Source organism: Panicum virgatum, chromosome 5K, assembly GCF_016808335.1.
Source record: "Panicum virgatum strain AP13 chromosome 5K, P.virgatum_v5, whole genome shotgun sequence".
In the NCBI taxonomy this organism is placed as follows: Eukaryota; Viridiplantae; Streptophyta; class Magnoliopsida; order Poales; family Poaceae; genus Panicum; species Panicum virgatum.
Genome location: NC_053140.1, coordinates 52559924 through 52617914, shown reverse-complemented (window position 1 = coordinate 52617914; position 57991 = coordinate 52559924). Strand labels below are relative to the sequence as shown.

Here is a 57991-nt window from a genome sequence, read left to right as displayed (position 1 = left end):
TCGACGGAGTACCGGTCGATTACTTAAAAGTTCAAGGGGTTTTTCATAAAATTGATGGACTTCAGAATCATTTTGACAAAGTCCAGGGTTTTTTTTACAAAATTCATGGAGTATGGCACGATTACTAAAAGTTCAGGGGTTTTTTTGTAAAATAAGACTCCACAAAGTCCGAGGGGTTTTCCGTTAAATTGATGGACTCTGTGTTCATTTTAATAAAGCTCGGGTTTTTTTTTACAAAATTTACGTCCCTATCTATTTCTGGCCGTCGGATCGCGATCCGACGGCCGATATTTTCGGAGCTGACGTGGCCCATCTCCCTGGCCGCGAACGCGACCAGGGTTCAGTATAGAAAGATTCTGCGACTCTGAATTCTCGCAACAATACTAATGGTCTAATGGCCATGACGACATACACTACTGTATAGGAGCAGTATTATTTTGGCCACTCATCGCTAGAAGCTGATTGCATGGTGAAGATTTTCAGACGTTCGTCGGCATTGTTGACGGGCTTGCACGTGCAGTTTGCGGAATGAACGTAAACAAATGGTCCCCTAGTTTCTCTTTGGATTAACAAATCGGACGTTACTGGATCCGAGGAAAGGTAATGCAACAAGAAAAAGAAAAATAATCTCAGAAAAGAGTGTGAAAAGTAACGCAAAGGGGGGGGGGGGGATCTGAGAAAAGGTGTTTCGGCGACTTGATTAGTCATGGCCTCACGGGTGCACCACTGCACCGCGCAGGAAGAAGTTGAAATGGCAGTGGCTTGGGGCCAGTGTTCTACTTCGAGCGGGGAGGGCGGATTGGGCAATGGCCAATGGCGCAGGCGAGCGGCAGCGACCTTTCGCTTTGGAGTAAATTCCTTCTATGCCACCAAGAAATATAACTCATCCCTTATGTGCCATTGAAAAATAGCTCATCCCTTCTATGCCACTAGTTTTAATTTTTCATCCCTTGTGTGCCATTCCGTTACTAACGGCGTTAGTTGGGTCGTTTGCTGCCGTCTCCATCTCGCCGCCGTCTCCTCTTCATGGACTTCCCTCCTCGCGCCGGCGCCGGACGAAGGGAGCAGGGAGGGGGTCGCGCGGGCGAGCTGCGCCCCGGCCGCGGCGACAGCGCGCGGTAGAACAGGGCCTCGCCGCGGCCGGCCTCCGCGCGCCAGGAGAGATGGGGCGGTGCGGCTCACCGGCACCCAGGCCACTGGACGCCGCCGTGCCAAGCCCCGACTGCCGCGCGCAGGGGAGGGAGGGAGGGAGCAGGGGGCCCGGCGCGGAGAGGGAGGCCCCGCTCGACTCCGGCGCCTGCAGCCGCGCTCCGCCTGCCGCTGCCATGGCCGCCGCCGCCCGCGGGCCTCCCCGTCGTCGTCGCAGGTGCACGAGGGCCCGGACGTGAGCCTCGCGCCACCGCCCTCGCCGTGCGATGCGCCCTCCGCCCACCGCCCGCTCGCCGCGCCGCCGGCTCGCTAGCTCGCCGTGCCCGCCCCGCGCACGCGCTGCCTCCCTTCGCGGCCCGGCTCGCCGCAGCTCCTCGTGCGGGCCAGCGAGCAGGGACCGGCCGGGCCAAGCGCGGCGGAGCGCGAGGCGGCTCGGCTCGGCGCGGCCTGCTGGGCGGCGGCTCTCCCCGGCGCGGCCTGCTGGACGGCGGCCTGCTCCCTCCCGGCAGCAGGCGAGCGGGCGGTGGAGCGGCGCCCCGCCTCTGCCCCGCCGAGTCGAGGCAATGCTGCGCGTGGCATGGCGGGCTTTCGGCGGCGGAGGCGGCTCTCCGGCGAGCTGGGGCCCGAGCCTCCGTCCTCCTCCCCGACGCTGCGGTCCGCCGGTCCGCCGCCGCCTGGAGCGCGCCGGTCCGCCGCCGCAGGAGGAGGACCTGTCGTGCGGCCGGGCGGGCGGAGGCCGCGGTGGGGCCGGCGCACGGGGGCGCGCCTCCTCCCCTTTCCTGCCGCCTCCTTCCAGCATTGCCGCCCCCGTCAGCTCCCCGGCCGGCAGCGCTCGAGTGGCCAAGTGGGGCTCCGGTGGCGCCTCGTCCCTCCTCCCCACGGGTCGGCGGCGGATCCAGCGGCGTCGGGGGGCGAGGCGTCGCGCGGCTGCCACAGCAGGCACGGGCGCACGAGCACGACCGCGGGGTGGCGTGCAGGAGCAGCGCGCGGAGGTCGTGCCCGGCGGCGAGGAGGAGCAGCCCGTGGCCGGCGGCGGCGAGGAGGAGCGGCCCGTGGCCGGCGGCGGCGAGGAGGAGCGGCCTCAAGCCGGAGAACGTCCTGCTCCGGGGCGACGGCGAGCTCCAAGGACTGCGTGGGCACGCACGAGTACCTCGCGTCGGAGCTCGTGAGCGGGAGCGGCCACGGCAACGGCGTGGACTGGTGGGCCTTCGACAGGGGCGCGCCGCAGAAGAGGAGGAGCAGCGTCAGGCACAACTAACGGCTGAAGCTGACGGAATGGCACAGAGGGGATGGAAAATTAAAAACAATGGCATTGAAGGGATGACTATATTTTCAATGGCACATAAGGGATTGGTCTAATTTTGTGATGGCACACAGGGAATTAACTCTTCGCTTTGAGGCCGTGCTGGCACATGCTGCCTGATCGCTTGGGCGCGTCGCATCAGGTTGCTTTGTTCGAGCTGCGCGACAGGCGCCGCGTCCAGGACGTGTCGACCACGGGCGTGGTGGGGCTCAAAGGCGTCCGGTCGGCGTCGACCGCCGTGCCGTGTCCTCGTTCATTCTCGACATTGGAAGAATTTATCAGGCTAAGGGAAGCCTCTGAACCTGACAGATGAACCTCCTTTTCGTTTTCATTTCTTTTGTGTGCGTGTCCTGATTTTTCCTTCAATGTGCACGCAAATTTCAATTACTTTTGTGTTTGTAACGAACACGAAAAGGTACTACGGTCCACGGGGGAACTTCCATGCTGACCCTCTCTAATTTTCTTAACTAGTCTATCAACATGTGCTCCCGCACGAGCTATTTAAAGATATCTAATAATTATCTATCTCACACATTTTTTAACCAATTAAATATTTTAATCAAGTACTGCAAAGATACATATTTATCACTATATAATTATAATAAATATGATAGGTTTAGTTACTAACATTTTTTTCTCACTTCGCATCACACCTCCATATATGTTTGATACATGTTTAATTGAACACTTTGTTTGAGCTATGTGAACAAATGAAAATTGGTATTATTTTTCTCTTATACATGAATATATGGTGACAAACACATTATGGTGGTTAGTATGTTTATATAAATAATAACATAGATGATATATTAATAATGATAGGAATAGTAATTTAGAATTTTACATTGATACACTTTAAGATTTTATTATAATAATATAATTTTGATTCAGATTTGGGGTTCATTTTAACTTTTTATTATGTTATTATTGAATAATATATATGAAAATTTAGGAGGTTATTTGATATTACTTTATAATGGCATAAGTGGATAATTTACATGAACATTAGTGGGTTACTTTAGATTATTTTTTATAATGGTAGAGGTGGGTAATTTAGATACATGTTTAGGGGGTTACTTTAGTCTATCTTCATAATGGCAAAGGTGGGTAATTTATTAAAAAAGATAACAGATCCAATGGCTATTATGATTAGAGTTGCGGAATTGATGGCCGGATGTTTCTGATTTTTGTGAGAATTTATAGAATTTCTCTATTTTTTAGATTGTCCACCTAGAATCCTAGGTGGCTTCACTTGGAGGCTTCAAAAGGAGCCTCCAATTAGTAATAGTATGATTTCTTTACATAGCGTATTATAGGATATGAATTTTTTTCGAAATATCATATTCAAAGATCCATGAGCTATTAGTGCAGTTTAATCAAACCTTAAAAAGTTTAGTTTTCTCAAATTACGATACATCATGTAAATATAAAAATCAAAATGAGGGGAGACACGAGATGTTTGGAGGCGGTCAGCCACATGCCATTTTAGTGATGGATGCTAAGTGCCTTTATGATTGGTTGGATTATACCCGCTTTCCCTACTCTCATTATTCTACTAGGAGAGGTAATGCTCCAGATTCCACGGTAAAATTACATTGGGTTAGCTGAAAATGGGTCTCTAAAAGTCTGTTTGATGGGTTAGAATTGAGTGTTAAACTTTATGACCTATTAGCACTTCCATTAGCAATCCTGTTTGAATAGAGTAATCTTAAATTTTACTATTTAGCACTTGGATCCAAACGCCCTCTGAATCTAATCATACATTCTCGCTTTAGCTATTTCGATATAAATCCAAATTTATCGTTATGGTTACGTGAAGTGTTTTGTTTGTACACACCCGTTACAGCTAGATAATTGTCCATCCACTTCTTAGCAACACATCATTTTTCAAGTGCTCATAAAAGGCAATGCTTACTGCTTAATCTATGGTCATCGTTCTCCAAAAAAAAATCTATGGTCCTCGTTTTAACAATACAACTATTTGCATGTTCCATAAAATATTTTTTGAAAAAATAAAGCATTAACTTTGTATAATAGGCAAGCGAATATTCCTTTTAAATAAATATTTAACGGGCAAGTAAATAATCTTTTAACGTGGCGTCGTATAGCGTGAAAGCAAGCAAGCAGCTTCCGGAAACCAACACGCTCTTCCGGTCTTTCCCTTATTTTGTGGACAGAAACTCAGAAAGGCGAACCCACCCAGAAGGCAGAAGCACTGCACAGGCAGGCCCATGGCGGACGAAAAAGGAAAGAAGCCCCCACCGCTCCAAAAATAAGCCAAACTCCACGCGAACGCGAACGCCGCCGGAACGCGGCCTCCTCCCAGCCGCTCCTCTCGTCTTCCTCGCCACCGCTTCCCCCCTTCACCTCTCCATACTTCGCGCTCCGTCCCTCCTCCGGCTTTGACCCCCCCCCCCCCCCCCTCCACCCCTCTTATCTCTCCCTCCCCTCCCGTCCGCCCACCACACGCAGCATCCGAGGAGAGAGAGAGAGAGAGAGAGAGAGAGAGAGAGAGAGAGAGAGAGAGAGAGAGAGAGAGAGAGAGAGAGAGAGGCACCGACACCGACCCGACCGATGTCAATGTGGCGCGTATCCCGCTCCCTCCTCCGCGCCGCCTCGTCCTCGGCCTCCGCCTCGGCGGCCGGGCGCGGGGCCTCCGGCGCGCGCCGCCTGTGGCCGCCGCCGCCGCCGTGCGCGCTCCAGCGCTGCAGCCCCAGCCGCGGCTACGCGTCGCTCCCGGGTGCGGAGGCGGCGAGGGGGGACGGGGAGGAGGAGGTGACGCCGGCGGAGGCGCGGCGGCTGATGCGGCTGGCCAACGTCGACGCGCTCAAGCGGCAACTCGGGGACGGGGAGGTGATCCCGTACGCGGACCTGCTGCGCGTGTGCCAGGAGGCCGGCGCGGCCAGGACGCGCGCCGAGGCCGCCGCGCTCGCGGGCGCGCTCGACGAGGCCGGCGTCGTGCTGCTCTTCCGCGACAGGGTCTACCTCCAGCCCGATAAGGTCAGCTCGCATCGCATTGCCGCCCTATCCTACCCCTCCCCTCCCTCCTCCTCGCCGCCTCGGTTCGCTGGGTTCCCTCCTTCGCGGCTCGGTTTACCCGTGCTCCTCGCCGCCGGTGATCCTTTTTTGTTTGTTCGCTGTTTGAATAGTCGTATGACCCACCACCCAATCCCATGCGTACCTCCGGTCCTAGTATGCCTGAAATCTTAGAGAAGACATTTTTATTTTTCGATGTAACCAAGGAGCGCATTGAAGAACTTGTTTGACCAATCGGGAAATTTGCCGGCGAAGTATTGCCGCCGGCGCTAAGCATGGCGCTCATGGCTTAAGTACAGATCCGTGCATCCATAGGTTCAGATGGTGACCTGCAGGGTTTGGTCAGCTTTACAAGCGATGGTCCAATGTTACATCACCTGCAGATTATACCGATGGTCCATGGATTCACTCGTTAAAATTGCGTGTGCCCTTCGACGTTAAGATTCATAGTGCAGTCTGTGCGAACGGCTGAACCTACCGATCGAGACTGGCCTTTAAAACCATCATGATCTCGTGGCCGTACTGTTTAGACTAGAAGCAATCCCGCTTGCAGGTGGCACTGTCTAGGGGGAAAGGTGATCAGTATGCTTGTGGACGGGGCGGCCCCTAGGTGGTAGCGACTAGTGGATCACGGCGTGCCCCTCTGGGGTGCTCACACTGTGCGCACCTGTGCAAAAGTCATCCGGTTTTCTTCCATGGGGAGGAATTCATTTTCTGGCAAAGCGCGAATTGGTGCCTTTACTTTTTCTACTTTTCTTTGATCTGCCCTCTCTTACAGGACGGGTCATTGCCATGTCGAGGCTACTGTCTCTTTGCACTGCCTCTATCTTGTTTTCATTATCACGTATAGGATGGGCGAGTGACTTGTGACATAGGATGCATTGTCCGCTATCCAAACTGCTTGTTTTGTGTATTGAGTTACCACCTACCAGTCTACCGTGTATAAACCATAAAGTTTGTTGAGTGATGAAGAAATTCAGTAGTGGGTGTCTGGGTCATGATGGAAAGCAATTTGCTTGATAGTTGATTGCTTTTCACATTGTCTGTCCTATGTTTTTTTTTGTTTAAGACTTAAGTAATTTCAAGCTTCTTTGTCTCACATGATGTGCAATTTGGAGCCTTGAGGCAAGATGAACAAAGGGATAGATGAGAAAACTTTAACTACCATTTCTCAGTAAGGTTGATGGTGCTGGATTACATTAGCTGTTGGCTATATTTGGAACAAAGTCATGAAGTTTCACAAAAAAGATCTTCTATTATACTCTTAAATCATGTTTACTTCCCATTGTGTTCCACATTTGTTTGAATTGTATATACACTCTTGCATATTTCTTGCACATTATTTTGTTGTTTTTAAGTTCTTTCAATTTGTTTTTGTTTTTAAGTTACTCCGTATTCCTTTCTAGGATCGGTCTCGGTCGCATTGTAAGTTGATTTTTCAGGATATTGCCATGTGAAAGTTTCAGTGATACATGGTGTAGCAAACTGAAATACAAATTAGGATATGGCATGTCCACATATGCTGAACTTCCCATTTACATTTCTCAAAATTCTTATAAATATAGGTCCAGATTTGCTGTCTCGTGATCTTACGTAAGCAGTTTCATAACACTACCAGATACCTACCATTGGCAGATGCTAATTCTCTTGTTTTATACAGATTGTGGATCTTGTAAGGAAAGCTATGCCCCTTGCACTGACACCTGAAAACGATCCGGGGAAGGAAGAGCTCAAGCAGCTCCAAGCTCAGCTGGAAGATATCAACAAGCTGGCGCACAAGCAAGTCCGACGCATCCTCTGGTCTGGCCTGGGTTTCCTGATCACCCAGGTCGGCCTCTTCTTCAGGCTCACGTTCTGGGAGTTCTCTTGGGATGTCATGGAGCCCATCACGTTCTTCACGACCACGACGGGACTGGTTGTGGGGTATGCGTACTTCCTCATCACATCAAGGGATCCAACCTACCGTGACTTCATGGAAAGGATGTTTGAGTCTCGGCAGAGGAAGCTGATCCAGAGGCAGAACTTCAACCTGGAGAAGTACCTGGAGCTCCAGAGGCGCTGCAAGGATCCCCTGGAGAAGGCGTGCGGCGCGTCTAACCCTGACATGGCTCATCTCCATGAGCTATCCATCCACAAATGACAAAATATTCACCATTGCTTCAGTACTTCTTTCATTCTCTGGGAGCGATCGCTACTAGCAAAAGTAACCGGTGTTTCTTGCACTTGTGAGACAGACCCACTTCCTCTGCCTGGGACCTTTTCGTCGGTCTTCTCCTATGCAAATGTGTAGGTCAGTATAATCCTTTTTTAGCGATGCTGAAGCACAAGCACCTGATAGTTGAAAGGCAAGCTCATCTGTATGACCAGAAGCTCACCCACTACCGAGAGCTGCATAATTTGCAGTCTCTGCTAATACACTGTTTCACCGTTACTTGTTTTTAGCTTTATATATCTTATATGGAAGCTCTTACATTTGGTGGCAAATGGTCTCTGGTGAATATGTACGGTGAAGTGTGAATCGGCAAGTGGTTATATCATTCTAACCATGGCTGCGTAGTTGTACTGTTGTAGAGTCATAGTGCGTACAGAACTACAGATGCCGAGATGCCGATGCGGTCCTGTTTACAGATCACGGACTACTCTACGACTGAAGCAGGAAACTTGTCCTCACATGGTCTGAAATTTTTGCGGTTTCATCTGACGAGTGCAAAGGGAACAATCAAACTAACACTACAAAGAAATGTGTCATTTCCTGTAAGTGTCAGTCCTCAAGAAACGAAAGCTTCAATTGTCTGTTCAGACCACACCGAGGAGGTGTGCACGCGCGGTTTTATTCGTTGCTCTTCCCGTCCCTGCTTTCCATAATCTTTCTGACAGACTTTGTCTATGTCTATGTGCACAAGCTGCGAAAGGCCGCAATCAGGCTTAGACTACGACTCAGTTCACTGAATTCGGCTCCTGAATACCTGATCAACCCAGGCGCCCGGAGTATCTGACAGAGGATCCGCTCCGGCATTCAGCTATTGGACGGACAGGGCTGACAGAGGATCCGCTCCGGCATTCAGCTATTGGACGGACAGGGATTCCAGGCTTCCAGCTGCCGCGATGGCGCGGTATCCTCGTCTTGCACGTCGGTCAGCGGTGCTCGCAGTCATAGATACTGATGCCGCCGCCGGCGACTAAGCTGACAAACACCTTTCGCGGCGGAATCCAGACCGGTGTCCCGTTTCAGCGGGTCCCATTTGTTGCCCCTCCCCCCCCCCCCCCCCCCAAAAAAAAAAAACCAAATATTTAACAGTTTTAATTGTGGCGAACTCAATAGTTTAGGCAGAAACCAAATATGTAATTTTGGAGAAAAATAATTTAAAAACTTGTTAATGAAATTATTAGAATCGTGTGGTAAGGTGTTGAACCTTAGTAAAGTAGGCAGATCGTGTGTTTCTGTAACAGAACCGTCAAATTAAAACTGCCAAATTAAAACTCTAATTAAGAGTAACGGCCGTCATTTGAACACATCGGACGCATTAGCTTAACGGCTTAATTTGGCGATCATTTCTCAACCCACGTCCCGATTGAAACAACACCGATAGTCCCATGCGAAGGTGGGCGCAGATGGTACAAACACGACATACATTCGAAAATACAACAATATACATAAGACTCGACCAAACCAAATTTGAATACATACATAACCTATAAACTTTACAATATCGAAAATAAGGTCCGAATAGAGAGGAAAGGATCTACAACTACCAAAGAGTACCCGAGGAGATCCCTAACTAAGTGTCGGGCTCCACAACCTCCCATCCTTCTGCATCACGACGGATTAACTTAACGCAGCAGGGACATAAGTCGACATCCGGGTGTCCTGAAATAATTGTGGCAACAAACCCTGAGTATACTAATACTTAGCAAGGCTTATCCGACCATGGGTATACATAGCCCCTATCTAGACATGCACGGCTTTCTGGCTAGTGAGTGGTTTTGCATAAAAAACTTCTATAGTTGGATTCTGATTTTTAATGTTTTAGCCACATATTTTATATAGAAAAGCTCTCATCTAATGTTGGCCTATCTACAACAATCAAGTTGAAGCATTACAAATATGATTCAAAATAGTACCATCATTTAGCACCAATATTTCTAATTCATTCCTACGAGGCGACAAAGAGATCAAGGCCCTCATATCCGCGAGACACGGCGAATCGATCCGATTTAACCTTGCAAGGTGGACCTAACCAACACGGCACGTATAAGCCCCGTCGGACCACACGCACCAACCCTTACCCTCCCCGCCTCGAACTACAGGACCGCCCCACCATCATATGATCAGCCGAGCTCAATATGAGACCACCAAAATTAATACATGCATCCCCAACTCTCTGCGACTACTCGACTACCCCAGGAGGTGAGATGGAGTCCTGTACTTTCGAAGCAAGGCAGTACTAGCCTTACCGGGTTCGACTACCTCCTACTCCCGGCATGTGGTTAGTATAATTCAATCCCCGATCAGCACTGCCACAACGACCGGTCCTTAATCAACACAGACGGGGCTAAGACAACCAGGAACCCTATCCTGCTGCCATACCTAAACATCCTCATCTTTCCCCATCCGGTCTCAATTATCCATTTATTCCATATCGAATTCAACATCTCATGTACTGGAATATAATTATATCTCAACTCTCGCGAGTAATCCGGAAATTACTCGTCTTCTAAACATCCTATATCTCACGAGTGCAAGAGATCACTCGTCTTCTATCGAAAACCCATTAAGCATAGCACTTCTATCGTCCTATACATACTAGTATAACTCCGGAAATCCTAGGGATCATGCAACTAGGGTTCCAAATAATTCCTAAACCTAATGCACAAGTAATAGTTACGTATATAGGTGTCATAATTTAACATAATAGGATGTGTACCGGGGCTTGCCTTGTGGCTGTTGCTCAGAACTAGGATTAGACGGGCCTTTGGCTGGGTTCTCACGCCTCTCCTCCTGTGCTTGATCCGGCTGCTCCAGCGGTGCCGGAATCACCTCAAACACGGCGTCCTCAACGGCAGATGCTACACGAATGCATATGAAATAATTAAGTGCAGTTCAATGATGCAACTACTACACATCAAACTGAAATGACATGTGGACTGTCCGCACCCAAGTGGCGGACCGTCCGTGGTTCAACTCTGCAGACCCACCAGACCCAACTACCTCACTGGACAATTTCTATACTGGCTGGCGGACTGTCCGCTCACCCTTAGCGGACTGTCCGCAATACACCCACGCCAAACCTCCAGAGACAACGACGCCTCTGGTAAGATCTTAAACTCTACTGCGGACCGTCCGGCCCCCCTTGGTGGACCGTCCGCAGTTCATTCTGCCAATTCACCAGAGACGACAACGTCTCTGGACAAAATCCTAGACTCTACGGTGGACTGTCCGGCCCTCCTTGGCGGACCGTCCGCTGTTCACCCCTACGAACCCCACCAGACAATTTCGTCTCTGGACAAACTTCGATCCCTACGGCGGACTGTCCGCTCTCCAATAGCGGACCGTCCGCTGTACAATTTGCGAAACCACCAGAGACAATATCGTCTTTGGACAACTTCTAACCTGACCGGCAGACTGTCCGCGCCCACCTAGGCGGACCATCCGCGACTCATATCCCTGGACACCGCACAACAGGTGGCATCAAGCGCGGCGGCGGCGGCGGCCATTCACCGACGCCGGCGGCGCACAACGGAAGGGGAAAAAGGCCGGGGAGCACAAGGAACTCACCACGAATCCATTCCCGCAGTCGGTTCGGGCGGAGGATGACCGGAGAAGCGGATCGACGGTGGAGCAAGCTTCAAGCGGGCTCCAATGGTGACCGGCGGCGGTTGGGGCGATTCCGGCCGGGAGAAGCCGGGCTGGGGGTTGGGGAAGGTGGAGGAGGTGCTGGGGACGATACTCACACAAGAAATCGAGGTGTGGTGGCCGGAGGAGGGAGATCGACGGAAGGAGGGCGACGACGGGGCGAGTGGACGAGCTCCGCTCGTCACTGGTCGAAGTGAGGAGAAGGAGGAGGAATGACAGGCGGGTCCCACATCCATCCAGATAAATATCTGGGCGTCGCCTGGGCGGACCGTCCGCTGCCCCAGAGCGGACTGTCCGTGAGGCAGGTGTTACAGTTTCGGTCGATGGAGCGTGGCAATTCAAGCGATCCAGCATGCATTTTGTCTTCTACCTTTGGCCGTTAGGATTGATTGTCTTCCTTGTCATCATAGGTCATCCCATGTGCACTCACCTTCTTCTGCTTCCAATGGGTCATTGTGCTAACTCGTGCTCTCCCTTGTACTACCGTTGCTCATCTTTCTGACGCCTACCAACAGCATTGAACCATATTCATTGTCCCACCACTCTTACCACCATGTCTGCCATCACTGTCAGGTTAGCTTGCTACCCGTGGTCACTCCTTCAAGCTCTAAAACCTCGCATAGAGCACCGTCGACTATAAGTATACGGTGCATCTCATCTCTTAGGTGATTAAAGTATAGTAGGTGTGTCATTCAAGCCTATTGCACATGCATGCTCGACCAAATGTCTAACTCCGATCCTAAGACATGAAAGTATGAAACACGACCTCGCTGAGGTGCATGATGATTGGCGACATCCCGTAAGGTGTATCATTTTAGGATGATTGAAGTACATTTGGTGTGACGCTCTAGGTCGCGCATGGTCATATCTTTTTGCCCTAAAACATCTTAAACAATCTCCTCTTAATGAAAAATGTGCCTAGGCACGGTCGCGAAAAAAACATCTTAAACACAATTATGAAGCCCTAATAAACTCTCAAAAAAGCTGCTAACGGGATATATATATATATATAGATATATATATATATATATATATATATATATATATGTTCATTTTTTAATGATGAAAGCATATTGGACCTAAAAATTTAGCCTAGAAATTAAAAATTTAAGGATGAAGCAAATTAAAAAGAGTAAAATGCACTGGGGGTCCTTAAACTAGTTGACCTGTTCTGTTTAGGTCCATGAACTACAAAAGTGCATTTTTAGGTCCACAATCTATTCAAGTGTGTCACTTGAGGTCTAAAACGCCTCTTACCAGCGTTGACTGATGTCGGTACCCCAGGACTGGGGTACCCCCTCTTGCTGTGACTAGGCAAGAGTCTCATAGTTATCCTTAACTACGACCTGACGACCGAGCAGCCGGACCCCTGTGGTCCGGAGTCCTACTCTCCCGGCAAACGGCCCCGGACCCGCTCCCCGCTTGGGGAGGGTCCGGTGACGCCACGTATCCCGGAGGAGGTAGCCCTCAGCCAAAACAGCTGGGGGCCCCGGACCTCCCGTAGAGCCCCAGACCTCCCAGAGAGTACCGGACCCCATATACTATCCGGACCCCTCAGCAGGGTGGAACCGACACCCCGCCTGGGCCTGGTCCGGAGCCGCCACGTGTCCGCAGGTGCGGGCACGCGCGCGGGGCCGCGTGGCTTCCACTGGAAGACTCGCCTACCTACCGCATTCAATGCGGTAGGCGGAAGTGCGCTCTGCCACAGCAGAGCCCGAGGCGGCTTTTGCCAGGTTGCACTGTTGGTCGCGTGTTACCAAGGCGCACAGTGCAGTCGCTGGCGCCACCCACGCTGCGTATATCAGTCTACTATGCCAATTGGACACGACGGCTCGGCTTCGCCCATTATGACGCCTATACGGTAGCCTCGACAGACTACGCTGCAAGCTACATTGCCCCAACGGGCGCCTCGCCGATGGGACAAATAAAGACTCCCCTCGGTCAAAGAGTCGACAGGGCGATGAAGCGTATCTGTGGCAGAACCGCCTAAATTAATCCGGCTCAAGTGCGCTAACCATCACCTTAAAGGTAATCCCGGCTAACACGCACTTCAAACGGAGTAATCCGACAATCCAGTCGGGTAGAGTCCCGATAAAACCACCTAGCTGCATTCGAAACCCAAAGCTTACATGCAACTCACACGAAGGTGAGTCCAGAGAGTACAACATTTCACAAATTCTTACATCACAGAGTCTTAACTTAAATATTACAAACTGAGTTTGAAATCTTAAAAAGGTACTTGAAATTCAAATTGAAAGTAGTTCAGAGTTCAACTACAGCGGAAATAAAGCGAGTTCTAAACGACGATACAAGATGTCATGATGAAGCCCGTACATGACATCACTCGGCATTGTCATCGTCGACCGGAGTCGAATCCCATTCCACCGACCAACCAGGGGGGGTAAAGTACACGGCCAAGTCAAGCTAGCTACCTGATCTTCAAACGTATCACCTGAAAACAAAGTTGAGCCACAAGAAAGCCTGGGTATACTAATACTCAGCAAGGCTTACCCGACTAAGGGTATACTTAGCCCTTAATCTAGACATGCAAGGCTTTTGGCTTGAGGGGTTTGTTTTGCCGGAAAGCATTAAAGAGTAGATCCTTAATTTCAGGTTTTAGCTTCCAAATTCTAGTTCAATTAACCATCCTAGGTGAGCATCTATCCAATAGCATACATGGTGGAAAACAATTATCTTTCATCATCCAAACAACCATATTCATCATCAACATCTTTCACTTCTTACTCTATGTGGCAAAAGGGTTAAGCAGTCTCAATATCCGTGAGAGACGGACGATTCGAATTGAATTTATTAACCTGGCCAGGCAGACCTAAACACACGCATGGGAACAGAGTCACCCACGCAATAGTTCCCTTCAATTCCCGCTTCACGGAACAGGCCCACCGCCCTCAAGTACAGTAGTACGACGACTCTGTACTCGCCATTAGCTAGATGTGAACGAGTTCAAGACGGTGGGGAGTATGTTCCGGCCTCGGTTCAATCCAGTACTTAAGCTTACCGATTACCATTTTCTCGGCATGTGGTTAGTATGTTCAAACGCTTAACCACCACTACCACACACTGTGGCCTTATCCATTTTCACTAAACAGACGGGGCATCACAAGTACCACAGCCCCGCCCGTGAGCCTTATAGTTGCAGTATGTAGTGGACATTCAATTCGTATAATTCTCGCGAGTGACAGGAAATCACTCGACTTCTACCGAACCATTAGCCTAGCCAACTAGCGACCTAAACCAACTAGTGTTCAAGCATAGGTACCTAGGATCATGCAACTAAGGTTTCAGTCAACTCCTGTAAACGTAAATGCACAAGTATATAGAAATATAAGTAGTTGCATAAATCTACAATAGATATGACATGCTCCGGGGCTTGCCTGAGAATAACACTAGGTCAGTGTTAGTTAGAGAATAACTGCTCAGCAAGCATCTTCCTTCGGTCGTGCACATCGGGATCCATCCGTCCATCTTCTAAACGTGTCCACCATTCACCGTCTTCTGGCTCGGCTTCAACATCACATCCTTCACGTGGTACATCTATCGTACCTAAATGAAATACAACAATGCATATATATGAATGCATAGTTCCGGGTTGTTTAGCGATTTAGGTTTTATTATTTTTATTTTAAAGACAACCCACTAAACCTACTGGTTTCATATTTTATTTTGCAAGTTACAGAGTATAGAAAAAAAATCAAGCTAGATCTATATTAATCATGATTTATTTATACAGATAGTTAAACTCAGTTTCTAGGTCTCAAAATTTTATCAGAGCCTACACTAAGCATGATAAAACTACAGTAAAAATTTCAGCATTTAAAACCATTTACAACTTCAGTAATGCATTTACTTATGTAACAACATGCATAAATAATCTAGCTAGTTTCTCTTAAGTAGACATGTTCAAACTTTTTGTACAGCAACTACATATCTAGAATGTTATTCTCTGCAAAAATTCATATATAAATATGTAGCAAAAAGACCAAAGCAAAAATGACAAACTAAGCAAGGTGATATCAAGAGTAAATAACATCTCAGGTTCTACTCCACATTTGACCCTCAAACTTGGCATGCAGGTTCATATACCCAAAACTAAATAAGGGTATAAAATTTAGATTTTTCTAAGCACTAGAACTATTTATCATGAGATAGCACTATTACACGTGGATTAAATCAAAACCATATCTAGAGACATGTGATGGCTTTAAAACTTTTACTGAACTTTTATTTCAGAATATTAAGTGTACAGAAAAAGTTCCATCCATAAATATTCATTATAACATCAAGAAGAAAAATGCAAATTATTATGCTAGATCCAACAAAGAGTAGGGTTTCATCTAGTTACAAGTCTTATATGGTGCTCAATTTTTTACACAGAGCTAAACATAGTATGAAGTAGCTACCAACCAAAAATCACCCATAGATACTGAGTATAACTCCTAGAATAAGTATAGCCTATGGAATCTAATCTTTTTCCTAGATTAAAATATAGGCCGAAATTAAATATGTGCATGTAATGAAAGTTGTAGATATAGTAACAAGGAACTCAGATCAATTGAGTTTGCATTTTTCCTATTTTTCTATGAATTTATATCCATTTTACAAGTTCACTGCTTTGGAAAACAAAAAGGAAAAAGGATCTCTTTTTGCGCAGAGGCCTCTGTTTCTTCTCAGGAAAGGTCCCTGGAGGACTGGATAGAACGGGGGAGAGGTTTGAGTGGTGTTTTCCGGCGTGCTTGCTCGCCGGCGGCGAGGGAGATGTGGGGGAAAAGGGAGAGGGGACCGAGTGCTACCTGTTGGTGCCTCGGATTGGGTCCGGGGCGGCCTGTGGCGGCGGCGCCAGGGAAAGGGGCAGCCGTGGGGGCTCTGTGTCGCCGGCGGCAGCTCGCCGGCGGGGTTTGGCGGGGGCGGCCGGGTGTGGCGGCTTCGGTAGGAGGTGGGGGTCGTGCTGGGGTGCTCTATTTGGAAGGGAGAGGGCCGGAGAGGCGGCTCCACGGAGCAGCAGCTCCGGCGGCGGCGAATGGCGATGGCGGCGGCGTTCCAGTAGGTATGGGCAGCCGGGACCTCGCCGTGGAGCTTCAGGGGGAGGTGAGGATGCTGTTTCGGGGGTTGGCTTGGACGGAGGAGGGCTGGAGAAGGGAGCTCGGCGGTGGAGCTCGGGCGACGGCCATGGCGGGCGGCTATGGCTCGCGTTCCGGCGAGGGGAGAGAGCGCAGGGTGGTCGGGAAGCTTCACCAGGCTGAGGCGATGCTAGTGGAGGGGTCGTTCGGGGTCGTGAAGGGGAGAAAGGGAGGGCTCCACGGTGAGCCTGGGCTGGCGGTGGCAATGGTGGGCGCCAGCGAGGTGGGTGGCTCTGGGCACGCGTGTGAGGCTCGGCTTGGCCTTTATAGCGGCCAGTGAGAGGGGATGGAGGGTTGGGAAGGGCCGGGGCGAGCTGTAGGGGCACGATGCGAGCAGTGATGGCCCGGCGTCGCCATGCCCTCGTCGTGGAGCGGCATTGAAGGCCGACAGGGGCTCAGCGAGGAAGGGGCCGTGCTGCAGCGGTGACGGGACGGAAGGGAAGGTCAGCGGGGGCGGGTACTCATCGCCGTACAGTGGCCGCAGCGACGGTGCAGCAGGTGCGCGTGCGGGTTGCGGGATGATGGCCTGCTCGGCTCTGCGCTCGGAAGCAGGAACGGAGCAGAGGAGGGAAGAAGGAGGGAGAGAGAGAGTAGAGAGAGAGAGATTTGACTTTAAGTTTTCTCGAAATTTTTCACATCAACTCGAAAATCTCCAAAAACAAAAGTTGTTCAAAATTTAAAATCCTACAACTTTCATTTCAGGCACAAACTCATTTGAAACGTAGTTAAAGAGTTAAATTTAAATTCTTGACAAATGTGCATTATTGCTCTATTTGAATCCAAATTCAAATTTTTCTTAAATTTTTGTGTAGCAGCTTGAAAAACTTTAAACATGAAAGTTGTTCATTATTTGAAACTATACAACTTTGATTTTGGGCAAAAGTTTATTTGAGCTATGGTTTGAAAATTATTTTCAAAGCATGTTGGTAAAGATTTGAATTATTTCATCATTTCATGTGACCACTTTAAAATTTGAATTTGATTACTCTTGCAAAAATTTTAAACATCACCTAGGGTGTATATCATTGCATTCTATTTGTCATTTCATGGCGATGGTGAACAATTATATTTAAACCTATAAAAGATGTATTTTACCTAAAGGTACATGCACATACACACATACACATGCATTTATTTCAACTTTTCTTGGTTAATTAGGCATAACGCTATATTTAATTTCTCTTGCTTAGCATTTTAATTACCTGGGTTGTCACAGTATCCGAGAAGAGATTCTCAACCGCTGTAGCTCCATTGAAGCTTTCTGCGCAGTATACTATACATCCACGTTAGACCCACCTGTCGGGGTCTGAACGCCTGTGTACGTGTCCCCTTGATCTATAAAAGGGAGACGCTCGCTAGAGGAAGGGGGGGTCAGGTCCCGGCTGGAGAGAGGATAGACTCATGGTTACTAAGACCAATACATCTCACATTGGACGTAGGGTATTACGCTCCGGCGGCCCGAACCACTCTAAACCCAAGTGTTCTTGCGTTCCTGCCCCCAAGCTAGATCGGCCTAATCGCTTAGCGCTTTCCCGAGTACTCCCCCTCTGGGATTAGGCAGGTGCGTTCCGCCACCCGGCTGTGGGTACCCTCAAAAGCCCACGACAACTGACTATGTGGACCGCCACGTAGATCCAACATGGACCGTATATTTGCACATCACCCCTCCCAAGCCGAGCCCTCCTCAATTCTCCCCCATCCTTTCATCTCCTCTGCTCCCGTACCGCACGGGCCGCTACAGCCCCGCTGCTCGGCTCCCGCCGGGCCGCCGCGCATGCCTCGTCGGCTCCCGCACGCGCTGCCCTACTGCACCGCTCGCTGCTACGTCGGCGTCCTCCCGAGCGCGAAGCACCTCTGGCGGACCCCGGCAGCACGTGGTGTGCGCGCGGGAGGCGGAGCAGGGCATGGGGCCTAGCGGTGCGCGCCAGGAGGCACGCGAGGAGGAGTCCCAGGAGCGGCACGCGAGGCGCGGCGCGGGCCTACAGCAGGGGAGCGGCGTGCGTCGTCTCGGGCTTGTAGCAGGGGAGCGGGAGCGGTGCGCGAAACCAGGCAGCGGCCTGGCGGGCCGGCACGAGACCAACGGCGCGCGGGAGGCGGAATGGCTGATGCGAGCTCGTGGGCTTGCCGGGGCGCGCGTCCAGGCACGAGCAGGCGCGCGGATCCGGGCAGTGGCCGAGCAAGCGGCGACACGGGTCCTTCCTGACGCGCGCGGGCTCTCCCCATCCGGCAGCGGTGCTTCCCCGGCTGCAGAGCAGTGCTGTGGCGGCGGATCCCCGGCTGATTGAGTGCGCAGCGGGTAGCGGAAGCACAGAGCTCCAAACCCTCCCCCAAATTTCCTTCTGTTCCTCCATTGCCGCCGCCACGAGCTCCTTCCCCCGACACCGGCCACCGTCGATTCGTCTTCTTCGGTGAGCCATTCGTCGATTCCTTGCACCCACGGCTCCTCCTCCCTCCTCTTTACCTGTTTAAGCCCTCACCCGGCCCTTTGCCGCGTTGTGCAGAGCTCCCGGCGTCGAAGCTCCGCCCGCCGCAACCATCCTCCATCTTGGGCCGCCTCCTCGCCGCCGTTACCCGCCCTGCACCCGGCCGGTGAGGCTCGCCACACCCCACACGGCCCATGTGCGCGCCATCCCTGCCCTCGCTCGCCTCCCTTGCTGCCTCGTCGCTCGCCACCGCTGTTCCAGCGCCGGCCGAGCCGCGCCACGCAAGGCCTGGGGGAACAAAGTGTAGGGATGGGTAAGTTTGGGAGAGGAAAGGGGTGATTTGCAAATATACGGTCCACGTTGGATCTACGTGGGGGTCCACGTAGGTGGTCAACGCTGGTAAGAGGTGTTTTAGACCTCAAGTGACACACTTGAATAGATTGTGGACCTAAAAATGCACTTTCAAAGTTCATGGACCTAAACAGAACATGTCAACTAGTTTAAGGACCCCAGTGCATTTTACTCAATTAAAAATGTGGGACTCATATTTTATATATTTTTGAGCTAAGGATGATTAAGAGATAAGTTAGATAGTGAAGGGATTTATTGCCACCCTAAGCATGGTATTCTAAACAGTAGTGGTTTTATATTTTGTAAAACTACGGGCAATAAGTAGCAAAACTATCAGAAAACTATAAATCTTGACGAAAAAGTTGTACAGCATCTGTATTCCTGCTTTAGTGTGTCGATGGATGAATAAAAAGACTATAAATAATACAGTATATGAGCTCGATGGTACCGTATAAAACTACATACAAATAACTTAACGTGATGTGGTCCCACAACATCTCATTACGAATGAATTTATCAGCCGGAAGTCATATATATATGGTGATTACAATCTATTGATCCACATATCAACTTACAAAGTTAAGTTTGAAACCGAAAGAGAAACACAAAAAAATTGAATCAGGAGACATGCATGTACATATACATACATATATATATAATAAAGAATAGTGTTTTGGGTGAGGTACTTATTATTGGACAGACAGACTCTCATATATATATATCGACCATCATATACTTAAACAACTTAACTCCCTACATTGATTCGAGAGGGCGTCTTCTCGAGCTGGTGGTGTTGCATGCATCCATCCGCAGCTGGCCAACAATTAACAATCCATCTTTCTCCTCGCCACCTTCAATTCCATGCATCCTGGCCCCTGGTGATCGATCAGTGCCCACATGAAGTGTTGTTGAGCCCCCTTTGGTTAGTTATTCCTCGGAAGCGAAAAATGAAGCGGACGAGTCGAGAGAAGGATCGAAGAACAAACGTGGAGGTGGGGGGGGGGGGGGGGGGGGGGGACAAAAAGCTAGGGAAGGGAAAGGGGGGGAAAAACAAGTCTCTTTCCGGCCTCTTAGCTTGCTCCTTTTTGATTTGTGTAGGTACAGCACCGTGCGCCAGGCGGGCCATCATGAAGGGAACCGGCGGCGATCTATGCGGCGGCATAGGACGGCGGCATCGGCAGGCCGACGACCTTGCCGCAGCGCAGGCTGGTCTCGGGGAAGTTGTACTCGTCCCTGAGCGACCGCGCCGGCGAGACGACGCTAATGTACAGCTGCTCGCCGAGGTAGTGCCTATCCCAGAGGTTGGATCGGACGTTCCACATGCCGGCGTTGTCGAACGTCAACATCACCGCCGTCCACGACCTCGGGTACACCTGGATGGTGTGCCGGCTCACCGTGTCCAGGAGGTTGTACGTCTTCCGGCACTGCGGCGTCCATGTGCCGGGTCCCATGCTGCAAGCGCATTGCGTTGCATTGCATTGCTTGAGATCCATCTAGCCAGCTTAATTATTAGTAATTATTAGCTAGCTCCATACTTACCCGGCTGCGAAGAAGGCGTAGCCGTTGATGTGGAAGGTGTCGATGCTCTTCTCGGGGTTCTCGAACACCACCTCGATGAAGGTGCGGAACTCGGCGCTGACGACGTTCGGCGCCATCTTGATGGGCGCGCCCGCCGCCGGCGGCACGTCGCCGATGAGGTTGTACTGGAACACCCCGTTGGTGGCGTTGAAGTACTCGGCGAGCTTGAGCGGCGTGTCGGGGTCCACGTGCGACACGCCGTTGAGGGCGTACCGCTCCTTGCCGTCCGCCTTGCCGTGGCTGGTCGAGAGCTTGATGGTGCGCGTGATGTTGATCTGCCCGTAGTGGTACGACCCCTGCGGGTTGGGCCGCGCCGCGCTCGCCGTCAGGTTCCAGCGGAAGGACCTCCACTGGTTGATGGACCACGCCCACCCGCTGGGGCTCTCCGGGATCTGGGGCGGCGGCGGCGTGCTCGACCCCTTGTACCGGATCACCGCCGTGATGGTGCTCACCTCCTTGATGAACCGGGTCGACGCCACCAGCAGGTAGTCGCCGGGCGTCTGGTCGGCGGTCACCAGGAAGGACAGGCACTGCCCGATGTGGACGTCCAGGGAGTCGTACGTGTTCTGCACGGTGTGGGAGCCCTCCATCTCGACCAGCTTCAGGATGTGCTTCTGCACGCGCACGTTCAGGGAAGCCTTGATGCCGATGTTGCAGACGCGGAAGCGGTACGTCTTGCCGGCCTCCACGTTGTACATGGGCGGGTTGGACGCCTCCTTCTCGTTCTTGCCGTTGATGATGAGCCCCGCGGGGCGGCCGATGCCCTTGCCGGAGTCGAGGTTCTTGGCCAGGACGGTGTGGTCCTTGGTGTACCAGTCGCCGACGAGGACCGGGAAGTCGTCGGCCGGGGGGTCGAAGGGGACGGGGATCAGGTCGCGGCTGTGCACGGTGATGAGCCCGTAGCCTCCCGCCGCGCGCTGCATGCCGATGCTAGGGAAGTAGTAGAAGCTGCCGATCTGGTCCTTGGGCTGCCAGTGGTACGTCCAGTTGGTGTTGGGCTGGATCGGGCACATGGTGCCGGGCAAGCCGTCCTGCCACGAGTTCTTCCTCTGCTGGATGCCGTGCCTGCATGCAGCAGATCCAGCGATGATCCATGAGAATACAATAATGCCGCTGCCTGTCGTCTGCCGTTCACGCTCAAGACATTGACGAGGATCGATCGATCACGCACGTACCAATGGAACAGGAGCGGCTGGTCGAGCATATTGAAGACATTGACGAGGATGTTGTTGTTGGAGGTGCAGTTGATGGTAGGCCCCGGGAACTCGCCGTTGATGAGGATCACCTTCTGCGGCGTCCCCAAGATGTTCTTGGTCCCGTACGTCACCTTCCACTCGAAGAAGTGGTAGGGGTCCTCCGCGCGCGCCCCGGCGACGAGCGCCACCAGTACGAGCAGCGCGGCGGCGCAGGCGCCGCGCATTGTCATCGCCGGCCACACCATCATCCCTGCTCGCTCGCCGGGCCCTCTGCTACGCGCGCCCTGTGGATCGGTCGGGCGGTCAGGTGGTGATGTTGCTGTCGATCCGGCCGGTGGCGGGGGCGGGCAGAGCGAGTGGGGACGGCGAGGCGGGAGGCGACGGCTTATATGGGTCGATCGCCTGCTCCAAGGAGCGGTGCGCGCGCTGTCCGTGGCGCGGTGGTTTGCCGGCAACGGCAAAGGCCCCCGCCCGCCTTGGCCGCGCGTCCGCTCGCTCCGCCACCGCCGATCTGGCTGCCTCCCCACCGGACGTTCTCTCTCTTCTTGACCCGTTCTTGTTGCAGTTGCCCAGGTGGCGGTTCCCCGCTGTCTAGCCGTCTGGTGGGCCGTGGGCTGTCAATTGCCTCGGCCTGCTAACTTGCTAGACGCACACGCACTACTACACTAGCAGCCCCCGGCCCAGACACCACGCACACCCGCCCGCTCGCGGAGAGGCGAGGCGAGGGAGGAAAGCCGGAGGCGGAGGCCGGAGGCGGAGGCGGCAACACCGTCGGCGAGGGGCGGGTGGGATAGGCGGAGAGGCGAGCCTGCAGGAGCGCGAGCGATCACGCGACGGCACGGGCGTGCGGTCCCCTTCGCCACCGCTGCCCACTTCTCCGTCGCACGCATTGGAGGTTCGCCTGCATTTCCTCGCCCTCCAAGTCTCGCGTTCGCCCAAATTCGTCAACGATTTCGGATTCGAGCCCCCATCCCCTCCATAACGCACCCACCCACCCACCCACCCACTGACCCACCCACCCACCCACAAACAGTTCGTACTGGTAAGCAGTTTCAGAAGCTTCGATCGAGATTTCACTTCCACCCTGGGTTCACCACATGCTAATCTAGCTATGATTCTGTAAAATTCTGCAGCGTAGTAGCATCAGTTCTCAATCCTTAGGAAAATTGTGTACAATACAAGGATCAAGTAATGTAGTGTGTGATTGACACAACAAAATGATCTGGAAAAAGGCAGCAAATCGAGCAATCTCCTCTACGGCTCGCTGTGTTTAAGCTCAGGGTGGGGTGGTTCTTCCGCTATGCTGCCGCTGCTGTTCGAGCGGGCCGTGACCACCGGCCTGCCATACAGGTGCGAAGCGGAGGCAGTCCCTGCGTGCTCAAACTCCACGGTGGATGAGCTGCCCGAGCTCAGCCCCTCGTCGTGCAGCATCGCCTCGATCTCCTTCACCACAGAGTTCATGGTGGGCCGGCTCGAGGCCGACTCGTCCACACACTCCATTGCCAGCTGCACGAACCTCCTAAACCCCGTGGTATGTGCGGCGTCATGGATCGCTGGGTCCACGATGCCTTGCAGGCCATAGTAGTCTTGGTCGTTGGGGTCTATGGCCATCCTGAATTCCCGGACAATGTACCTGCCCTTTGATATGGGCAGCCTGCCACTCAGTATCTCTAGCATGACAACGCCAAAGCTGTACACGTCGGCACGTCGCTCTTCTCCGAGAGCTGCTGTGTCATGTAGTACTCTGGGTCCAAATAGCCCTATATGAAAGTGATCATCAACAACAGGAGTAACTAATTGAACTATGCAAGCATTATTAAGCAGGTAGCCTACCAGTGTTCCTTTGACTTGAGTAGAAACGTGGCCCTTCTCAGTGTCTGCGACTAGCTTTGACAGACCAAAATCAGCAACCTTTGCTTTAAAGTTGTCATCCAAAAGGATATTTGTGGACTTGACATCTCTGTGGATAATAGGTGGATTGGCAAGCTCATGAAGATATGCTAGTCCTCTGGCCGATCCTAGAGCAATCCTAAGCCTTTTCTTCCAATCCAGGTAAATTCCTCTTGCTGCATAAGTATATTTCTTATAGTAAAACATGAAAGGAAAAGAAAGAACATAACACTTTTGGATTTGTAATTATTAGATTGCGTGTACATACCTTGTAAGTTCTGTCTTAATGTTCCATTGCTAACATATTCATATACCAGCATCTGCTCCCCTTGTTCATAGCAAAATCCTATCAGACTTACCAGGTTCTTGTGATGAACTCTGGATAGCAGCTCGATTTCATTTTTGAATTCCAATGCACCTTGCTTCGATCCATACTCTGCTCGTTTTATTGCCACACTTGTTCCATCTGCTAGTATTCCCTTGTAAACCTTTCACATGCAGAGGTGAATCACTACATGTAGCTGTCTGTGCAAAACCCCTTAAAGGAATGCTGGTAAGTGATAGTTTCAGTATATATAGTATAGTTGTTTACCTTTCCATAACCTCCTGATCCTATTTCATTGTTTTCCGCAAAATTGTTGGTGCAAGTATTTAGTTCATCAAAAGAGAAAAGCCTTGCTCCTTTAAGCTGTGGGGCACCTCCCCTGTCTTTTTGAGCAATTCCCCATGAAGCTAAAATTTGAATATGCACAAGGTAAATAATCAGCAAAGTTATATCCTGCTACAGTTCCATTTTTAGGGGGGATACAGTAGGAGAAACCCGTACTATGGTAAATATATTAATAAAGGGAAATAATAAAAAATACTGTAGAAGAAGCAAGTGCCGGGCCCAAGGAAACCAAAATCATAAGCTATAATAATTTTTCTCGGGATTGTAACTGTTTACACGCTTTTGATCACTATATTTTGTAGTTATAGGCACATTTTCTGTAACAGTTTGTAAGCTTTGAAAGGGGTATGGAACAATAGGAATGGAAAACAGGGGGACTGGTTTGCATCCGACCTTTTTAGTACACATAACCTCTGTCAATTCTGCAGTATATGCCTTCCATATCTCTAGGTTAGCCGATTAGGCTACCATATTTCCCTTTGTTCCAAATTATAGGTCATTTTGGCTTTTCTAGATACATAACATTTGCTATGCACCTAGGTGTACATTATGTCTAGATACATAGGAAAAACTATGTATCTAAAAAGACCAAAACGACCTATAATTTGGAACGAAGGGAGTAGTTAACTAGCTTGAATCCTGATTAATTACATCTATATAATATACACAAATTTATGAAGTAAACTTTGTTTTACAAATCTAGCACCAATAAGCTCTGTAACAGCTGTAGCAAATTATTGGTACTGTATAACTGTTACTGTCAATTCTCATCAAATATATCTCATATACATTTCCATTTTTCTCTTGACCAATTAGAGAATTTGTAACCCCCCCCCCCCTTTATTTATTAGTTTTATGCTTTTATTGGGGTGCCTTATTGACTAAAAATAAAGTACTTTAAAGGGCGACCATGGTAAACACATCTCAATAATGTCATGTTTCTCTTCTTAAAAAGTACCCGGCAGCTTTGAGGGCTGTATAGTTGTCAACGATATTTGGAACCTCACCAAAAGGATTTGTTTGTCCTGATAATTCCTCTGTCCTTCTCTTTTGTAAAAAAGAAAATATTGCCCAAGAAGTTAGGGCAGTCAGAACAAGACCACATGCTACTGCAATTCCAGCAACAGCACCTGTACTTATCTTTGGTTTTCCACTGTCATCTTCTCCTGGGACAAGATAGTGCAATGTTTTTCATACATATTTAATTACATTAAGACATAATTTTACATGATTATATTTGATTATTCGAATACCTGCAAAGTGTGCATATGGATCTGCGACGAAGAAATAAGGTCCAAAACCTGGTGGTGGCTTGTATGCTTGACTGCTAAGCTCAGAGCCTATCCTTGTTACTTCTGACACGTTGAAGGATGTTCCAGTAGATGGAAACATTCTCACTTTAACCTGGAGGTAATCATCACTTGTGAAACTGATATCAGAAAGGAAAACTGAACCAGCCTGCAGTCCCAGCTCTGTCCAGAGGCCTGTTTCCAATTGCTGAAAGTGCTCATTGTTTGTCAAGTCTGCAAATAGCAGTGACCTGAAGAAAATCGTACCCATGTATGGGTAGGCACAGCCACAATTCGCAGGGTTTAGGCTTTGATCACTGGAACATGAAGTTGAACCGCATTTGGTTATACTAGTAACGTTTGGTATTATGCTGTCTTGCTGAATGCTGCAAAAGCGGCTACTGGAGAATTCAGAATCCAAGCACACAGGATTCCCCACAAGTCTGCCGATAGAGGAAGAGGCAATTCTAGTGAGTAAATGGAGAAGAGAAACAATACATAATCTTTGGTTTTAGAGTAAGCAAGTACTCACACTAGTGTTCTATTGTAGCCTTGTGTTATATTGGCCTCAACTATTCGATTGTTTAGGAGATTTACTCTCTGCAGATGTTGGCTGATGTTACCAGTCATGTCAAGTGTCCCGTTAAAGGCATTATTGCTTAGTATACTGTCTGATCAGTGGAAAAAACAAGCAAATATGAGAAACTTCTATACTTATTATTAAGATTCGTCTTGTTATATGTTGCTAGAAAATTACACTTGCTGCAATTCTGGCAAGGTAAAGATCCTGTTGGGAACCTGGCCATACAGTCCTCCAGAAGCTATATCTCTGCAAATAAGGGTCTTAAGGTAACACGGTTTCACTGAACGAGAAAAGATAGCACTGAGATACGTGAGATGATCAAATAGTGCATGTCTTAACTCACATTGAAGTAAGTGTTTTCAGTTCCAGAAACCAGGCTGGTAGGACAGACGGATCAAATGAATTGTTGCTTAAATCACTGGGTGTGAAAAGAAGCATTCATCAGGACTTGTCACAGTTTTTTTATATCAGAAGACAGTGTAGAAAAAAGAAAGCAAGAGCAAGATCTTACATGGCATTAAGTTTTGTCAGGGCACTGAGATCTGGCATTGTTCCACTTAGCTGGTTGTCTGCAAAGTTCCTGAACAAGGTAGTTATTCAAATGAGATACACTATAATCTGATAACTCATGCAAATGTCTCACTCAATTGACACAGCACTTACAGTCCATTTAGGTTGACAAGGTTACTGATGTTGGTTGGAACTGCTCCTGTGAATCTGTTCCTATCTAATCGGCTGATGAAGGAAGCGACATTATTGCTGAGAACAGAGTTGGAGGGAAGAGAAATGCCAAGATACTTACATAATCTGGAGGCTGGTGATGCTACCAAGTTCAGCAGGGATAGAACCAGACAATTGATTGTTATCAAATAATCTGATGAATGTAAACAAAGTGGTCACTATAATCCTAGAACATGTCTATAGGAGTTGTTATCAGTAGAAATCACCTTCATCTTACATGTGTTCGAGTCTCATGCTAGAGCTGAAGAGGCCGTTGAGAGTGCCAGTTAATTGGTTTTTATTGAAATGGCTGTTAATTGATTAGAACAGAGTATCATCATGGTAGGAAAGCGAGTACAATCACGCATACTGATAATCCATTCTTAGTTTTTGGGAAGGAAGAAATGTAGGGGCTTACAAATGTTTGGTGTGTATAAGTAGGTCAAGTCCTGGAGAAGTGGTTGATGAAATTGGAATTGGACCAGAAAGCTGTGCCAAGTCTAGCCAGAAGAGGTTGGTGAGTAGGCCGATTGAAGCAGGAATTCTGCCTGTAAACTTGTTTGAATTCAGGGCCCTGCAGAGTGTATTATTTCATCGATAGTTCATTTCTCGTCACCAGTATAGCACAAGAAGCACCTGACTGATGCCAAAGAGTATGAAGTTGTGATTAAGATTTCTTATCAATCTAGTAGCTCTTACAAGAATGAGAGCTGCACCAAGTTTCCTAATTCTTGGGGAATGCCTCCTGTGAAGCTGCAGCCAACCAAGATTCTGAATATCACAATGCATTGGGTCAGCTTCATTGATTCGTGGAGTGTTATATGACTCGTTATAAAATATAAGAATTTGCCCTTAGGGTTAGGGTGTACAGTGTTGTAAGCTGCTTGAGATTGCCAATTGAAGTGGGCAATGGGCCACTAAGACGACTGTTGGAGGAGAGGTCCCTGCATGCAACATAACATATGGGTGAATACTTATGTACTTCCAATATCGGGAAGGCAAAATCTTTCTGTATATAGTTTAAACACTGATTATGTACCTCCGTTTTGATTATGTAAGCAATAAGTGACCGAAGATACATCATACATGATGTCAAGGAAAAATTGATCAGGATGACTTTCTGAATTGGGTCAACACTGTACATTAGTTACCATGTGTAACATCTGAAGTTTCTTACTCCCTGGGGATTGTTTCATCCCCGTGCTTTTGTATAGTTCTGTTTCTATTTTCTTTATTTTAATAAAATACCACAGTGGGAGCCTACCCCGCTGTGCAGTTCTCAAAAAAAAGAGGAAAAAATTATCAATATCAACCTTTACGTAGGATTGTTGTTACTAGACTTCTAGCGGCCGGGAGGTAACTCACACGAAACGTACGAGTATGAACCACAATGGCAAACGGCAGTAGTCCTGCACGGAAGGCTAGCAGGCCGCAGGCGGAAGGAGCAAGACGGAGGCTGGCGGGCAGTGGGATCGTGGCCTCGAGGAACTGACTAGACGATGCGGACTATTTAGCTTGGCATCCATAGTTTTTTTTTCCCTCTTTTACATAGCACACAACATGTGCTGGAGCTGACTAGGCTGGCCCAAAGGGTATGCCATGACCCACCCGGCATACCCTGTGGCTCCGCTCCTGTCTGAGTATGTCTTAGAAGAGCCACCGCCTCCAGTTTTGATGTTGATAGTCTTTGAGCATGTTTCAGTTTCACTGGGGCTTATTTCGAGCTATTTTTTGGGTTTCATTACTATTTTCATTAGTTTATACTGTACTGTTGGGTTATTCTGAATTGCATTTTCGAACTTACGGCCAGGCCTACCATAGGTTTGAATCCCGGGGTCTGCCACTTATGTCTTGTCAATTGAAACCAGAAAATATGATCTTACTAATTATAGTCTATAAACTTCAAATATTTATGCAGAAATGACTCACAGATAAACAAGCTCACTGAGCTGGCCTATACTGCTGCTTATTGTGCCTTCAAGGTTGATGCTTGATAGCCTCCTGGAAAAAATTAATTTTGATTTCGATTAGATTAAGCGTGAAAGTTAAACTATTACAACATTATTAGTTGGTCCTCACATTGATGTAACTCGCCCATTGTTGCACGTAATCCCATCCCATTGTGCACCACAGGGATCATTTGATGCTTTCCAACTTGATGGGAAGTTCTGCCACCCTCTCATTAGAGATTGAAGCGCAGCCACTGACAATTTGTATCCATGTTATGATTAACCAAGAAGTTATATTGCACGGGATTAAGTTATGTATCTCTTTGTTAGCCGCTCTTAGTTTGCTACTTACATAACATAAACTTGGAAAGACCACCAACTAGGCAACTAGGGAAATAAAGAAGATACTGAGTCATTTGATATGGTGCTTATGTTTCGTTGGATACATACTTTGAAGATAAAGGCAAGCTAAAAAATGAAACTTTTTATGCAAACAATATTGTTGCTTGAACATTGAGTGTGGCATATAAAAGATTTTCCATCATGTTTCTGTGTCTTGTCACCTTCAAGATGCGTAAGCTATGACTTTGCAAGGAGCCTATTCTAAAACTAAGAAATAAGAAGAGAAAGTTTCAGAAACAAGGTTCATAATAGTTACCATCTTGAGGATCTGTATCACAGAATCCTGCAGGAAGACTGGCCCAAAAAATGACCAGCAGCACAGGAATGGACAGTGCCTTCATTCTGAGACCTAAAAGCAAAAAAATACTTCTGGGTACCACAAAGCTGTTGTGAATACTTCTTCTCAAGAAGCCAAAGGGTGGAGCTTTCTGGGGTGAACAACTGAACGCCGAAGACTTGCTCTTTTAATGAATGTTCCCTTGAGTAGGAACAGGTCAGCACAATCTGCTCTTGCTTGCATATTCCTCATGAAACTTGCACAAGCTGCAAATTTGTCAAACTGGAGAGTAAGCCAAGGATATGGAAAAGCATGTAAAACAACAGAGTTGCATAAGGATTACTGACTCTTCCATGGATCCCTAAATTGCCTGTTGTCTGAGAACTCATATATAAGTTTGCTTTGGTCTTTGATGACTGGTGACTTGGTGCATGTCACAATGCTGTCGTTTCTTTAAATTTTTGAATTTGGATGTGCTTGTGACAACTTGTGTCTGTTTTGTTATTTAAATTATTGTAGCCTGCTCATGCTTACATTCTGTTTCCTGATGTGGTTGGGATAAAATAGTTTTTTGAATATTTTATTATCATTTACAGCTCAAGTAGTTGATGCTCTTTTCATCGATCCAGTATATGATGGGTTGGACTAAAATAACAACGTCAATGCTTTGGAAGCTCTGATAATGACATAGTTACTTCTGTTGGAGATCCGCCAGACGCAGAACGCCGCCGCGACGCGAAACAGGGGACCGCTGGGGGGTCGTCGGTGAAGTCACCCTTCCGGGCAACTCCAGCCCCGGCCTTGGTGCGCAATCGACGCACCACACCTCCCTCGATCTCACCAAGCCGCTCGCTTCACGAATTGGACACCACGCAGAGCGAATTTTGGATGGCGAGAGGTAGAAGATAAACAGTAACTCGGGGAAATTTCGCGCACAAACGCACGGCGCCGAACGCCGCTCTCCAATTCCACTCGCCAGGATCATCATCGGAGTACAACGGAGCTTTATAGCCCCAGGGACGCACCCACGACCCACACTACTCACCACGACACCGCCGCCTCCGCCACGGGCGCGCACGAGCCGTACCCGGAGATGCTGCGCCCAATGCGCCCGCTTCCAACGGTCTTCAACGGCCGCCATCATCCGCGCGATCAACACGGATCAAGCCTCCTTCAGCTGCCCCCCGATCGCTCGCACGATCACCTCCACCACGGTTCATGAGCACACACGCGCGCCACAGACTGGCTCGTGCACAGCCATCCGTGCACGACGCACGCACACGCAGCCCACACACGCTGAACACCACATGACACCCGCGCGCACAGCCCACGCGCTTGGCGCACACACACACGAGCTCGCCGCCCCGTGCACGCACGTACGCGCACGGCCAGCTCGCCACCACCGCCAGCTGCGACTACCTCGCGCTGGGTTTATTGCTAACAATCTCCCCCATAAACCCAGCGCCGCCTACGCCGGATCCCAGCGCCGCCTGCGCCGGAATCTTCAGAGGAGAGCTGCTTCGGTCGACTCCTCGCCGACATCCGCCGTGGCCGCCATGACGACCTCCTTCTTTGGCTTGCGGCAGTAGTGCGCGAGGTGGCCACGGACGCCGCAGTTGAAGCATTTTCCAATGCCGGACTTCGCCTTGCGCCGCGCCCGCCATTCCTCCTCCGTGAGCAGAAGCCGCTCGCCGCCTTGACCACCGGACGTCGCCTGTCCGCCCGTCAGCTGAGCTCGCCGCTGCGATCGCTCGTCGAACGCCTTGAGCCGCCTGAGCGCCTCCTCGAACGGCATGGACGCCACGTCGCAAAACTGCTCGATGCCGGCCACCGCCGGATACAACCGGTCGGGCACGGTGTCGAGCAGCTTCTTGACCAGCGCTGCGTCATCGAGCGTCGATCCGAGGCTCGCGAAGCTTGCCTTCATCCCGCTGATCTTGCCAGCATAGACGTCCAGCGTGTCGCCGTCCGGCATGATCAGGGAGTCGAATTCCCCTCTCAACGTGGCAAGGCACGCCGTCCGCACACGATCCGCGCCCATGAATCGCATCTTCAGCGCCTCCACACCTCCTGCGCCGTGGGCTTGGTCGACACCTACATCAAGATGTCCTCCGGTAACGCTTGAAGAAGGTGTGCCCGCGCCGTCTTGCTCTTCCATGCGTCCACCTCGACTCCGCTCGACGGAGACACGACCTCCCAGAGGCCCTGCGCGTCGAGGATAGCCTCCATCTTGATCGCCCACGCCGTGTAACCTACCGGCGTTAGCACCGGATAGCTCACGGAACCGGACGTCGCCACCCGCTCGACCACCTGCTCGACGATGACCTCGCGCGTCCGCAGCTTCCTCGATGGAGAAGGACCGCGCGATCGCTGACGTGGTGGAGTCGCCGAGCGCCGTGGCGAGGACGACATTGCCCCTTGGAACTAACCGGCTCTGATGCCACTTGTTGGAGATCCGCCAGACGCAAAACGCCGCCGCGATGCGAAACAGGGGACCGCTGGTGGGGTTGTCGGTGAAGTCACCCTTCCGGGCAACTCCAGCCCCGGCCTTGGTGCGCAATCGACGCACCACACCTCCCTCGATCTCACCAAGCCGCTCGCTTCACGAATTGGACACCACGCAGAGCGAATTTTGGATGGCGAGAGGTAGAAGATAAACAGTAACTCGGGGAAATTTCGCGCACAAACGCACGGCGCCGAACGCCGCTCTCCAATTCCACTCGCCAGGATCATCATCGGAGTACAACGGAGCTTTATAGCCCCAGGGACGCACCCACGATCCACACTACTCACCACGACGCCGCCACCTCCGCCACGGGCGCGCACGACGCGCTCCAGCGCGTTCCCGCAGTACCCGGAGATGTTGCGCCCAATGCGCCCGCTTCCAACGGTCTTCAACGGCCACCATCATCCGCACGATCAACACGGATCAAGCCTCCTTCAGCTGCCGCCCGATCGCTCGCACGATCACCTCCACCACGGTTCACGAGCACACACGCGCTCGCCTGCGATCACACGCGCGCCACGGACTGGCTCGTGTACAGCCATCCCTGCACGACGCACGCACACGCAGCGCACACACGCTGAACACCACATGACATCCGCGCGCACAGCCCACGCGCTTGGCGCACACACACACGAGCTCGCCGCCCGTGCACGCACGTACGCGCACGGCTAGCTCGCCACCACCGCCAACTGCGACTACCTCGCGCTGGGTTTATTGCTAACAACTTCCATTGTTTGTGCAAGGTACTCCTTGTTTTACCCACGCCCTTCGAATTAATTTGATGGTAAGATTTTTTTTGGCATCATTAGCTTTTGAGCGTGCATACCTTTTGAATTATTTAATGTTCCCAACTGGTGGCAGATGGGACTCAATTAAATGCACTGTGCACTTTTCATAACACTTGTCCCTGCTATTTCCAAAACAGAAGTGCAGCAAGCATACAGTAGAGACAAAGTAATGACTGTGAGTTATCCTCATTACTGGTTATGCAATCAAAAGAAAGACACTTATGCACGCATGGCCAATGCCTCTTCTCAACCATTTTGTTGTCACCAAAAAGGCAATCATCAGTTATAATAATGTCCCTCATAGCCGTTTGATGTATTCAGATATCACCTGCCATTGAGTAACTTCATGGCCTCTCTCTCCTAGTATCTTGGACTTCTAGCTATTATTCCTTGATCTGATTGGCCAATCAGAGGCCATTAATTGTTCAACAGATGTAGCTAGTTTCTAACCATGTGGACTGATGTCTTGAATCTTAATGTAGGATTACATGACTAATGGATTTACATCTGATAACTATATGAAATTACAATATAAATAGGAGAAACAGTTTAGATCTATGGAGAATATTTATCTTGGCACGAAGAAAAGATATAGTCATATGAAGGGTATTATAGACAGATAATTCACTATCGTTTCATCTTAAGCAAGTTATTTGACACAGTGTTTCAAGAATATTCATGCACTGATTTATCAACAGACAGGAAAGGTGATTATTGTACGATACATCCCTTATGTTCAGTTCACTTGGACTATGCACCAAAAACAGAGTAGAGACTAATTTCTACTTTGGTTGAACAGCTGAGTGTGAATATACACTATTGTAATCAAAGGTGTTGCTACTGCTTTCGTCAGTCATGGGCAAATGTTCTGCATAAGGATCTTGGCCCTTTGCATCTCGAAAATTTTCAGCTGATAAAGATGCTGAGTTTAACAAGTGTGCCCCCTCATTCTGGACAATGGTCTCAAGTTCCTTCACAACATCATTCATTGTTGGGCGGTCAACACCAGACTCTTCCACACATTCCATAGCCAACTGCACAAATCTCCTGAAGCCAATTAATTTAGCTGAATCCTGAATTTTTGGATCGATTAGGCCCTTCAAGCCATAGTATTCTTGATCATACTGATCTATTGCTGTCCTGATCTCACGGACAATGTACCTGCCTTTCTCTATGGGCTGCCTGGCAGTTATTAGTTCTAGCAGCACAACTCCGAAGCTGTAGACGTCACTCTTCTCAGAAAGCTGTTGTGTCATGTAATATTCGGGATCCAAATAGCCCTACCAACAATGCAAGACGAATCAGCAAAAGTTTTCTTTCTCCAAAAGAAATTGTAACCATAGAATATCCAAAATACATATTGCATACCAGTGTTCCCTTTACTTGGGTAGAAACGTGACCCTTTTGTGTGTCAGATACTAGCTTTGAAAGACCAAAATCAGCAACCTTTGCATTGAGACTTTCATCCAAAAGGATATTGGTTGATTTGATATCTCTGTGTATGATTGGCGGATCAGCAAGTTCGTGGAGGTATGCTAGACCTTTTGCTGAGCCAATGGCAATTCTGAGGCGCTTCTTCCAATCCAAGCTCACTCCTCCTTTACCTGCAGTCAATTCATGGTTATATCCTATGTTATTGCGAAGGCACATGTTGTTAGGTAAAATGTGATGTTATTTAAAGTGAGTAATGTAGATGATACCCATGAGGTTCTCCCTTAATGTCCCATAAGGGATATATTCGTAAACCAACATCTGTTCCCCTTGTTCGTAGCAGAAACCCACTAGGCTCACAAGGTTCTTGTGATGAACCCTGGACAGCAGTTCTATCTCATTCTTGAACTCAGCTGCACCTTGCATGGATCCTTGTTGTGCTCGTTTTATTGCAGCTATTTGCCCGTTGGCGAGTGTCCCTTTGTACACCTTTTTACAGAGTAAGGCATTAGATGCTTTCACAAACACTTTTTTTCTGAATGTCAGCATGGCAATTGAATTACCTTCCCATATCCACCAGATCCTATCTCATTGATTTCTGAGAAATTATTGGTGCATTTTTTCAGTTCCTCAAATGAAAAGTATCTTGCACCCTTCAGTTGTGGTGCATCTCCGTTGTCTGTACCACCAGCTCCCCATGATGCTGTGGCACCAAAGAATTAAGAACAGATTATCTTTCTAATCCTTGGTATGCAGAGAATTAACTGTAGCAGCTAGCTCAAAATGGATAAATGCGATGCATCTTCCATTAGATTGAAATTTAATTGTTAAATAGTACATACCAAAAGGATTTGTAGTTCGCTCTACTGCCTCCTTAGCTATCCGTCTCTGTCGTAGAGCGTACATTGCTGCCAGAATAAAGCCAACAATAAGGACACAGCCCGCGATTGCGATTCCAATTTTTAAACCTTTGCCCATTGAGGATTTTTTATTGCTGGGACCTGAAATGTATAATTTGCAATTCAAGATGAGTCAGACAAAAGATGGTACAAGCCTGTGCAGTTTATACTATTTACATATACCTGGAAAGTAAGTGCTTGCTATGAAGCTGTATGGTCCAAATGCAGTTGGGGCTTTGAAAGTTTGGTTGACCAAGGCAGTACTGATTCTTATAACATCTGAGTGATTGAAGCTCGTTCCACTGACCGGAAAAATCTTCACTGTGAATGTTAGAGGTGCTCCTGGACTGAATTCTACATTGGAAAGGGCAACTGATCCTGGTGCCAGGCTGAGGTTCTGCCAAAGTGTTGACTCCAGATTTTGGAACATTGTGGGGCTTGTGACATCAGAGAAGGCGGGTGCTCGGAAGATCATCAAACCCTGAAAGGGGTTGGTGCATGCGCAGTTCTGTGAAGTGACTGGACTTGCTGACTGATCAGTGAGGCATGGAATGGCAGCACAGGGACCAAGGTTAGTGGCATATGGCACTTGCTGCTTTTGCTTGAGTGTGCAGAAACTAGTGTTATCGAAGCATACTGGATTCCCTAATAATCTGGACAAGAACAAAAATTGGCATGGTTAATAATACATGCCACTCAGCATGCAAGCATAGAACTATTTTTGCTTGAGAGGACAATGCTCACATAAGGCTGTTGCTGTAGCTTGTTACATCAGCCTCTATGATTTGATTATTTGTCAAGTTGACAACCCGCAACTGTGAGCTGATGCTACCTGTCATATTAAGTTTCCCACTGAATGCATTCCTAGCTAGTGATCTGCATTACAAGTTATGACATAACAAGATGCACAAAAAATTAGTCAGCTGAAACTTTCTATAGCTATTCAAGAAAATCGTGGCATAACCGCATAAGCATTGATGAATTACACTTGCTGCAGGTTGGGTAAACTGAAGAGAGCACTAGGGATTGTTCCAGTAAGATCATCATTTTCCATAAATCTGCATATCCAATAGAAACATTATCTGTATTTTATTATTAAGTTTAACATTCACTTTGTTAATCCTCAAAACTCACATGCTATTCAGGGATGTCAACGTTGAAAACCATCCAGGTGCTGGTGAGCTTCGGAAGTTATTGTTGCTTAGGTCCCTGCTTGGAGAAAGAAAAAAAATTAACAACAGAAAAGAGTTATTAACTTGAATGTTGATATATTTTTCTTACACATAATCTAGCTGAGTTACACTAGTGAGATCTGGCACTTTCCCGTTTAGTAGGTTGTTTGCTAAGCTCCTGCAAGAACCAAAGGGATGTTTGAAATGTCATTTTCAAGCACCACGAAATATCTGGGATGATCATTAAAATTTAGTTACTTACAGTTCCATCAGGTTACTTAGGTTGCCAATACTATCAGGAACTGGACCACTGAACCGGTTATGATCTAGTCGGCTGGCATGCAATAAAAATTGTGAAAATGTTCGAAACACTGTGCAAGACTGGTGCCAAATATGATAGATCCTGTACTTACATTATTTGAAGTGATATGACTTGTCCAAGAGATTCTGGGATTGGTCCAGTAAAGTTGTTGTTGTCAAATATCCTGGCATTGATTACCGAAAGCAGTGACGTACTAAGGTGGCATTAATGAACAGAAAGTAGCTACTCAAACGTAGAACGCAGCTTACACATGTATAAGGTTCATGTTGCCATTGAAAAGGCTTTCGCTCATTGGGCCTGTCAGCTGGTTCTCACTGAAGTGGCTGTTCATTGCATGTATGCAATATGGAATTAGCAAATTTGTTTTCAATTCTTGTTATTCTAGAGTTGGTACAACATTCCAGAACTTACAAATGCTTAGCTTTGACGAGTTGATTCAACCCTGGAGAAACAGGTATTTGTCCTGACAGCTGATTTGCGGACATGTCTAACCAGATAAGATTTGAAAGAAGGCCAAGTGTTGGTGGAATTCCACCAGTGAACTTATTTGAGTTTAGTGCTCTGCACAAGGAAATAATTAATTAAATTCACATGATGAACAGATTATTGTCCATTGGCTATTTTCTTCCAAATCTGAGTAATTTCTTACAGGAATGTGAGCTGCGATAAGTTGCCTATCTCTCTTGGGATATTACCACTGAAGCTGCATCCAAGCAAAATCCTGGGAAAACCAAGATACTCTCAGCCTTCTCTTCTTTTTATTTGGTGATCTTTGTGTATCGCTCAGAAAAAAAAATGCGGCATTTATCATTATCACGAAGTGTCATTTCTTACAGAGTTGTAAGCTTCATCAGATTTCCAATTTTTGGAGTAAGTGGACCTCCGAGATTTAGGTTGTTAGACAGATCCCTGCATGCAACGTCAGTAGCTTAACATTTGTTCTGTTCTTGATCTAAGGTAAAATTGCTAGGTAACATCTTATTGACTGGACTCCTATGTGTTGTGATGGTATTTTCTTGGGAAAATACTAATAAAGTGCTATTTTTTCTAAATTGATTTATTTTCATAATAGGGAATATGACTCACAGATACATCAAAGCAGATAGTTGGCCTATGGCTTCGCTTAATGTACCTTGCAGGTTCATGCTTGGTAATCTCCTGCAAAAACCAGGTTTCAGCACAATATTTGATTATTTGTTAAAAAAAGAAGGTTACTTGAGCACTCACACTTCTGTCACCCTTCCATTAGAACAGGAAATTCCATCCCAGGAGCTGCAGGGATCAGTTGAACCTGTCCAGCTTTGTGGTCCATTCTTCCAGTTATTCATCAAAGTCTGAAGTGCGGCAACTGCGAAATTCATTAGCTAACATTAGTCGACCATTTTTTCATTAGCAACTGTAGTAGTTGATTCTTTTACCCCTTCTAAATTTAGTGACAGGCAGTCCTGCTGGTTCAGGGGGTACTTAATTTAGTAGATCTCAGTTTCACTTCTATCTTAGGGGTCATATAGTACACGAATCTTACTCATCATTTATATAATATGAAGCTCATTCATACCAGAGGATATCATTTCAGAGAATTCAAAGAGAGAGAGAGAGAGAGAGAGAGAGAGAGAGAGAGAGATCAGTCTAAGAAAGGATTGTACCAGCAAAAGAAAAACATCATTTGGTGTTCGGTTTCACCCTCTATTTTTTTAAAACTTGGGAGCATACATCATATAGTAGCATGGCTTTCTAAGTTTGATCACTGAACTCGTGTGGCTATTATTACATTGCAGTTTTGTCTCACCTTGACTAAAGAACTGTTTCAAAAACATTAATTCAAAAGCAACACACTGACTTGTATAGAACAATCTACTTGTTTTATCAAATAAAAAGAATTCTAAGAAAGAAGATCAACAAATTTGAAAATAAACATAATTTGGTGTAGCTGAATGTGGTTTATATGATTTTTTTTCTGGTAGAAATTGGATATTCATTGTAATTGGAAAAAATCTCACCTTATAATCCTGGTAGAACTAATCTAGCTCGACCCTTTTTTTTCAGGTCAACAGACACTGTGAATAATTGTATCCTTGAAAGAAGGTGGCATGCTTACTGATGAAATGCAAAATATCAAGGCTTACCATCTTGGGAGTTTGTCTGGCTGAAGCTTGGCCGGAGCCCTACCAGGAGCAAGAACAGAAGCAGCAGCCACTGCATCGCCACTGTGCTGCACCCTCCAGGATAGGCTCCGCACAAATCAAAGTGTCACCAGATCACAGCCAACTCCGATGGCCGTCCTTGGAGAAGCCTATGCACGAACTAGTTAATGGACGAGCCAGCAGCTACCAAATGGCGCCGCCTCCTTCCTGAGGTTGGAACCAGGCAAAGAAAACAACCTTTAAAGCAAATCAATCTTTATATAACTAGATTCAGAAGAATCTCTCATCAATTATTGACTAAGCTGATTACCCGGTCCAAGCAACGGATATCTTTCAATACTGAACCCTGGTCGCGCTCGCGGCCAGGGAGATGGGCCACGTCAGCTCCGAAAATATTGGCCGTCGGATCGCGATCCGACGGTCAGAAAGAGATAGGAACATAAATTTTGCAAAAAAAAATCCGAACTTTGTTAAAATGAACACGGAGTCCATCAATTTAACGGAAAACCCCTCGGACTTTGTGGAACCTTACTTTACAAAAAAACCCTGGTCGCGCTCGCGGCCAGAGAGATGGGCCACGTCAGCTCCGAAAATATTGGCCGTCGGATCGCGATCCGACGGTCAGGAATAGATAGGGACGTAAATTTTGCAAAAAAAAACCCTGAACTTTGTTAAAATGAACACGGAGTCCATCAATTTAACGGAAAAACCCTCGGACTTTGTGAAACCTTACTTTACAAAAAAACCTGAACTTTTAATCGTGCCGTACTCCGTGAATTTTGTAAAAAAAACCTGGACTTTGTTAAAATAATTATGAAGTCCATCAATTTTATGAAAACCCCCTTGAACTTTTCAGTAATCGACCGGTACTCCGTCGACGCCAAATTTACCAAATAACCCCCGCAGTCTACCAATTTTACGAAAATCTCCTCGGACTTTTTGCAGTTCAATTTCTTAAAATAAACCTGAACTGGAGGGCATATTTCTGCGCGGCGCCGCGCAATGTTCTAGTGCTCATAAGAACGCACGCATGCAAGGTTTACGGGAGGCCTTAAAGAAGTCTAAGAGGAGCTAGGTTGAACTGATCAAAACATAAAATGTTTGATAAAAACGTTCCTCGTTAGTAGTGGGGGCAGTTGCTTTTTGCGGCTTGCATTGGGCCTCATCAGGGTGGTACCGAGCTTTGATCCAGTCATTGCTATTGATTAACAAAGTTGGGACGGCCAAGTGTTGGACTTTTGCGTCGTGGGCCCACAGTTCATAAACACGTTATGCTGCTCAACTGCTGTATTTTTTTACCCCCTGTGCAGGTCAGCTAATGGAGCTGAGAACCAGATTTTGATGTCCCAAGTTATTGTCACCTGGCAGCCAGCCCTGCTGGTGTGGATATGGCATCATGGCAAGGATATTTATGTAAGTATGCTTTTCCGTTCCCTTGAATGACCTGTTGTTTGATCATCCTTGAGAAATCTGTTTTTCATCCTTGAGAAATCTGATAAGTGATCTCAGTTAAATTTGAACATGGCATCTTACTGCGCAGGTTTCTCAGGGACGCCAGAATCTTTGAACTCATGGCAGCGAGAATGTGCAGATGAATCTACTAACTACTCTCCGTGTAGAATCATTAGAAGGTCAGCAGTGCAGATGGTTCGGTAACACAAATTATGCAACACGCTTAATCAAACCTATTCGGCTGGGTCTGACTATGTTGTTTTTTGTTTTGATCTTGATGGGAGGCGGAACAAGACTATGTTATATGTTCTTGATTGAAATGGATCACAGGAGGGACAAATTTTGGATGCACCTGCTCAACTGCTTCCTCTTGTTGGGATTGCCAAAAGCTTTGCAAGACAGATAAATTTTGGTGCAAGACTGCTCCAGAAAATGCAGCCGAACCAAACACCAAGGTCCAAGGACGGGTTACTTTGCACGCAGAAGGGTCCTTCCGCGTGGAGCCAAAGTGTGGCCGGCAGTCTGATGCAAGCACTGCCCGATGAAAGATTTCTAGAGAAATGGTCCTTATTTTCTAGCCGATTGCCAGCAGTGCGCTCGTCTATTCTGTTCTGCTGATTGCCAGCAGTGGTACTTTTCTCTCACACCAAATCAGCACCAGCCAGCCAGCCACCAGCCAGCCAGCAGTATTTTTCTCTCCCAGCAAATCAGCACCAGCCACCAGCCACAGCCAGCAGAACAGTGCATGTGGCTCGATCTAGGGAGGATGATGAAGGGTCAATGGGAAAGGCATGCGCCATTTACTTGTTACCTCGGTTTCAAATTATAAGTTACTCTAGATTTGTCCTAAATCAAACTTCTATGACTCTAACCAAGTTTATAGGGGAAAAACATCAACATCCACAATATCAAATTAGTTTCATTAGATCCACCATGGAATATTTTTTGATAGTGAATTTATTGGTATTGTAGTTGTTCATATACTTTTCTATACACTTGATTAATTCAATGGTGTTTAGAACAAGTTTACTTTGATAGCTCCCCGGTAGTTGGAAAACAGTGGTAGGCTTAGCACATGAATCGTGTGACATGGGAATTATGGCCAATTCCACTCCATTTCAGACTAAAAATGCTGATTGTGCACGGCGTTTCCGAGGCCTTATTAGGGTCTTGCGTTGTCGGAGAAGGGATGGGAGAACAAATAGCAACACGTCAAAGCACAGCACCAGAGGGCTACGCCTACACTACACGTTAAACTGAAATGACCATTGGCTGCTGAACAACCGATGTTAGTGTGAGAACCGCCCAATTTGATACCATTTTAAACGAACCGCCGGTCATTATCATCCAGATGAGAGTTAACACGTGCTTGCCAGAGCGTGTGCCACGTGTTATCCCACATCTAAAGACACGAATAACCGACACGTCATTCATCCAAAATAATATCAAATCCGGTAGTCCCGGTATGTGCTCCAACATACGCCCAGGATTCAGCATATGCACATACCGTTTACAAACGAATACATCGCCAAATAATCCACAAAGAGCAGTTTTATAAAAACAGAGTTCGACACTTAATATTACAAGTTCAATATAGGTGGGTTTCAAGCTTTACTTACAAGCCTTGGGCTCACGATAGTCATATTAAACAGAAACATAAAGTTTATTTTATTTACATGCTCTCACGAAGCTTGATTACGACAAAGACTTACTAAAGTAATAATGCCTTACTCAAGGACATCATTACAGCCACCACGACCTATTCTTCCCTCGCGTTTGGATCGGCGGGGTAGAAATGGCCGAACACCACTTCTGGCTCACCTGCAACTAGGTTTAGAAGGCAACCTGAGTACAAAAGGTACTCGCAAGACTTACGCGATTACATATACAAGGATCATGCAATGGCTCAAGTAAAAGCTTTAAGGTTAAGTAATTATTACATAAGCATTAGCTCTCTACACCATCACCTATCAGAATTAATTAATCTTGCTCAACCCCAAACACTTTTAGTTGATTAAGAGAGTAATATAATCCATAACTGATCATAGCTATAACATGAACCATTCCCACCACAATCGAAATTCTATGAGGAGTTCATGGGATAACGAGCTTGCTCATAACCGAGAGCGCGGCAATTCGAATTGATTATAACCTTGCAAGGGTGTACTACTTTACCCACACGACGCGAGGACCATGCGACTCACCCAACCGGCCAGAGTTGGATAAGGGGATACTCGCGTCAACCGTTCCCAACAAGGCTCAACCGTTGAGGGTACGCCCAGCTTGCGCGTGGAGATTTAGTTCCACCGGAGACTTCTCTAAACTTTCCTACACATAGTTCCACCCGAGGACACACTAAACCTCCCTGCATAGCCCTTGGCCACGCATCTGGGACCGGGCCCCAATGATCAAGTCAAAGAAGGTAATTGGCTCATCCGTACCATTATATTGGATATGTGGTAGCACGGAAAGGTGCTCAGAACCAACATCATCCACTCGGTCCTTAATCGATCCAAGCGGACTATGCCCATGTGACTTCATTCTCTAGGCCCTACCATTCCGCTCGAATCTCGATACTACCAACTTCTACTTGCCCAGCTCAAGTGCGATCAAGGATAAACAGGTATGTGTGCTACTCCAAACCATTTCTTTCTAGAAAGCAATTTATTATTCTAAGCAGGGCTAAGCTTCTAGTCAAGTTTAAGTGAGTAACTGACTAATGTGTGGCAAGGACATGGTTGAACATTTCAAGGAAGGATAATGCATCAAAGTAGGTACAAACATGCAATACACACATAATATAAATAACCCAATATTACCCGGTGAGATAGCTAAACTAAATCAAATTAAATAGGTGCAAGGAATATGCTTAGCTGCTTGCCTAGGTTAACTTCGGGTTCGACCACGAACGAGACTCCGGGTTCAGGCTCCACGGACTCGGCGAGCTCCACGGGTTCGTTCTCCGACGGTTCGGTCACTAAAATTCATGAATGCGATGCAAGAATTAAAAAATGAACTAAACAACAAGAATAAATTATGAAATAATTTTAGTATGCAGAGAACAATACAAGGAACTCATGAAAATTGGTTTTGCAGCAAAATCATTTTCCTATAATTAACCACAAACATATGAGTTTTCAGCCACTCTAAACAAGGTAAATCAGAAAAGACATGCAAACTCAACTAAACAAATCCAAGAAAATCATCACAGATACTATGAAGGAACACAAGGCTAAAAAAATTGGTTTTACTATTTTCTCACTTTCCAGCAAAAAGTTCTATATTAAACCACATTTTGGACAGCATGCACAAAATCGAAATAAAACCCTAATAAACAGCAAGGAAACACATGAAAAAGTTGCACCACTGAAAACTACACCTCACAAGGAGTCTAAAAAATTTTGGTTTAGCATTTTTCGAGCAGTACACAAATAAATAAGCATTAAACTCACTTTTTCAAGATAAAACTATAGATAAATCTACAACAAATTAACATACAAAACAATATTTTTCCTAAGTAGATCTCAGCTAGAGGAATCCAACAAAACAAGTTTCATAATTTTTGGAGCTATACATGAATTTCTATGGATTTTACAAGGTTGCAGATAAATAAATCCTAAAGAAACCCTAGCAAAAACGCTAGGTACACCCGGATCCGGCCACACCCGTCAGCCAGAGGCCGACAGGTGGGCCCCACGGGCTGGCGCCCCACCCAGGCCGGGTCAAGACTCAGCGCCTGCCTTGACCCGCCCGGGAGTGCAGCCACGACGTGCGCGCAGTGCGACGCGCGCACGCACGCGCGGCGACGGCGGCGGCGGTGCGGCGAGGGGAGGCCAGAGCGGGCCGGGGAAAGCGCGCATGGGGGAGAGGAGGTAGCGGCGAGCCTCACCGGCGGTGGCGTAGGCGAGGAGCGGCGACGAGGGGGCGGCGCGACGGCGTTGGGCGGCAGCGGACCGAGGCGAGCGGCGGCGGCTCTGTGCAGCGAGGGAGAAGGCCGGGTTAGCGCCGGAATCGGAGGAGGACGACGAGAGGAAGCTTCCTACGCGAGGAATTGAGGCGGCGCTCACCGGAGACGGCGAATCGCGGCGGCGACGGGAGCTCGGGGGCGGCGGTAATGGTGGAGGGGGCTAGGGTTTGCGGGGGAACGGGGCCGGGCTCGACGCGGATAAGGAGAGGGGGCGAGGGAAGAGCGAAGGGGCGGCACGGGACACGAGGATGAACGGCACGTGGCGCGTCTTGCGAGGATGGACGCCGGCGGCGGCGACGCGTGCGGCGCGCGGAGCGGAACAGAGAGGAGGGAGGGAAGGGGAGACTGACAGGTGGGCCCGACGTGGGATTTTTATTTTATTTTCTTTTTTTTTCCTTGGGTTGTGACAGTTAGAGTCCTTTTTCTTTCTCTGATGCAATTTCTGGAGGAATTTTATTGTGCCTGAACAACGGCATCACATAACGCATGTCACCTCCCCCATCATCTCGCCTTATTTCCTAACGACCTCAAATTCATTGCCCACGATTACACTGCGCGGCGACGACCGGCGAGTGGGAGAGTTCACACAAGAAGAAAAAAATGTGCAAGTGGTATCTGGTATGATGATTAGTGTTTCGGGAGCTTCCATCTCGAAGGCAACACCACTGGTACTCTCATTGGACCAAGGGAACAGGTGCGAATTGGTTACGCCCGGTTCTGTTGAGCCGCCGGCCGCCATCTCCAATCCTTAGCTAGCTAACCGATTGCTCAGGTCAGGTCAAACGCCAACGGCTCGCCAGGGAATCGAACGACGGCTGCTGCAGAGGAGATGCGCGCCGAGGCGGTCGCGGAGACGGAGTCAAGCGCTGGGCACGGCACGCACGGGCGACGCCATCGCGTCGACCGGTCCTCACCGGAGCCTGACGAAATGGCACGAGCTCGCCGCCTGGAGGGGGCAAAGACGCGAGCCCCAGGCGTTAATTCTAGTACTATCATGGAATGACGCAGCTCGCCGCCTGCTGGCAGGCCTTGTTGTTAATTAACTGGGCCACTTGCTTTGCTTCCAAAAAGAAAAATTACTAGTAGGTCACTATCGGGCGCGTTCTCGCTGTCAATGTGACGTTCCAGTGGTTTTAGGAGATACGTTACTATACAAATACAAGCAACAAAAAAATACACCCAAACTCTTTTCTTTGCAAAAATACTTGTAAACAAAATGCATTACTAAACTCGAAATCACACTGCATGGGCTTTCTGTGAGTGACAAGGCTCATGGATCAGGATACGGGATGACGGGATGACCGGTAATTCGAAAGGGTAAAAAAAAAGAAAAATTGGATCTGTACAACAATAACAATATAGTCTTTTTCCCAAGCAAGTTAGGGTAGGCTAGAGATAAAACCCGAAAGAAATAAGTTCAAGGTTCAGGTACATTGATATTCTCCAAGCACTCCTATCCAAAACTATCTCTTTAGAGATATTCCAATCCTCAAGATCTCTCTTAACCGACTCATTCCACGTCAGTTTAGGTCTACCTCTACCCCTCTTTACATTATCGACCCGCTCAAGAATCCCGTTACGCACCGGCGCCTCAAGAGGTCTTCGTTGGAACTGTACTATTAAAAAATTTTAAAGTTAGATATATATCATTATGACTCATATGCTATTGACTCATATGAGCTCTACATGTCGATGAGATAACGATGATATATATCTAACTTTGAGATTTTTTAATATACGGATCGAAATTTTCAACAGAAACGGGAGCAGTGGAGCTTGATTGTTGGGGTGGCGGGTGGGCAGGAAGCGCCGCCGCGCCGCTACATGCCGACCTCGCGTCGCGAGCTATCCCACGGGGCCATGATCTCAGCGGCTCAGCCGTGCCTTCCTCCGCCAGGTACCCCGTCTAGCGCTTGCATCGAGCAATTGGTTAGTTGGGACTGGGGAGCCGTCGGCCGTCGCCTGGGGAAGGGAACTGTCGATTCGAGCCCCTCGTGACCTCGTCCCATCTTACTCCTATTCGGGAACGGGAGAAGCTTAAGCACAGCTTCCAATGGCGCAAGCATTTGACAAAAGGCACCGTCCCTGTTTATTCTTATACATAGCAGGAATGCTAGGGTTCCAAGATTTACAGGAGCAGCATTGTTACTAGACTATCAGAAATCAAAGTAACATTGAGTCCAAATGACATACTAAAGCAGGGAGTGCATGATAAGAACTATGAAGATCATCGAACCCTGGGAGGACCTGATGCTCGCGCTCTTCTGTGAAGTCTCAGGATTTGCTGACTGGTTGTGGGAGCATGAAACGGCACCACATGGACCTAGGCCACCTTGCTGCTGTTGCTTGAGTTTGCAGATATTAATGTCGTTTAAGCATATAGGATTGCCTGATAATCTGTAAAAAGAAACTGAGATGATTAAAAATGCATACCACGTAGCTGTACAAGTGAACAATCTTTTTTTTCTTTCAGAGAGAGAGAGAGAGAGAGAGATGTTTACATGAGGCTGATGTTGTATCCTGGGTCTACGTTAGCATCAGTGATTTGATTGTTTGTCAAATTGACCACACGCAGTAGTGGACTGATGCTACTTTCCATACTTAGTGTCCCATTGAGTGAATTATTGGCTAGAGATCTTCAATACAATTCACAATAAAAAGACAAATTATTCCAGTATAGATACGTTATTAAAAAATCTGCTGGGCAGGCCATGAAGAGTTACATTTGCTGCAGCTGTGGGAGACTGAACAGAGCACTAGGGATTGTTCCGGTCAGGCCATCATTGTCCATAAATCTTCATATCCGTTCAAAGCATAAGAGTTAGTTATAATGTACTGTGGGTAACTAAATACATTTCATATTCACTTCAGTGATCCTCATAAAACTCACAAAGTATTTAGGGATATCAACGTTGAGAACCATCCTGGTGCTGGTGACGTTGCGAAGTCATTGTTGCTTAGGTCCCTGCTCAGACAAAGAAACAGAAGTCCTTAACACCAGAAAAGAATCATCAGCCTGAACCTCTGATATATTTATCTTACAAATAATTTATCTGAGTTGCATTACTGAGATCTGGCACCATCCCACTCAGTAGGTTGTTTGCTAAGTTCCTGCAACAACCAACAGATATTTTGCAATTTAATTTGAAGCACCATGATATGCTCATTTGTTGTCATTAGTTACAGCTTACAGTTCTGTCAAGTTACGTAGGTTACCAATACTTTTAGGAACCGGGCCACTGAACTGGTTGTCATCTAGCAGGCTGGCATGCAAAAAGAAATTCAAAACTGTTTAGTAGTGTCTGCAAGACTGATGAAAAAATTGTTTTCACTGTTACTTACATCATCTGAAGTGTTTGGACAAGCCCAAGAGATTCTGGGATTGGCCCAGTAAATTTGTTGTTCTGAAAATACCTGATAATTATACATAAAGCAGTGAGATGGTACAAATGATAGGAAATTAGCTAGTGTTAACGAAGAACGCAGCTTACACATGTATAAGGGTCATGTTGGCATTGAAAAGGCTTGCGCTTATTGGGCCTATCAACTGGTTATCACCAAAGTGACTGTCGATTGGATGGAATAGATGGAACATTGGTCATTAGCAAATTTAAGCATAAATAATTTTCATTATTTATTTTTATTCTAGAGGTGGTACGACGTTTGAGAACTTACAAATGCTTTGTGCCGACAAGTTGATCCAACCCTGGAGTTGAACTAGTTGAAACTGGGATTTGTCCTGACAGCTGATTTGCTGTCAAGTCCAACAAGAAAAGATTTGAGAGATGGCCTAGTGTTGGTGGAATTCCACCTGTCAAATTATTTGAGTTTAAGGCCCTGCGTGAAAGTAATTAGTTAATTAAATTTACATTATGTGCAGACTTATCAACTGACGATTTCCGTCCAAGCTGGAGGGAATTCTTACAGGAAAGTGAGCTGGGTTAAGTTTCCGATCTCTTTCGGAATATTGCCATTGAAGCTGCATCCTTGCAAATTCCTGAGAAAACCAAAGAACATCAGCTTTTCCACTCTTCGTTTTTTTGTCCTTTGGTGCTCCGCATGTCCCTAAAAGATAATTAGTGCTTCATATAGTGGAATGTCATTTCTTACAGAGATGTAAGCTGCTTCAAATTTCCTATGTTTGGAGTGAGTGGGCCACCAAGATTTGGGTTGATAGACAGATCCCTGCATGAATATTAACCTCAGTAGCCTAAACATATGTTTTCTCTGTTTGTGATCTTGAGATGAACTCATAGGTTGTAGCATCTCATCACTGTATTTTATATGTTACCCGGGTACTGAAGATTCATTATTGGCTAAATTAAGTTTCTCTCAAAAAGCCAACGAAGTACTCACAGATATGTCAAAGCAGAGAGTTGGTCTATGGCACTGCATAATATACCTTGCAGGTTCATGCTTGGTAATTTCCTGCAATGACCAAGTTTCAGTTTCTGCATACTGTTGTGTAGTTCTTTGATAGAAGGGTTAATCAAGTGTTGGTATATATGTGAGCCCATGTATAGAGGCTCATCTAGAGGCACATGTATAGGATCTATATATCCCACCCTTCTAGGATTTGGAGTAATACAAGTCATTATTCTTTCCTACATGGTATCATTAGCCTAGCCTTCTCTCTCCTCCCTCCTCTCACCCTCTGGCCGCCGCCGGCGCCGCCCCTCCCTCCTTCCCTCCCCTTTCTTCCTTTCCCAGCTCCCCTGCTCGCGCGCCGCCTCCCCTGCTCGCGGGCGCTGTCTCCCCTGCTCGCACTGTGCCTGCCTTGCCCGATCCGCCCGCCGCCGCCACTGCTGCCCCCGCCCCCGCCGCGGGCACGGGCACGGACGCCCCTGCTCGCGCACTGCCTCCCCTGCTCGCGGGCGCAGCGGGCACGGACGCCCCTGCAGCCGCCGCAAATGCCAGGGCCGCCGCCGCCGCGGGTGCTGCCGCCCTGGGCGCACCGCTGCCTCCAGCGCCGGCTGCGCCGCCTGGATCTCCTCGAGGCGGGGCCACGCGCGTGCATGCGTGTGCCCCAGCACCCACAGTCGCGCCAGCGCCTCCCTTGGGCTTTCGCCCCCTGGACCGCCGCCTGTGGCTGCCACCGCCAGGGGCGCCACCCCGTGGGCCACATCGACGTGGGCCTCCGCCCCCTGGGCCGCCACCGCCGCCGCGAGCTTGGGCGCGCAGGAGCCACTCGCTTTGCCGCGCCGCCGTCACGCTCCCGCACCCGCCCGCAGGCGCGGGCCCGAGCGCGCAGGAGCCGCTCGACGCGCAAGTCGCGCTCTGCCACGCCGCCGTCACGCTCCCGCACCCGCACCCGCCGCTCCCCATCGTCGCCGCCGCCCTGACGCCTCTCGCGGCCCTCGGCGCCGCCCCTGCTACCGCGCATGAGCGCACCCAGGAGGTGCTGCGGGACCTCGAGGCCAAGCTCGTCCAGGCCATCGCGCCCACCGCGCACGCTGCACAAGCCGCCATCGCGCCCACCGCGCATGCTGCGCCGGCCGCGTGGGCCGCCGCCTCCCTCGCCGCCTCGCAGGCCGTCGCGCCCGCCGCGCAGGCCGCTGTTGCGCCCGCACCCTCGACTGCCGCGCTGGCCATGGCGCGCGTGCTTGCACCCGTGCCCGCATGGCCTGCATTCGGTATGCCGCCCGCGGTCGCGCCGTTCTGGACCCCGCCCGCTCAGCCCAACCAGCAGCCGACCTGGCCGGGGGGTGGGACCAGGCCGCACTGGCGCAGTCCTTCAGTGCCATGGGGCTGACGCCGCTGATCAGCACTGAGTGGATCGCCGACTCGGGTGCCTCCTTCCACACCACCCTAGATGTCGATATCCTCTCTTCTGTCCGACCCCCACACCCCTCTTGTCCTTCTTCCATCATGGTTGGTAATGGGTCTTGCCTTCCTGTCACCACCTTGGGTTCTGCTCCTAGTTCTTTTCGTCTTCCCAATGTCCTTGTTGCTCCTCAGATGATTCGTAACCTTCTTTCCATTCGTCAGTTTATAGCTGACAATTCTTGTTCCATCGAGTTTGATTCTTCTGGCCTCACTGTAAAGGATTCGGCCTCCCGGCGTCCGCTACTCCGGTGTGACAGCACGGGGCCCCTTTACACCATTCGCCTTACTTCTTCCGCTGCACCACTCTCGCCTTCTTCTTCGCCCTGGCCGTCTTGGTCTGCCGCTTTTGCCGCGACGCCGTCTTCCACCACCTGGCACCGCCATCTTGGTCACCCTGGTCGCGACGTTCTGGCTCAGCTCAGTCATAGTACCGATGTTCCTGATACTAGGGCTCCTGCTGAGCCCCTCTGTCATGCGTGCCAGCTCGGTCGTCATGTTCGGCTCCCTTTTTCTTCTTCTTCGCATGCGATGCATGCATTTGATCTTGTTCACTGTGGACCTCTCCTGTTCTTAGCCTTTCTGGCTATAAGTACTATCTGGTGGTGGTCGATGATTTCTCGCACTACTCTTGGACGTTTACTTTGCGCGCCAAGTCTGAGACATTTCCCACCCTCCTCCACTTCTTTGCCTGGGTGTCCACTCAGTTCGGCCTCACCGTTAAGGCTGTCCAGTGTGACAACGGGCGGGAGTTCGACAACTCCACCTCCCGTTCTTTCTTCCTCTCTCGGGGTATTCAGCTGCGTATGTCTTGTCCGTATACCTCTCCTCAAAACGGCAAGGCTGAGCGGATGATTCGCACGACGAATGACGTCGTGCGCACCCTTCTGATCCAGGCCTCTCTGCCCCCGCGCTTCTGGGCTGAGAGCCTCCACACCGCCACCTACTTGCTCAACCATTTTCCGTCCACTGCTTCTCCTGCTCCCACTCCACACCACGCTCTTTTCGGTACCCCTCCTCGCTACGACCATCTTCGGGTCTTCGGGTGTGCGTGTTACCCTAACACCTCCGCCACTGCTCCTCACAAGCTGGCGCACCCTCGACTCGTTGTGTGTTTCTTGGTTACTCCCCTGACCACAAGGGGTACCGATGCTTTGACCTCACCTCTCGCCGCGTCCTGATCTCCCGACACGTCGTTTTTGACGAGTTGGATTTCCCCTACTCCACCTCCTCCACACCTTCTCCTGACCCCGAGCTGGAGTCTCTGTTTCTGACTGACCCGGTGGTTCAGCCACCTTTTCCTATCTGTCCTTTCCTTGCAGGTTTTCCCGGTACACCGGCACCGTTCCCGGTGATCCCTGCTGCGCCGAGCGCGGCCCCTGTGCCCGCAGTCGCGCCATGCGCGGCCCCCGGACCTCCGATCGTTCCGCGCACGGACCCGGTGTCTCCTGCTGCACCACGCGCGGCCCCGGTGTCTCCTGCTGCGCCACGCGCGGCCCCGGTGCCTTCTCCTGCACCTGCGCGGTACTCTCAACCGGTGCAGGTGTACCGGCGTCGTTCGGCGCCGACACCGGCACTGCCACGGTACGCTGAGCCGGTGCAGGTGTACCGGCATCGTTCGGTGCCGACACCGGCGCTGCCTCCTGCTCCGGAGGCTCCTGCGACGCCTCCGGTGGAGGCGTCGCCGCCGCCGCCGCCTCCACCGGCTCCCTCTCGAGCCGAGCCGGCGGTGTACCACCCGTCCGTCGTCCATCGGGATCCTCGGCATATCCATTCCATGGTTACTTGGCGGATGGCGTCTCAGGCCGCGACTCTCTCCGCCACCGAGGGAGAGCCGCGGGTCTCTCCGGTACCCTCCTCTGTCCGCGACGCCTTGGCGGATCCTCACTGGCATCGCGATGGAAGAGGAGTACGTGGCTCTTCTTGCCAACCGGACGTGGGACCTCGTGCCGCGTCTGTCTGGTTGCAATATGGTGACTGGCAAGTGGATCTGGACGCATAAGCGTCGGGCTGATGGCACACTGGAGCGCTACAAGGCTCGCTGGATTCTCCGGGGGTTCACTCAACGACCTGGTGTGGACTATGATGAGACCTTCAGCCCAGCGGTGAAGCCTGCTACTGTCCGCACGGTCCTCTCGCTTGCGCTCTCGCGCTCCTAGCCTGTGCACCAGCTGGACATGAAAAATGTGTTTCTTCACAGCACTCTGTCAGAGACTGTCTACTGCTCTCAGCCAGCGGGATTTGTGGACTCGAGTCGTCCAGATATGGTCTGCCGACTCAACAAGTCTCTCTATGGTCTGAAGCAGACTCCTCAAGCTTGGTACTCTCGGTTCGCCACGTTCTTGCTGACATTGGGGTTCACCGAGGCCAAGTCTGACACGTCTCTCTTCATCTACCGCCGTGGGGATGAGACTGCATATTTGCTGCTCTATGTCAATGACATTGTGCTCACAGCCTCCAGTCAGCAGTTGCTTCAGAGTGTCATCTCCTCTCTGCAGTAGGAGTTTGCTATGGAGGATCTGGGTCAGCTCCACCACTTCTTGGGCGTCACTAATGAGCCTCGCCTGTCTGGCCTTCTCCTTCACCAGTGGCAGTACGCACTCGATATTCTGGAGCGGGCTGGGATGACTGATTGCAAGCCCTGCTCTACTCCTGTCGACACTCAGGCGAAGCTGTCTGCTGATCTGGGTGATCCGGTGGCTGATCCTACTGCCTACCGGAGTCTGGCTAGCGCTTTGCAGTACCTCACCTTCACCAGGCCAGACCTCACCTACGCTGTTCAGCAGGTCTATCTCCATATGCATGATCCCCGGGAGTCACACCTTGCTGCGCTGAAGCGTCTCCTCTGCTACGTCCGTGGCACTGTGGACCTCGGCCTGGTGCTTCACCGCTCGTCCTCTGCTGAGCTGGTGGTCTACACCGACACTGACTGGGCTGGCTGCCCGGACACTCATCGCTCCACTTCCGGCTACGCCGTCTTCCTGGGCGGAAACTTAGTCTCCTGGTCGTCCAAGCGGCAGCCGGTTGTCTCCCACTCCAGTGCTGAGGCGGAGTATAGGGCTGTCGCTAACGGCGTGGCGGAGGCGTCCTGGCTACGACAGCTCTTGGCGGAGCTCCACAGCCCGCTCGCCAAGAGCACGCTCGTCTACTGCGACAACGTTAGCGCCATGTATCTCTCCACCAACCCCGTCCAGCATCAGCGGACGAAGCATGTGGAGATCGACCTACACTTCGTGTGCGACAGAGTCGCCATCGGTGATGTTCGGGTACTCCATGTCCCGACTACCTCCCAATTTGCTGACATCTTCACCAAAGGACTGCCCTCCTCAACCTTCTCGGAGTTTCGCTCCAGGCTCAACGTAGCCGGTGGCTAGTTGTGGCTGCAGGGGGGTATTTGCCCTTTGTACTCTCTTCTTGTCCAGTCTTGAACACCGCTGCGCCGGTAGTTCAGACTGCGGGGGGGTTGGCTTTTTTGTTGTCCAGTCTTGAACACCGCTGTGCCGGTAGTTCAGACTGCGGGGGGTGTTAGTGTATATGTGAGCTCATGTATAGAGGCCCATGTATAGAATCTATATATCCCACCTTTCTAGGATTTGGAGTAATACAAGCCATTATTCTTTCCTACATCAAGTACTCACACTTCTGTCACCCTCCCATTAGAACAGGAAATTCCATCCCACGAGGTACAAGGATCAATTGGTCCTGTCCAGCTTTGGGGTACATTCTGCCAATTTTTCATCAATGCCTGAAGTGCCGCAACTGTAGAATTCATAAAGCAACACTAAGTTAATTACTTTTGCATCAATAGCTAAATATATCTTGGATGAAAGTATCAATTGATATGAGAAGTATCTGCAAGTGTCATTTTACAAAATTCGAAGAAACAAGAGTTGCTTCATTGTCAACTCAGTTGTACACTTGTACCACTAAGAACAAGTAGTACTGATATAGGTCAACTCTTTTTTCAGAGCAACGGCCACTCCGGAGTAAATAAATTACCTAAAAAGAATTACCCAAAAAGGGAGGGAGCATTCTTCCTGTAACCCGTTGAAATCTAGAATGCTTACCATCTTGGGAGTTTGTTTGGCTGGAGCTTGACCGGAGGCCTACCAGGGACTGATTAGGACATCACTCCCATGGATACAAACAACACTCCTCAAATTGATGTACAAGGTCCAATTACTCGCGCACGCGCTAGACTATTGAATTTACAGGTGAGCTCGTTCCTAAGTAATTATTCTTGTAATTTTGAGAATAGTTTGCTACCTAATAATTTAATTGTACTTAGGAACAAAGGAGAGGACCAGCAAGGGCTTGGGGAAGCCCTCGGAGGCGTGGAGGACCAGCGAGGACGTCCGGAACAAGATGGAGGCCCAAACCGATTCAACTTCGTTTCAGTTTCGGATTCCAGGAACAGCCCGCACTAAAACGGACGCCCAGGTTGCATACGGAGTCGGATTTGGACGTTATTTATATGGATGGAAAGATAATTTTAAGACGCTTTCAATGGTATCAATTTCAGGCCCAAATTCTTTCGGAATCATCGGGAATTGTCCAAGAAATTCGATGTCCAGAATCAGTCCCGGTGCTACGACGCCGTCTTTTGGTCTTTGGGCCTTGTATCGTGTTGGAGCCCATTAGGGGCGCGTCCAGGGGGTCTTGCACGACCCTAGAGTCTTCATAAACAGCAGGCACCACTCCATTAGGGTTTGAGTTTTTCTTAGATTATTCTGTCAAGAATAGTTTCACCGTCGTGTCGGTTTGTGAGACCCCAACTCGGGTGCTTAATCATTCATCCGCAATTATACAGATTGTGTTCTTTCTTGTTCTTGCTTGTGTCTTCGATTCGCAGGCAAGGATTAGCCTTCGTGGCGAGGTCAATTGTGTAGCGCATGGTTGATAACCAGAGGAGAAGTGGTGCTACGATTGCGGGGTTCTAGTCGTGTTGATTGGAAGCCGGATCATTTGTGTGACATCTCCGTCAAATCGATAGTTACCTCCACCTGACGGAAGATCGGGACCCCCTATTCCCATCAAGTGGTAATCAGAAACTCAAGTATTACTGTCAGGCTTACCCTAGTTCGAGTGTTTACTTTGCTTCGTCCCATAGTCCACAAAAAGCCAAAAAAAATTAGGGTTTAGTTCCCCATCCGATATCGTCATCCTATTCCTCAATTAGATGACATGCTTGATGATTTAAGTGGTTCTAAGATTTTCTCTAAGGTTTATTTGCGCAGTGGATACCACCAAATTAGAATGAAATTAGGCGATGAATGGAAAATTACTTTTAAAACCAAGTTCGGATTGTATGAGTGGTTAGTAATGTCTTTTGGATTAACTAATGCACCTAGTACTTTCATGCGTTTAATGAACGAGATTTTACGTCCTTTCATAGGCAAATTTGTGGTGGTTTACTTTGATGATATCTTGATTTACAGCACATGTTTATCTGAACATCTTGATCATCTACGTGCTGTTTTTGATGCTTTGCGAGCTGCGTGCTTATTTAGTAACCTCGAGAAGTGCACCTTTTGCACCAAACGAGTCTCGTTTCTTGGCTATATTGTGACTCCACAGGGTATTGAGGTGGATGAGGGCAAGGTGCATGCCATTCAGAGTTGGCCAACGCCTTCGACGGTGACACAAGTACGGAGTTTTCTTGGACTTGTAGGATTTTATCGCCGTTTTGTGAAGGATTTCAGCACCATCGCTGCCCCTCTACATGAGCTGACCAAGAAGGGTGTTTTATTCCATTGGGAGCAGCCACATGAGGATTCTTTTGCTCTTTTGAAAGAGAAGCTTACTCACGCGCCGCTACTCCAACTTCCTGATTTTGGTAAGACTTTTGAGTTTGAATGTGATGCCAGTGGAGTTGGTATTGGTGCTGTTTTGATGCAAGGAGGTAAACCCGTTGCTTATTTTAGTGAGAAATTGAATGGACCTGTTCTTAATTATTCCACGTATGATAAAGAATTATATGCTCTCATTCGATCTTTGCAAATGCGAAAACATTATTTATGGTCTAAGAAATTTGTTATTCATTCGAATCATGAATCACTTAAGCATCTTCGTAGCCAAACAAATCTGAATCGTAGACATGCTAAGTGGGTGGAGTTTCTTGAAACTTTTCCCTACATCATTAAACACAAAAAGGGGAATGATAATGTCATTGCTGATGCTTTGTCTAGATGCTATGCCATGTTGTCTCAACTTGATTATCGTATTTTTGAACTTGAAATGATTAAGGGACAATATGCTCTAGAGGATGATTTTAAAGATGTGATATTGAATTGCAAAGAGGGACGTACATGGAATAAATTTGTGCTAAATGATGGATACTTGTTTAGAGCTAACCACTTATGCATTCCAGTTGGTTTCGTTCGTCTCTTGTTGTTGCAGGAAGTGCATGGTGGTGGTTTGATGGGCCACTTTGGTGCTAAGAAGACGAAGGCCGTGCTGTCCACACATTTCTTTTGGCCTCGGATGCGGCGTGATGTTGAGCACTTTGTTGCTCGATGCACAACGTGTCAAAAGGCCATGTCTCGATTGAATCCACATGGTTTGTATATGCCTCTTCCTATTCCTTCGGTTCCATGGGTGGATATTTCTATGGACTTTGTTTTGGGATTGCCTCGAACGAAGAGGGGGAGCGATAGTGTTTTTGTGGTGGTAGATCGATTTTCTAAGATGACACATTTTATAACTTGTCATAAAACGGATGATGCCATTCATATTGCTAACCTCTTTTTCAAAGAGATTGTTTGTTTGCATGATATGCCTTCTACTATTATTTCATATCGTGATGCAAAATTCTTGAGTCATTTTTTGCGCACGCTATGGAACAAATTGGGGACAAAGTTGCTGTTTTCTACAACATGTCATCCCCAAACTGATGGACAAACAGAGGTGGTGAATAGAACATTGTCTACAATGTTGCGAGCAATATTGAAGCAAAACTTAAAGATGTGGGAAGAGTGTTTGCCGCATATGGAGTTTGTATATAATCGGGCGGAACACTCCACCACCAAGGTAAGTCCTTTTCAGGTAGTGTATGGCTTTAACCCTCGTGCTCCCATTGATCTTTTGCCTCTACCTACTACTGAGCGAGTACATAGTGATGCTAAGGAATGTGCTGATTTTATTTTGAAATTGCATGCTTCAACTAAAGAAAATATTGAAAAGATGACTGAAAAATATAGGATTGCTGGTAGTCAAGGTAGAAGGGAAGTTAAACTTGAACCAGGTGATTTAGTGTGGTTGCACTTGAGAAAAGATAGATTTTCAGATTTGAGAAAGTCTAAGTTGATGCCACGTGCTGCTGGACCATATATAAAATTTTGACAAAGATTAATGATAATGCATATAAGTTTGAGTTGCCTTTCGATTTTGGGATTAGTCTCACCTTTAACATTTCAGATTTGAAACCATACTTGGGAGAAGAGGATGAGTTTGAGTCGAGGACGACTCCACTTCAAGACGGGGAGGATGATGAGGACATCACTCTCATAGATACAAACAACACTCCTCAAGTTGATGTATAAGGTCCAATTACTCGCGCACGCGCTAGACTATTGAATTTACAGGTGAGCTCATTCCTAAGTAATTATTCTTGTGATTTTGAGAATAATTTGCTATCTAATGATTTAATTGTACTTAGGAACAAAGGAGAGGACCAGCAA

The 57991-nt window shown here is 48.6% G+C and overlaps 3 protein-coding genes and 1 long non-coding RNA gene across 4 annotated transcripts; 2 read left to right on the top strand and 2 right to left on the bottom strand.

Annotated features, from left to right (window-relative positions):
* The first annotated feature begins 4662 nt into the window (after nucleotides 1-4662).
* LOC120708463 (calcium uniporter protein 6, mitochondrial-like) lies at nucleotides 4663-7972 on the top strand. Its single transcript, XM_039993705.1, has 2 exons — nucleotides 4663-5452; nucleotides 7149-7972. Exons 1-2 carry the CDS (start codon nucleotides 5027-5029, stop codon nucleotides 7626-7628), a joined length of 906 nt encoding a protein of 301 aa, XP_039849639.1. The 5' UTR covers nucleotides 4663-5026; the 3' UTR covers nucleotides 7629-7972.
* A 12010-nt stretch (nucleotides 7973-19982) lies between these two features.
* Nucleotides 19983-22273, bottom strand: LOC120710778 (L-ascorbate oxidase homolog). Its single transcript, XM_039996360.1, has 3 exons — nucleotides 22008-22273; nucleotides 20794-21897; nucleotides 19983-20706 (listed from the first exon to the last, which is right to left on the bottom strand). The coding sequence occupies exons 1-3, from the start codon at nucleotides 22271-22273 to the stop codon at nucleotides 20403-20405; spliced, it is 1674 nt and encodes a 557-aa protein (XP_039852294.1). The 3' UTR covers nucleotides 19983-20402.
* Nucleotides 22274-22747: 474 nt separating this feature from the next.
* LOC120708462 lies at nucleotides 22748-27487 on the top strand. Its single transcript, XR_005689380.1, has 2 exons — nucleotides 22748-22923; nucleotides 24002-27487. It is a non-coding gene; the product is annotated as an uncharacterized LOC120708462 (long non-coding RNA).
* Nucleotides 27488-33702: 6215 nt separating this feature from the next.
* Nucleotides 33703-39288, bottom strand: LOC120708461 (leucine-rich repeat receptor protein kinase HPCA1-like). The gene is made up of 19 exons (XM_039993704.1): nucleotides 39053-39288; nucleotides 38154-38274; nucleotides 38013-38084; nucleotides 37761-37835; nucleotides 37576-37647; nucleotides 37338-37487; nucleotides 37175-37249; nucleotides 37018-37089; nucleotides 36867-36938; nucleotides 36714-36782; nucleotides 36567-36641; nucleotides 36419-36490; nucleotides 36177-36308; nucleotides 35616-36085; nucleotides 35376-35534; nucleotides 35097-35236; nucleotides 34803-35022; nucleotides 34471-34706; nucleotides 33703-34382 (listed from the first exon to the last, which is right to left on the bottom strand). The coding sequence occupies exons 1-19, from the start codon at nucleotides 39126-39128 to the stop codon at nucleotides 33885-33887; spliced, it is 2856 nt and encodes a 951-aa protein (XP_039849638.1). The 5' UTR covers nucleotides 39129-39288; the 3' UTR covers nucleotides 33703-33884.
* Between the last annotated feature and the right edge of the window lie 18703 nt (nucleotides 39289-57991).

Excerpts from the sequence above, each read along its gene's own strand:
- LOC120708461 (XM_039993704.1), bottom strand. The coding sequence starts at position 39,128 with ATGCAGTGGCTGCTGCTTCTGTTCTTGCTCCTGGTAGGGCTCCGGCCA. Across the intron at positions 37,090-37,174 it reads AACATGAACCTTATACATGT|GATATTTGACAACAACAACT; the intron begins GTAAGCTGCGTT and ends AATCAATGCCAG. Across the intron at positions 35,535-35,615 it reads AGCAAGCACTTACTTTCCAG|GTCCCAGCAATAAAAAATCC; the intron begins GTATATGTAAAT and ends TATACATTTCAG.
- LOC120708463 (XM_039993705.1), top strand. The coding sequence starts at position 5,027 with ATGTCAATGTGGCGCGTATCCCGCTCCCTCCTCCGCGCCGCCTCGTCC. Across the intron at positions 5,453-7,148 it reads TCTACCTCCAGCCCGATAAG|ATTGTGGATCTTGTAAGGAA; the intron begins GTCAGCTCGCAT and ends TGTTTTATACAG.
- LOC120710778 (XM_039996360.1), bottom strand. The coding sequence starts at position 22,273 with ATGGTGTGGCCGGCGATGACAATGCGCGGCGCCTGCGCCGCCGCGCTG. Across the intron at positions 21,898-22,007 it reads CAGCCGCTCCTGTTCCATTG|GCACGGCATCCAGCAGAGGA; the intron begins GTACGTGCGTGA and ends TGCTGCATGCAG. Across the intron at positions 20,707-20,793 it reads TACGCCTTCTTCGCAGCCGG|CATGGGACCCGGCACATGGA; the intron begins GTAAGTATGGAG and ends ATGCGCTTGCAG.